The following is a 54878-nucleotide window of genomic DNA, read 5'->3' as shown; positions in this document are numbered from 1 at the left end:
GGGCCGCCCCGGGGGGCGGGGGCGCGGGGAAGGAGCCGGGTGCCCACCTAGCATCCTCTCCGCACCTTTACCTCACTTCCAACGCTGCCTTGATCTGCCCCAGGGCCCCGCTCCGCCCGGCCCTGCCCCAATTTAATTTAGTGAGAGTCACGTATCTATGTATGTATTTATGGATTTATTTTTGAGAAATCCCACCCGCCATTCAACTGCTCCACGCCACCCCTCTCCACCCCAGTCCCTGCCTCCCGTGGCTCCCTAGCCTGTATAAACTGTAATTGCTTTAAATAGGGGTCGGGGAGGGGAAGACTGTCTGTACAGAGGTTTCAATGGAAAAAGAAAAAAACCAAACAATCTCCTTTTCTCCTCCCCTACCCTTCTTGCTGTAAATACTTGGGGTTTGCGTTGGGGGGGCTTCTGGCAGACGCAATCATGCCTGCATGGTGTAGAGTGGGCCGCTCCCTGCATGCTTCTAGGCTGGGGGTGCCTCCCCGACTCCCCTCACCCCCCCCCCGCGACACCCCACCCGGAGGGTACTCCCTGCACTGGGCACTTAGATGGGGCCGAGGTGGGGGGCAGTTTCGCGGGCACACTGTACGCACCTTCAATAAACCCTCACACCGTCCCGAGTCCGTGGCTGCCTCGCCGCCCTTTTCTCGGACCCCCGACCCTAAACCCACCCCCGCCCCACGTACGCACACACGTCCGCCCACCCCGCCAGCCGGGCCTGGGGTTGAGCGGCTGCCCCTTCACGGAATTTCTTTCATCGGAAGCCCTGGGCCAGCTTCGGCGGAGGCGAGGGCTGGGGTCCCCGCCATGGGGGCTACCGCTAAGGGGGCTCAACCTCTGAAGATGATGGTTTTACGAGATGCAGCACTGCCTAGTGGTTAGGGCACGGGCCTGGGAGTTAGAGGGACCAGAGACTTGTCCGCTGTGAGACCTCGGACAAGTCATTTCGCTTCTCTGGGACTGTTACCCTGTCTGTAAAATGGGGATTAAGACTGGGAATCCCATGTGGGACAAGAACTATGTCCAGCCCGATTACGTTCTATCTACCCCAGCGCTTAGAACAGTGCCAGGCACAGAGTAAGCGCTTAACAAATACTGTAATTATTACTTCTCTGGACCTCAGTTACCTCATCTGTAAATTGGGGGTTGAGACTGGGAGCCCCATTTGGGACAGCAACTATGTCCAACCTGATTCCCTTGTGTTTACCCAGCGCTTAGTAAAGGGCCTGGCACACAGTAAGCACTTAACAAATACCATAAAAGAAACCAAAAAAACGAAAACAAACCCGAGGCCGGAAACATGAGCAAACTCTGCTAGTGAAAGGAAAACCAACCCTCCTCCCTACATCTGCAATGATGTAGGGGCCCAGCCCACACCACTCATTTAATTGTATTTAATTGTAATATATTAATTGTATTTAATGAGCGCTTACTGTGGGCAGAGCACATTTCGGGTGGGGGGGTACAGTATGACAATTAACATGATACATTCCCTGACCACGACGAGCCCCTCACGTATCTTTCATTCGTTCATTCGATCGTATTTATTGAGCGCTTACTGTGTGCAGAGCGCTGTACTAAGCGCTTGGAATGTACAATTCGGCAACAGATAGAGACGATCCCTGCCCAACGACGGGCTCACAGTCTGAACGGGGAAGACAGACAACGAAACAAGTAGTCAGGCATCAATACCATAATTCATTCAAATGGTTTCCTCTTCAGGCCCAGCCAGGGCGGAGACCCCATCCCCAGCCCACATAAGTGCCTGGCACCTAGTAAGCGCTTAGCAAATATCACAAAAGAGAAAGGACAGAGTGGCCAGGCCCCAGTCCTCTGGGCTTCTTCCTGGCCTGGGCCAGGCAGGTAACGCTGGTTGTCTGTCCCCTGTGAGGGCCGCTGCAGTCTGAGGAGCTGGCTCGTTTGTTCATTCAATCGTATTTATTGAGTGCTTACTATGTGCAGAGCACTGTACTAAACGCTTGGAATGTCCAATTTGGCAACAGAGACCATCCCTGATCAATGAGGGGCTCACAGTCTAAAACGGGGGAGACAGAAAAGCAAAACAGAACAAAACGAAACAAGTGGTCTGGCGTAGATATCACCAAGATAAATAGAATCATAGGTATATACACATCATTAACAAAATAATGCCTGGCAGAGGTCTGTAGAGAAGCAGCGTGGCTCAGTGGAAAGAGCCCGGGCTTGGGAGTCTGAGGTCATGGGTTCTAATCCCTGCTCTGCCGCTTGCCAGCTGTGGGACTTTGGGCAAGCCACTTATCTTCTCTGGGCCTCAGTTCCCTCATCTGTAAAACAATAATAATGATGGCATTTGTTAAGCGCTTACTATGTGCAAAGCACTGTTCTAAGCACTGGGGGGGGTACAAGGTGATCAGGTTATCCCACGTGGGGCTCACAGTCTTGATCCCCATTTTACAGATGAAGTCACTGAGGCTCAGAGAAGTGAAGTGACTTGCCCAAAGTCACCCAGCTGACAAGTGGGGGATGGGGATTAGAACCCATGACCTCTGAGTCCCAAGCCGGGTAAAATGGCGATGAAGACTGTGCACCCCACGTGGGACAACCTGCACACCTTGCATCCCCCTCCCCAGCGCTTAGAACAGTGCTGGGTACATAGTAAGCGCTTATCCCTCCTCTGCCCCTTAGCTGGGTGGCTGTGGGCAAGTCACTTCACTTCTCTGTGCCTCAGTTTCCTCATCTGTAAAATGGGGATGAAGACTGTGAGCCTCACGTGGGACAACCCGATGACCCTGCATCTCCCCCAGCGCTTAGAACAGTGCCCTGCACAGAGTAAGCGCTTAACCAACACCAACGTGATTAACCAAAGACCGTTATTATTACTGTTCGCCGCCAACCCCTTCGCTCTTCCCCCTGCAGAGGGCGCCCTCCGGTCCCGGGGGAAGCCGCCGCTGGCCCTTTAAGGAGGGAGGGGGGGCGCCTCCGGGGGTAACGAGCAGCTCCGTTGTCCAATGGCAGGAAGGGCCTGGAGCTCGGGAGCCAATGGGAGGCCGCGGGGGGCGGGCCGGGCCGGTCCCGGAAGGGGGAGGGGGGCGCGTCGCTTCTGGCCATGGCGACGGCGGAGGGCAAGGGGCCCCCGGCCCGGGGCTGCCCGGGGGAGGTCATTCACCTAAACGTGGGAGGAAAAAGGCGAGTGCAGCGGCCCTTCCGGGGACACCGTTTAGACATCCCTGGATTGCAGCAAGTGGGATCGGGGCTAGACTCCCCGGCGAAGTGACGCTCAGGGACTTGAAGGGCCGAGAACCGACGGCTCTGCGGCCAATAATGATAATTACGGTATTCGTTAAGCGCTCACGATGTGCGCAGCACTGTTCTAAGCGCTGGGGGGAGATTCGGATTGGCCCCCGGGGGGGGGCTCACTTTTTTTAATCCCCATTTTTACAGAGGAGGTCGCCGAGGCCCAGAGGAGTGAAGTGACTTGTCTAAGGTCACACAGCTGACAAGGGGAGGAGCCGGGATTAGAACCCACGACCTCTGACTCCCAAGCCCGGGCTGGTGCCACTGAGCCACGCTGCTCCCCAGGGCAAGGGGCTGGACTGGGCTCCCAAGACTCGGAGACCATTCGTTCATTCATTAGTATTTATTGAGCGCTTACTATGAGCAGAGCACTGTACTAAGCGCTTAGAACGGACACGCTGACCACCCTGTCAAGTGGGAGTCGGGACATCAGCTGACCCTAGGCATTCGGTCCTAGCGCTCTGCTCAGTGCCCTGCACGCAGTAAGCGCTTAATGAATACTAAATGCCAACATTATTATTATTATTACTACATCTTAGGCATTCTCTCAGCGAGCCAGGCTGCTCTCTGCCTCCCACCCCCTTCCCCTGCCCAACCCGTCTTCATTCTTCCCTGCCCCAGGTTCAGCACCTCCCGCCAGACCCTCACCTGGATCCCCGACTCCTTCTTCTCCAGGTGAGTGGGACCCTGGGACCCTCCTAGGCCGGAATGGGGTGTTCACCTCCCCTCTAGTGACAAAAATGATTGGGGTGTTTGTTAAGTGCTTACTTCGTGCCAGGCCGCTGTACTAAGCGCTAGAGTGGACGCAGGCAGATTGGGTTGGACAGAGTGGGGCTCAGTCTTAATCCCCATTTTACAGATGAGGGAACTGAGGTACAGTGAAGTGACTTGCCCAAGCTCCCACAGCAGACAAGTGGCAGAGCTAGGATTAGAACCCAGGTCCTTCGGACTCCCGGACTCTACCCATTAGGCCACGCTGCTTCAGTGGTCTCGGGAGCCACTGTGCAGGCTGGGTGGGGGTGGAGGATTTGGGGGGATGAGACTGGAGTGGGGGGAGGGATAGAACCGAGTACATTGTGAGCCCGTCGTTGGGCAGAGATCGTCTCTATCTGTTGCCGAATTGGCCATTCCAAGCCCTTAGTCCGGTGCTCTGCACATAGTAAGCGCTCAATAAATACTATCGAATGGATGAACCACCAGTGATTTCCCCCCCACTGTTGCCCACTCCCACTTCAGCCTCCTGAGCGGCCGTATCTCCACACTGAAGGATGAGACGGGAGCTGTAAGTGCAGAGGGAGGGGTGGGAGAGGGAGAAGGGGATGGAAAGAGGGGAACGGGCCGGAGCGTCGGGAAGGATTGCAATGGGAAGAGGGACAGATTGGGCTGCGAGTCTCTACTCTCCTGGATTTGCCCTCCCCACCTCCACTCCCCAGATCTTCATCGACAGAGACCCTACCGTGTTCGCCCCCATCCTCAACTTCCTCCGCACCAAGGAGCTGGACCCCAGGTGGGTGGGCCGGGGCGTGGCGGCGGGGGCCCCCGCAGCAGGACCCTCACCCTCCACCCTATTGCCCTTGGTGGTTGGGCCGGGATGGCTGGTGGGAATGGTCGGGGAGTGGATCGGGTTGGTGGGGGGAGGTGGAGGGGGTGCCGAAGGTCACCGGGCTCCTCCTCTGACCCGTCTGTGTGCCCCAGGGGGGTCAAGAGCTCCTTGCTGTTGCACGAGGCCCAGTTCTACGGAATCACACCGCTCGGTGAGAGCCCCCGTCCCCCGCTAGACCCCCACCCCTCCAAACCCCACCGGGAAGAGCAGCGTGGAGTAGAATGTGGAGCATAGGCCTGGGAGTCAGAAGGTCATGGGTTCTAATTCCGGCTCTGCCACTTGCCTGCTGCGTGACTCTGGGCGAGTCCCTTCACTTCTCTGGGCCTCAGTCCCCTCATCTGTAAAATGGGGATTGAGACTGTGAGGCCCGCATGGGACAGGGACCGTGTCCAACTCGATTTGTTTGTATCCACCCCAGCGCTTACTACGGTGCCTGGCACATAGTAAGCGCTTAACAAATACCATTGGTATCATTATTAGTGTACCCAAATCTGCTCCAGCTCTGGGCCCTGACCTGCTCACTCCGTATAGACATATAGATATATACACACACACACGCACACACACACTCTCTCGCTCTCTGTCCTTCTTTCTCTCCTTCTCTCCCTCTCCCCTTCCTCACTCACAACACGACCAGAGCCCTTGTGACACTGGAAGCGGCCCCTTGGTCCACAGTAGCCCCCCTCCCCGTCTCACCTCTCCCCCCACCCCCCACCAGTGCGCCGGCTGCAGCTACGAGAGGAACTGGACCGTTCGCCCTGCGGGAACGTGCTCTTCAGCGGGTACCTGCCCGCCCCAGGTAGGGCAGCGCAAGGGCATCTCCCGCCAACCCCGGGACCAGATGATGGGGGCAGAGAATTGGAGGGAGGAGAGAGGGAGGAAGAAGGAATCCTGCCCCATTCCCCGGGATAGTCCCACCCAAGGGAGCGTTGAGAACTACAACTCCCAAGAGGCATCCGTGCAATCATTTCCCCCTCTTCCCCCTCCTCCGGCCCAGCCGTGGGAGGGTCGCTCTCTCGGGGCCGATGAGAGTCGTGGTCCTGCCCCTGAGCCGGGGGGGTGGGAGATTTTCTCCTCTGTGATGCTTGGGGACAGGGCTGGGTAAGGACCCCCACCTCTTACTGCACCCCCGTCCCCCCACTGCAGTGTTCCCAGCGAAACGGCGGAACCGGCACAGCTTGGCGGGGCCCCAGCTGGCAGGTGGGCGACCAGCCCCGGTGCGGCGAAGCAACACGATGCCCCCGAACCTGGGCAACGCCGGGCTGCTGGGTCGCCTGCTGGAGGACAAGGCGCCGGGGTTCCCGACAGGTGAGGCAGGAGCAGCAGGGAGGGAGACGACCCTTGAGGGGGCTCTTCTCATCCCCCTCCTTGGCTGGATCCCCTTCCCCCTTCCCCGCCCGCCCACTCCCGTCCCTGCCCCCCATATCTGCTCCCTCTCTGAGGGAGAGCCAAGGCCTGAGAGAAAGCCCCATGCGCCCAGCTCGGTAGCAGAACCAGGAGTCTCAATTCCTGTGGAACTCTCAACCCCTATCGCCCCCTCTGCCAGGCGAGATTGGCATTCTCAGGCCCCTCCAAACCCTCTGACCCCTGACCTGCCCCAGGTGGAGCGGGCGAGCCGGGCATGGTGCGGCTGGTGTGCGGACATCACAACTGGATCGCAGTGGCCTACACCCAGTTCCTCGTCTGCTACAGGTGTGCGGGGCGTGGGGCGCCCCAAGGAGGAAGTGGGAGGGGGTGAGGGAGCCCCATGAGATGGGGTTTGGCAGGGAAAAAGGACGAAGGGCACAGGGAGAGACAGACAGCAGGGTGGGGAGGGGAACTACCGCTCCTCTCCCACCATGAGAAGCAGCGTGGCCTAGTGGATAGAGCCTGGGGCCAGGAGTCAGAAAAAACTGGGTTTTCATCCCAGCTCCACCACTTGTCTGCTGGGTGACCTTGAGCAGGCCAATTCACTTCTCTCTGCCTCAGTTACCTCACCTATACAATGGGAATTAAAGGCTGGGGGCTCCATGTGGGACGTGGACTGTGTCCAACCTAATATCTACCCCTGCTCTAATACAGTGCCAGGCACATAGTAAGCACTTAATTCCACTGAAAAACAAAGCAAAACAAAACAAAAAAAACTCGTAGGAATCCCTGGAGCAGTCTGTGTCCCCGTCCCCGTCCCCCTCCCCGCTCCATCTGTGAGGGTCATATCTCAGGGACCGATGGAAGTTGTAATTCGAGCAGGAGGTGGGGAGAGGCAAGATGGTGGGCCAGAATTCATTCATTCATTCATTCAATCCTATGTATTGAGCACGTATTGCCCGAGTTGTGCACGTGTCCTCTGCTCCCAGGCTGAAAGAGACATCGGGCTGGCAGCTGGTGTTCTCCAGCCCGCGGCTGGACTGGCCGATTGAACGACTGGCACTGACGGCCCGGGTGCCAGGGGGTGCGCTGGGCGACCATGACAAGATGGTGGCTGCGGCGGCTGGAAATGAGATCCTACTCTGGGCTCTTCAGGCCAACGGCAGCGGCAGTGAGATCGGTGAGGGGCGGCTGGACCCGACCCTCGGTCTTGGGGGCGTCTAGTGCCGGTCTCCTCCCCGCCTTCCTCCCTTCTCTCCTCCTCCTTCTCTCCTCCTCTCGCCTACCCACCATTTCCTTCCTCCTCCCCTGCTTCCTTCCTCCTCCCCCACTGCCTTCCTTCTCCCGCTGACTTTGAGTCTGACCCAGCCCCCTTTTGAGCTAAACCAGCTCACGCCCCACCTTCTCTCCCCGGCCCTGCCCCCACAGGTGTGTTCCAGCTGGGGGTCCCGGTGGAGGCCCTGTTCTTCGTGGGGAACCAGCTCATCGCCACCAGCCACACGGGCTGTATCGGCGTCTGGAACGCCGTTACCAAGCACTGGCAGGTGGGAGGGGCGGCGGGGTGGGGTCGGGAGGACAGGAGGGATGGATCCCCGGGGGTGCGGCCCAGCCCGGGAGGAGGGCGGATTCCGGGTCTGAGCCCCTGCCCCTCAGGTGCAGGACGTCCAGCCCATCACCAGCTACGACGCCGCCGGCTCCTTCCTGCTCCTCGGTTGCGACAACGGGGCCATCTACTACGTGGGTGAGCGGGGCCGGGCACAGCCGGGGCTTCCCCCTCCCCCACATCTCCCTTCTCTTCCTTCCCCCTCCCACCTCTTTTTTTTTTTTTAACGGCATTGGTTAAGCACTTACTACGTGCTGGGCACTGTACTAGATGCTGGGGTACATTCAAGATCATCAGGTTGGACACAGTCCCTGTCCTACTTGGGATTCACAGTCTTAATCTCTATTTTACAGAAGAGGTCACTGAAGCACAGAGAACTTAAGTGACTTAAGAGAAGGAGCGAGGCATAGTGGATAGAGCACCGGGCTGGGACTCAGAAGGACCTGGGTTCTAATCCCGGCTCCACCACGTGTCTGCTGTGTGAACTTGGGAAGTCACTTCACTTCTCTGTGCTTCAGTTCCCTCATCTGTAAAATGGGGATTAAGACTGTGATCCCCATGGGGGACAGGGACTGTGTCCAACCCGATTTGCTTATCTCCACCTCAGCGCTTAGTATAGTGCCTGGAACATAGTAAGTGCTTAACAAATACCATAATCATAAGAATAATGATAAGGATAATATTGATGTTTATTATTTTTATTACTTGCCCAAGGTCACACAGCAGACAAGTGGTGGAGCTGGGATTAGAACCCAAGTCTTCTGACTCCCAAGGCCATGTTCTATCCACTGAGCCTCGCTGCTTCTTGTTTATGTGGGGGGGGGGGACGGGACACGTGCACCCCCCCACACATGTCCTGTCTCCCCAGCTGATTGATGGCCCCCCAAGGGCAGGGACTGTCTCCCTCCCAATCCATGTTCCTCATCCCAGGGTCGAGCCTAGCGGGGGGCCAGAACCAATGGGGAATGGGGTGCCGCAAGGCCTGTGACATCCTGTCCCCCGGCAGACGTGCAGAAGTTCCCACTGCGGATGAAGGACAATGACCTGCTGGTGACAGAACTGTACCGGGATCCGGGCGAAGATGGCATCACGGCCCTCAGTGTCTACCTCACCCCCAAGACCAGTGAGCGGGGAGGGCTGGGGCCGGGAGCGGGCATGGGAAAAGGCTGCTAGAGCTCCAACTCCCATGTGCCCTGCCAGCTGGAAGAAGGCCTTGCCTCAGGGGCTGATGGATGTTGTAATAGTAAAATAGGAGCTGGAATAGTAGTAATAGTATTTATTGAGCACCCACTAGGTACAGTGCACTGAGCTAAACGTTAAGAAAGTACAAATTGGAGAAGTGACATGCTTCCTGCTCAGAAGGAGCCCTCCTTCTAATGCGGGAGACAGACATAAAGACATTTGCAAGTACAGAATTTAAAGTAATGAATGCACAATTGATTATATATATACACAAGAGTAATAATGATAATCATGGTATTTGTTAAGCACTTACTTGTGCCAAGCACTCTTTAAGCGCTGGATCAGGTAAAAGACAATCAGATCAGATACATTTCTTTTCCCACATAGGGTTTACAGTGTGAGGGAGAACAGGTTTCTCATCCCCACTTTACCAATTTACTAAAAGCCCACTGTGGGCAGGGAATGTGTCTCTCATATATTGCACTCTCCCAAGTGCTCAGTTCAGTGCTCTGCACCCAGTAAGTGCTCAATAAATACGATTGACTGACTGAGGCTCAGAAAAGTTAAAGTGCCTTGCCAGGCAAGTGGCGAGATCAGAACCCAGATCTCCTTGATAGGGAGGCTCAGGTTAAGTATAAATAAGCACAAAAGTGCCAGTAATTGCTGGTGGATTTGTACGACTTCCGCTGGGTGGTGAGCTGGAACTGATCGGATGGGGAAGTGGGATTTTAGGAAAGCACTGAAGATGGGAAGGGCTGTGATCTGTCACATGTGGGAAGGGAGGGAGTTGTGGAAGCGGCGAGGGCGAAGTGTGGCTAGATTACCTTGAGAGGAGCCAAGGAACTAAAGCCCAGGATGGGAAGCCAGCGGGGGGTTTGAAGGAGAGGAGAGATGGGGGCCGGATGATTTTCCAAGAAGACGATGGGTGCGGCAGCACGGACAGAGTGGAGCGTAGATTGGACGGGGGTGAGGCTGGAGGCAGGGAGACCGATGTGGAGGTTAGTGCATCTGCAACATGACCAGGGGCTGGGGCAGTAGCGGTCTGGGTGGAGAGGAAGAGCTGGCGGGATTTGACCGTGGACTGGATGTGAGAGGTGAAAGGCAGAGAGGAGTCAATCAGTCAATCAAGTTGTATTTATTGAGTGCTGACTCTGTGCAGAGCACCGTATGTACCATGCACTTGGGAAAGTACAATTAACAGAGTTGGTAAACACATCCCCTGCCTGCAACGAGCTTACAGTCTAGAGGGGGGACTCGAATTAATCTAAATAAGTAAATTACAGATATGTTCATAAGTGCTGTAGTGGGGAGTGAATGAAGGGAGCAAATCAAGGGTGACACAGAAGGGAGTGAGAGAAAAGGAAATGAGGGCGTAGTCAGGGAAAGCCTCTTGGAGGAGATGTGTCTTCAATAAAGCTTTGAAATGGGGGAGAAGAATTGCGAGATATGAAGGGGGAGGACATTCCAGGCCGGAGGGAGGACGTGGGTGAAAGGTCGGCGTCGAGATAGGCGAGATCTAGGTCCAGTGAGTCGTTTGGCATTCGAGGAGCGAGGTTGAGGAAGACCCTGACTGAGGTCGCAAGCTTTGGGAACAAGGCGGGTGGCTATGGGGTGGGGGATTTACCCAAGATGGGAATGTTAAGGGGAGGAGTGAGTTTTTGGTGGTGGGGAAGACGAGTCCCATGAGTCGACGCATTGAGTGTGAGGAGCCAGGCAGACACGCAGGAGGAGGGATTCCGGAGGCCAGGGGAGCTGTGTGGGATTGTAGGCCGGATGAGAGAACAGGGTGAGAGAGGGAGATGTGAAGGTCACCTGGAAGGGAGGGGTGGGAGGGGAGAGGGCCTCCTCTAGGCTCAAGATGACCCGACCGGCCGTTGTGACCGGGGTTGGCCTCTCCCCCGCCCCCAGGTGACAGCGGAAACTGGATTGAGATTGCGTACGGGACCAGCTCGGGAGGCGTGCGGGTCATCGTGCAACACCCGGAGACCGTGGGCTCCGGGCCCCAGCTCTTCCAGACATTCGCCGTCCACCGCAGCCCTGTCACCAAGATCATGCTCAGCGAGAAACACCTGATATCCGGTATAGACGCCCCTCCCCGACTCCCATCCCTCCTGGCTGCCCCTCTTATCCACAGCCTCACTGATAGTAATTGTGGTATTTGTTAAGCGCTTACTTTGTGCCAGGCACTGTACTAAGCGCTGGAGTAGATACAAGATAATTGGGTTGGACACAGTCCCTGTCCACGTGGGGCTTACGGTCTTCATCCCCATTTTACAGATGTGAGGACTAAGGCTAGAGAAGTGAAGCGACTTGCCCAAAGTCACTCAGCAGACCATTAGTGGAGCTGGGATTAGAACACAGGTCCCTCTGATTCCCAGGCCTGTGCTTTATCCATGAGGCCACTTCTGCTTCTCCAACTCTTCCTCCACTCCAGTAATTAAAAATAATAATTGTGGTTTGGGTTAAGAGCTTACTATGCTCCAAGCACTTTACTAAGTGTGGGGTAGATGCAGGTTAACCAGGCCAGACACAGTCCCCGTCCCACATGGGGCTCACTGGGTAATGGGGAAGGAGAACAGATTTTCAATCCCCGTGTTGCAGAAGAGGACACCGAGGCAGAAAGAAGTTAGGTGATGTGCCCAAGTTCACACAACCGGCACATACGGATCCCCCAGCTTCCAGACTCCTGCCCTTTCCATTATTATCGATAATAATATAATAATAATATCTGTTAAGCACTTACTATGTGTCCAGCACTGCTCTAAGCACTGGGGTAGATACAAACTAATCAGATTGGATACGGTCCCTGACCCACACGGGCCTCACTCTTAATCCCATTTTAAGGATAAGGTAACTGAAGCGCAGAGAAGTGAATTGACTTTCCTAAATCAAGTGGCAGAGCCAGGATTAGAACCCATGTCCTCCCAGGCCCAAACTCGATCCACTAGGCCACGCTGCTTCCAAAGATTTACCTCACTCCCCACTGGGGACTTGAACCCCAGTCTTCCTCGTGACAGGCGAGGATACATACCACTATACTAACGAGGCATTAGGCTCCCCTTGCAATCTTTCTCCCTGGGGGTCAGGGTGCTGGGGCTGGTGGGTGGGGGGCCCATGGGGGCTCCCCCTCCATCGGCCTCTCCCCCCTCCCCCCGCAGTGTGCGCCGATAATAACCACGTGCGGACGTGGTCGGTGACGCGGTTCCGCGGCATGATCTCCACGCAGCCTGGATCCACGCCGCTCGCCTCCTTCAAGATCCTGGCGCTGGAGGCGGCCGACGGGCTCGGAGGTTGCAGCGCCGGCAACGACATCGGTACCGGGGCCGCCCCCCACCCCGTGGTTGGGGGGCTGGGGGGTCCGGCGCCGAGAGGCCCATGGGCTCTGACGAGCTTTTGAGTGCTTTTGTGTCGGGGGGTGGTTTGCTCCCGGCAGGGCCCTACGGGGAGCGGGATGACCAGCAGGTGTTTGTGCAGAAAGTGGTGCCCAACGCCAGCCAACTCTTCGTCCGGCTTTCCTCCACCGGCCAGCGGTGAGACCCCCCGCTTCTCCCGCCCTTTGGAGCCGAGGCTCCCGGCCCCACCCCCCAGACCCTAGACTCTACCCCCCCAGACCCGCGGCCCCTTAGCCCTGGCCCATCCCCCACCTCCTCTGTGACTCAGGATCTGCGCCGTGAGCTCCGTGGACGACTCCCCAACCACGGCCTTCACCGTGCACGAGTGCGAGGGTTCCAGCCGCCTGGGCTCCCGGCCGCGCCGCTATCTGCTCACGGGCCAGGCCAACGGCAGCCTGGCCATGTGGGACCTCACCACCGCCATGGAGACCCTCGGACGCCAGCCAGGTACCTGGACGGACCCTGCCCCTCGCCCCGCCCCACCCCTTGGCGTCTCAGCCCCACCCCTGCCACTTGGTCTCGGCCCCATCCCCTGTTACTCGGTCCCGGACCTACCCCCGTCCCCTCAGCCCCACCTACTTTGCATCAGCCCCTCCCCCAGTCTCCTCGGCCCCTCCCTCCATCAGTCGCTCAGGCTCCATCCCTGGCCTGTCACCATTTCTGCCCCCATCCCTGGATCTGTCACCCTTGACCCCCTACCCTCTGCCCCCATCCTGCAGCCGAGGGCCTGACCGAGGAGGAGCTGCTGAGGCAGCTGGAGCAGTGTGAGCTGGCGTTGAGCCGCAGCCCGGCCCCCAGCCCCGCGCCTGCCTGGAGCCCTTTGCCCAGCCCGTCCCCCCGCGCCTCCCTCTGCAGGTACGGTGGGAGGGTGGGCAGGAAGGGCTGGGTTGCGCCGGGAGCCGTGGGGCGGATCCGAGACTGTGCTGGAGTCCAGTTCTGCTCCCTGACCACGGTCCGTCTCCCGTCTTTCCCGCCTGTCCTCCCGCTCCAGCATCCAGTCTCAGGGCAGCGACGTATCCTGCGGTGGCCGCCGCGGAGGCCCAACTGTACCTCCCCCAAACTGGGATCTCCCGGCCCCCACACCGCCCCCCCAGCGCCGGCGGCGGGGAGGCAGCTTCGTCGAACGGTGCCACGAGCTGGCGCGGGGAGCCGAGTCCCCAGACCCTCGCCGTCCCCCCACGCCTGCCCCCAGGCCCCCCCCACCCTTCAGGGCTCCCCTCTGCCCCCCGAAGCCCCAGCTCAACGAGACTTCGTTCTGACCCCTGCCTCCTCCCCTTACCCTACTCGCGGTGCCTTCCGCCGCTCCCCCAGCCACCTCACTGCAGGGGGAGTGGGTCGTCATGTCCCCCCGACCTCCCCCGGAGTCAGGACCGGGAGTCCCTCGTCCCTTCATGGAGCAGATACTGTTACAGGACCCACCATTCCAGCAGCCAAAGCCAGTTAATAAAAAATATTTGGCATTCTGTTCTCTCTGTGGCAAGAGCTGGCACAATGAGGGGCCGGGAAAAGGGGTGGACCGGGACTGGCCCGGGGCGAAGGAGGAAAGTTGGCGGGCCTTCCGGAGTGGGGGACGGGTGGCTGGGCCCTGCCTCTTCTCCCTATCCTTCGAACGAGTCTCCAAGGGGCAAAGACTCTTCTGAGTCTCCCGTCTTCCCCTCTCCCAGGCTCTGCTAAACTGACTTGCTACTGCGTGGCCTAGTGGGTGGGGCCCCGGGCCCGGCGGTCACAAGGACCTGGTTTCTAATCCCGACTCTGCCACTTTGCCGTGTGACCTGGGGCGAGTCACTTCACTTCTCTAGGCTTCAGTTCCCTCATCTGTAAAATGGGGATGGAGACTGCGAGCCTCAGGTGGGACGGGGACTGTGTCCAACCCGACTGACTTGTATCCGCCCTAGCGCTTAGTCCAGTGCCTGGCACAGAGCAAGCGCTTAACAAATACCAGAGTATCGTCATCACTATGGCCGAGCCCCGGATGAAAACATCCCCATTTGCCTTGAGCCCGTGCGTGGGGTGGGCAAGGCTGGCCACGTCAGGCTCTGGGTTCAAAGCTGCATCCCGGGGGGACCCTCCCGACGGCCCCCTACCTAGGGCGACCCAGTCCCCGGCCCGCTTTCCCCGCCCCTCCTCGGGACCGGTTGCGGCTCGGATGGGGTTGCCTAGCAACCAGCTCGGCCCGATGCGTGAAAGGGGGTGGGGCGACGAGGAATCCCCCTCCCCCTGGGGCGGAGGAACGGGGAGAGGAACGGGGCTGGGGGTCTAGCTTGCCCCCTCCCGGGGGTGTCAGCCGGGGGGGAAGGGAGAGTGGGGGGGTGCGAAGAGGGGGTGCGGGGGCGGCGGGGAGCCATGCAGACCCGGGCCCAGCCCGCCCGCCGGGCCGAGGAGACGGCGGCATGACGGGCCGGCCTGGGGGAGCCCGGGACCGCGCGGGGGGCGGCCGGAGTCCCCCGGCCCGCAGCTGAGGGCCGGCCCGGAGGCGGGACACCGAGCCCCCGTTGCGGAGGGAGGAGGCGGCGACAGGTACGGGGGAAGGGCCGTGGGGGGGAGGACCGACATACGGAGACACCCTGCCCAGACCCGTAAGACATCTATGCACACGTACGTCCACCCCGAAAACACGCAGCCCAGGCAGGTACACACACTGACACACATTCACGCATGTACACACATGCACAGGCACCGATGCGCAGCCTAGGCATACATACACAGTCCAGAAAAACCCACAGAGTGCCCAGGTATCCACATGCATACACACGCACGCAAGCCCACACACCCCCGGATGCCCTCCATCCAAGCACATACACAGCCCAGAGACAAACACATGTGGATACAATCGTAGCCCAGACACCCACACCCACACCGCTATACTACTCCGCAGCCCAGGTACACATACAACCCAGGCACATTCACTGACACACAAACTGATAGACACACAACACAGGCACATACATACACCGACATACAGCCCAGACACATACAACTATCCACTGAATAACGATACCCGGCTGAGACACACACACTAATGCGCGGGACCCCCCCAGTGACTCAACATCCTAAAACACGTGTCCCGACTGACATGGAGACATGCAAGTGCAGCAAACACGTTCGGTGTCCCTCAGGGATGCACGCGCACACACACACTTATCCCGACCTGGGGGAAAGAGGGAATCAAGAAGAGAGTCAAAGAACGGTGAAGAGTTGCCTGGATGGGGGAGTGTGAGCGCATTTAATGGGGTCTTCTCGCTCCCACAGGGGCCCCGGGGCGGCGGGGCTGGAAGGCCCGGGGTCCTGAGCAGCTGCGACTCATGGGTGCAGGCCCCGGAAGCTGATGCAGAGCGCAGTGCGTATGACCTCTCCTCTTTCCGTGACCCATCACACCTCGCAACCGGGTCTCCCCTCACCCCCCACCCCCTCCCACCGTCCCGTGTCTTGACACTCTTCGACCCTCGAAAGCCCCTCAGGAGAGATGTAGGACTCTGACATATGGGTGTCTGTGCATGTGTGACCACATGTCTGTGTGTCTGTGCCAGCGGGGAACGGGTTTATTGTTATATTTCACTTCCCCCAAGGGCTGTGTACAGTACTCTGCACACAGTAAGCGCTCAAGAAATACAATTTAATGAATGAATGAATGTGTCTGTGTGTCTGGGTAGAGCGTGGCGTTTGTGCATGTTTGAATGGGTTTCCCTGTCTGCTTCTGTATGTGTCTGAGTGAGTGAAATATGTGTGTGCATACCTGTACGTGTGAATAATAATAATAACGATGGCATTTGTTAAGCGCTTACTATGTGCAAATCACTGTTCTAAGCGCTGGAGAGGATACAAGGTGATCAGGTTGTCCCACATGGGACTCACAGTCTTAATCCCCACTTTACAGATGAGGTAACTGAGGCTCCGAGAAGTGAAGTGACTTGCCCAAAGTCACACAGCTGACAAGCGGCTGAGCCGGGATTGGAACCCATGGCCTCTGACTCCCAAGCCCGGGCTCTTCCCACTGATCCACGCTGTGAATGTGTGCGTGTGTGGGTGCACGTATGCATGTATGGGTGGTTGGGTGTGTTTCCGAAGCAGGGAAGGAGAGAAAGGGTTCGGGGTGCCAGGGCTGGGTGGATTCCGGGGCCCGAGTTCGGACCCCACGTCCACCCTCCGTTGTCCACGTCGTCCCAAGCAGGTGGCGGTGCGGCTGTCGATGGAGCCGCGGCCGGGCCCGGGGCCGGGGCGGCGGAGCGAGGAGCGAGAGGAGCGACTATTGGCCTTGTTGGGCATCCTGGGCACCGCCCTCAACCTGCTCGTCATCATCTTCGTCTACGTCTACACCACCCTCTGAAGGGCCGGACCCAGGAGCAGGGGGCGAGGCCTAGGAGCAGGGCCGGGGAGGGGAAACTGAGGTCCCCGGATGGGGGGGGGGGGAGGCGGGGGCCACCAAGAAAGGGGTGGGGGCTGGGGGAAAGTGGGCGAGGCCTATCCCTCCGTCGAAGAGCCGGGCTTGCGGAGTGGGGCGGAGCCTGCGGGCAGGTGGAAAAGGGCGGGATCCTGAAGAGGGATGGAGTCCTTTTACTGAGCGCTTACTGTGTGCACAGCACTGTACTAAGCGCTTGAAGAGTTGGGACGGGGCAGGGGCCCTCCCCGGAGCCTCCCTTCTTCTCGGGGATCGGGGGGCACCGTCCAAAGCTCAAGGGAGGTGCCATCCCTTTCCCCCCCATATCTCTTGCGCGCTCGCAACTTGGATCCGCTGCCCCCTCCCCCCGATTGTGTGTGTGTAGGGAGGGGGGCCGTTAGCCCAGCTAGGAAGGGGATTCCCGGCCTGTCGCCAGCGCTGGGGTAGGGGGGGTCCTCGTCGGACTGGGGGTGTCTGCTCCGCCCGCTACGGGACCAACGAACATCCTCCGCGTGTCCGGCTGGCGGCCTCCCGGGCCCCCGCCCCGGCGGGTCCTGGAGGGGGTTGAGGATTTTCCTCCCCTCCCCTCCCCCCAGGCTGCCTCTGCCCCTGGACGGCGGGGGTGGGGGCGGAGGGTGGTCCCCCTCCCGGGCTCTTGGCACTGGCGTTGTCTGAATAAACCCCCTGACCCTGTTTGAACCCCTTCTTTTCACCTCGCGCAGGCGCTCTCCCCCAGCCAGCCACCATGGAGACCCTGCTGCCGGCTCCCTCCCCCACGGTCTGGAGTGGAGGCCAAATGAATAAGGGCGGGGGGGGGGGTGGAGGATGGAAGGGGGAGGGTTCCCTGTGGCCCACCCCCCGGCACCTGTCCGGTGCGCCCCTCCCCAGGACCCTCCCCATTGGTCGTCCCGCCGGCGCCGCTCTCCCATTGGGGGGAAGTCGGAGCCCGCCACGGGACAAAGTCGGTCGGGTCGGAGGCCGACGGGGGCGGGGGAGGAGGAGGAGGAGGTAGGGGGAGAGGGGCTGGAGCGGGGGATGGGGACCCGGCCCCGGACAAGATGCGGACTCCCGGCCCCGGCTCCCGCCGCCTCCTCTTCCTCCTCCTGCTCCTCGCCTGGGCGCCGCTCCTCATCCGGGCCTCGCAGGGAGCGGGTACCACGACGACGACCGGAGCCGGGGGCCGCTCGGGCAGCGAGCCCGGGGGTCAGCGGCCGGGCGGGGCGGGGTAAGTCCGCCGTTCCCCCTCCCCAGCTCCCGCCCTGCCCCCCTCCGCTCACCTCCTCCTCCTCCTCCCCGGGACCCCCGACCCCCAGTCCTCCTCTCGCCTCCTCCCCAGGACCCCCGACCCCCAGTCCTCCCCCGCCACCTCCCTGGAAGGGGTTCGCCGGCCGGGGTGAGCGATCTGACCTCATTCCCCTCCCCCCCTAATTCCAATCCCTTTCCCCCTCCCCACCCCCTCCCCGTAAACTCCGCTAATGGGAATCCCACATGGAGCGTGGCGAGGCCCTGGCGGCCGGCGAGGCGGCCCCGGCTCCCCGGCCCCCTGCCCTCCCCCAGGCCTCACGTACCAGGTGGCACCGGGCTGCACCATTCCTTTGGCAGCGGTGTGCGGGTTGGCACCCCGGCCCTCCGACCCGGCAGCCCCTCCCTCAGTCATTCTACAGCAGCTCCCCTCTTTCCCTTCCCCCGGTCCCCCCGACACCCAAGGTAAACCAGCTCTGGGTGTGCGTGCAGGACCGGCGGCCCGTCTCGCCCCACGCCCCCTCCTGCGGCTCCCGCCTCTTTTTTTTGTGGGGGGAGAGGGCCGGAGGGTTCAAGGAGGCCCCTGAGCTGGCCCCCGGCTCGGGTAGAGAGGACCCGGCCCACCCCCGCCTGTGCGAATCCGTTCAGTAACTCGAACCGGAGCCGGGAGGAGGAGCGGGAAAGAGTCGAAATGGGGACGTTAAAGGGGATTTCACCCCTCTCCTAGTCTCTCTCCTCCTCCCTGGGCTGCGGGATGGAGGGAGAGAGGGCCCTGGTAGCTCCTCCACCCGCATCGCCCCCCGCACCTCTCCCCCGACTGCCCCCGGTTCTCCCTGCTCGGACACCGATCGGTCTGGTCTGCGTTGAGAGGGGAGGGGGCCGCGGAACGTACTGGACCCCCTTCTTCCCCCACGCGTGAAGCACTTGCCCCTCCCCACCCCCCACGCCGTCACCGGTGGAAGCCGCGCGTCGCCACCTGCTAGCTCCAGCGGGGACTGCCCGCCCTCCTGGAGAGGGAGAAGAGGAACCCAGGAGCCGCCCCCGTCCAGCCTCCCGGACCCCCGCGACCCCATGACCCCGCGACCCCTTATTGGAGGGGAGGGGAGGACGTCTGGGGCCCCTGAAGGGGAGGAGGGGGAGAGGAAATCCCTTGAAGGTTCCCGTGATCCTGGCTCCCAGGGGGATTAGGACAGGGGTCAGGCGCTCGGCCCAGGATGTTGAGAAAAAGGACCGAGGACCACAGGCTTAGCCTATTGTTCATTCGTTCATTCATTCAGTCGTACTTATTGAGCGCTTACCATGTGCAGAGCACTGTACTAAGCTCTTGGAAAGTACATTTCGGCAACAGATAGAGACAATCCCTACGCAACAAAAGGCTCGCAGTCTAGAAGGGGGAGGCAGACAACAAAACAAAACAAGTGGACAGGCATCAATATAATCAAAATAGATAAATAGAATCATAGATATATACACATCATTAACAAAATAGAGGGATAAATAGGTGCAAATATACACAAGTGCTGTGGGGAGGGGAAGGGGGAAGAGCAGAGGCAGGGAGTAGGGGCGATGGGGAGGGGAGGAGGAGCAGGGGGAAAGGGAGGGCTCAATCTGGGAAGGCGTCCTGGAGGAGGTGAACCCTCAGTAGGGCTTTAAAGAGGGGAAGAGAGTTTGGCAGATGTGAGGAGGGAGGGCATTCCAGGTCAGAGGTAGAACGGGGGCCGGGGTCGACGGCGGGACAGGCAAGAACGAGGCACATCGAGGAGGTTAGCGGAAGCAGAGGAGCAGAGTGTGCAGGGCGGGCTGGCTGTAGACGGAGAGAAGGGAGGTGAGGTAGGAGGGGGCGAGGTGATGGAGAACTTCGAAGCCAAGGGTGAGGAGTTTTTGCTTCATGCCAAGGTTGACGGGCAACCACTGGATATCTTGGAAGACGGGAGTGATGTGTCCAGAGTGTTTCTGTAGAAAGATGATCCAGGCAGCGGAGTGAAGTACAGCCTGAAGGGAGGAGAGACAGGAGGCTGGGAGATCAGAGAGGAGGCTGATGTAATAATACAGTCGGGACATTACGAGAGATTGTACCAGCAAGGTAGCCGTTTGGATGGAGAGGAAAGGGCGGATCTTGGTGATGTTGTGAAGGTGAGACCAGCGGGTTTTGGTGATGGATTGGATGTTCATTCATTCATTTATTCATTCAATAGTATTTATTGAGCGCTTACTATGTGCAGAGCCCTGTACTAAGCCCTTGGAATGTGCAATTCGGCAACAGATAGAGACAATCCCTGACCAGTCACAGGCTTACAGTCTAATCGGGGGGATGTCAAGAGTTTAAAGTGTACGGACCCAGGGGCCAGGGTGCACAGAATGGAGAGGGAGTTGGAAAAAAGACAGCTTAATTGGGGAAGGGCTCTTGGAGGAGATGTGATCTTTTTTATTACTCTTATTATTATATTTGTTAGCACTTACTATGTGTCAAGCGCTGTTCTAAGCGCTGGAGTAGATTCACATCAGTACTAAGCACATGGAATGTACAATTGGGCAACAGACAGAAACAATCCCTGCCCAATGATGGGCTCGCAGTCTAAACGGGGGAGACAGACAGCAAAGCAAAACAGAGCAAAACAAAAACAAGATAACATCATCAAGATAAATAGAATCAAGGGGATGTACACCTCATTAACAAAATAAATAGGGTAATAAATAATATATACAAATGAGCACAGTGCCGAGGGGAGGGGAAGGGGGAGGAGCAGAGGGGGAGGGGAGGGGGAGCAGAGGGAAATGGGGGGCTCAGCCTGGGAAGGCCTCTTGGAGGTAAGCTCTCAGGAGAGCTTTGAAGAGGGGAAGAGAGTTGGTTTGGCGGAGGTGAGGAGGGAGGGCATTCCAGGACAGTGGTAGGACTTGGGCCAGGGGTCGACGGTGGGATAGGCGTGAATGGGTGACGGTGAGGAGGTGAGCGGCAGAGGAGCGGCGTGTACAAGGTGGGCAGTAGAAAGAGAGAAAGGAGGAGAGGTAGGAGGGTGTGAGGTGATGGAGAGCTTTGAAGCCAAGAGTGAGGAGTTTTTGTTTCATACAAAGGTTGATAGGCAACCACTGGAGGCTTTTGAGGAGGGGAGTGACATACCCAGAGCGTTTCTGTACGAAGATGATCCGGGCAGCAGAATGAAAAATAGACTGGAGAGGGGAGAGACAGGAGGAAGGGAGATCAGAGAGAAGGCCGACACAATAATCCAGTCGGGATATTATGAGAGCTTGTACCAGCACGATAGCCGTTTGGATGGAGAGGAAAAGGAGGATCTCGGCGATACTGTGAAGGTGAGACCGGCAGATTTTGGTGACGGATTGGTGGTGGGGGGTGAATGAGAGCCGAGTCAATGATGACACCAAGGTTGCGGGCTTGTGAGACGGGAAGGATGGTCGTGCCGTCCTCAGTGACGGGGAAGTCTGAGAGAGGTCGGGGTTTGGGAAGGAAGACAAGCTCAGTCTTGGACATGTTGAGTTTTAGGTGGCAGGCAGACATCCAGGTGGAGACGTCCTGAAGGCAGGAGGAGACGCGAGCCTGGAGGGAGGGAGAGAGAACAGGGAAGGAGATCGATTTGGGTGTCACCTGCGTAGAGATGACAGTTGCCTTCCTCTCCCCCTCCCCAGTCAGTCCCCACTCCCAGCCCCTCTTCCTCGGCCTCTCACCGCCCCCAAGCCCAATTCCCACCCGTCTAATTGCAGCCCCGGCCTCTGCGTGGAGCGCTGTTGTCGTGCGCGGGTTCTCAAGTCAGCGAAATGCATCAGAGGTGCGTGGAGAGGCGGGAGGGAAGGCCAGGGGGCGGGGGGAGAGGGCGAAGGGCGAGCTGCGCCCACCCCTGGGAAGGAGCCCGCGAGGAACGGCGGCCCAGCTCGGCCCCCCTTCCCCCGCTGGGGGGGAGCCCTTCCGGTCCCGATGTTGGGGGGCCGGGGGTTGCCCCGGAGCTGCAGCCCGCCTCCCGAGGTCGGGGGTCCCCCCCGCAGCCTCCCCTCTCGTCTCCGTGCAGCTGGGGAAGCAGCGTGGCTCAGTGGAAAGAGCCTGGGCTTGGGAGGCGGAGGTCATGGGTTCGACTCCCGGCTCTGCCGCTTGTCAGCTGGGTGACTGTGGGCGAGTCATTTCACTTCTCTGGGCCTCAGTGACCTCATCTGTAAAATGGGGATTAACTGTGAGCCTCACGTGGGACGACCTGATGACCCTGGATCTCCCCCAGTGCTTAGAACGGTGCTCTGCACATAATAAGCACTTAACAGATACCAACATTATTACTATTATTATTAGCTCTCTGCTCCCCAAAGTGTCGCCCCGAGGGGCCGTGTCGAGGCCCCCTGCATTGCGCCTGCCGCTCGGGGCAGAAAGGACCCCGCTGCCCCAGCCCTCAAGGGCGCCCCCTGGCGGCCGGCCCAAGCGCCGCCCCCCGGAGAGCCCCGTCCCTGCGCTGGCAACCGCTGACGTGAGTGGTGGCCCCTGCCCCGGGGGGTGGGGGCTTTGACTCCGTGTTTGGGTGTCCGACTGTGTACGCGACTCCCCCGGCCTGTTGGGGTCTCTCCCCCCCACCGTGCGTGATCGGCCTTGGGTTGCGGGTGGGGGGGGCGCGTCGTGGTCTCTCGGCCTGTTCCCAGGTCGGGGGAGGAGGAAAAAGAAGAGGGAGGAGGGGAAAGGAGAGAAGGAGCGGGGAGAAGCGGGCGGAGTCTTCGTCCTCCCGGTGAGGTTAACCCTTTCCTCGACCCAGATCCCGCGTCTCTGTCCCCAGAGGTGACCCTGGTAGGGCGGGAGTGCGTATATAAGAATAATATAAGGTTAAGCGCTTACTATGTGCCAGGCACCGTTCTCAGCGCTGGGGTAGATACGAGGTAACCAGGTTGTCCCACGTGGGGCTCACAGTCTTCATTTTCCAGATGAGGGAACCGAGGCCCAGAGAAGTGAAGTGACTTGCCCAAGGTCACACGGCAGACAAGTGGCGGAGCCGGGATTAGAACCCACGGCCTCTGCATCCCAAGCCCGGGCTCTTTCCACTGAGCCACGTGTATATATAACGCACGTGTGTGTGTGTCCGACCCACGGATGCGTCTGTCACTGCATCTCTGTCTGTGAGAGTGTATGTGTGTGTTTGTGTCTGGGTGAACATATGTGTGTCTCTATGGGGGGTTTTCATATCGGTGTATCTCTGTGCTGGCCTGCGTGTCTCTGTACCTGCCGGAATCTCTCTGTCCAGGTATCCCTGTCCCCAAGGGTGTCCCAAGCTGAGCGGGCATCTCCGTGGTCGCCTGTGTGTCTCTGAACCTGCCTCTATCCGGCATTCTCTGTCCGTGTATCTTCGTCCGTGGCCTGGAAGTCGGAAGTTAGGCATGAGTTCTAATTCCGGCTCCATCACTTGTCTGCTGTGTAACCTTGGGCAAGTCGCTTTACTTCACTGGGCCTCGGTTATCCCATCCGTAAAATGGGGGTTGAGAAAGGGAGCCCCAGATGGGACAGGGACCGTGTCCAACCCGATTTGCTTGTATCCACCCCAGTGCTTGGCTTAGTACAGTGCCTGGAACATGGTAAAACAAATAGCATAATTATTATAAGTGCGTCCCAGAGTGAGCGGGCATCTCTGGGAGAACCCGCTTGTCTCTATGCGTGTGCGTGTGTATCTCGGCGCATGTCTCTGGGCCCGAGGCCTGTGTGTCTCTGGATGTGTCCCTGGGTCGGGGGGGGGGGGGGGGTTATTGGGCTACAAAGTCTGGCAGGGGCCGGTGGGAGTCGGTCTGAGCCGGGCGACCCCCTTTCCCTGTCTACAGGCTGCAGCAGGTCCCGGCGCTGTGGCGGCGTCGCCCCCGCGGGCCCGGGGAGTGGGGGGCAGAGCGTGCCGCTCAGCAGCTGGAGGGGCCGTGGGTCGGGGGGGGTCTCCGCAAGCGCCCCCCTCGGCGGGGACCGGACCCAGCCGCCAGGAGCCGCCAGGCCACCGGTAAGGGGCGGGGAGGGGCGGGGAGGGGCGGGGAGGGGGCTGTGGAGGTCGGCTCCCTCGGCCCGGCCGCCCGCCCGATAAGCCTGTCTGAGCGGTCGGGTTCCCACGGTCCGCCGCCCGCCCCCTCCTCCGCCTCGGCCATTGTCCCGGCGAGCCCCCCGGCCTGGCACCGGCCTCCGGATACCGCGGGGGCCCGGGAGGGGCCGCGGAGGGGACGGATGCGGGGATGGGGGACGGCGGCCCCTTCCCTGCCATCCTCCCCTCCGACCTCCGCCCGGGGTTGGGCGGAGGAAGGGGTTGCAGATGAGAGGGGTCAGAGGTCAGGGGCAAACGGCGGCGGCCTGGGGGATCTCGGCCATCCCCTCGGTCTCCTCTGGAGGACCGGAGGAGGCCAGGCAGACGGTGAAGGCCGCTGGGCCGCCGGACGCCCCCCTCCCGTCCCGTCCCGTCCCATCCCGGGGGGCTGAGGAGGCCTGTGCCCCTCCCCGCCGCCCCGCCCTTGGCCTCGGCCGCCGCTCCCTGGAAACTCTGACATCCGCTTGGGCACGAGAGAGCGCTGCGGGGGGGGGGGGGGGCCGAGAGGCGGGAAGTGGGGGCAGGACCACCCCTCCTCCTCCTCCACGGCGCCCCCCTTTCTCCCCCTCTCGAGCCAGGGGTTAAAGGTCACGGATGAGGACCAAAGGTCACTCACGCCATCCACTCCCTAGCTCCCTCCGGGCCTCGGGACCTCCCCCGAGGCTGGAAGAGGGAGCAGGAGCCTGGTCTCCGGGGCCTCCGGGGTCAGGGAACGTGCGGGAGGCTCAGCGGGGGGGGGGAAGGGGGCACCCCCCCCGGAGGGGGAGGACTCGAGGGGCGCCTTCTCCCCCCAACCCACGCCCCCACCCTCAGGCTTAACCCCTTCCCGCCCTTCTGTCCCACTCCAAGCAGGGGTCCCGAGGGGTGTGCGGGAGGTGGGCTCGGGGTGTGCCCCCCCCCAGGCTCGGTGATGGGCCGAGGGTCCGGGGGCCGCGTCTGGCGGAGCCCCCCGGCCCAGACAACAAAGACGATTGTGAGACGGCGCCGGTGGACCTGAGTTAGGGAGGGCGGGAGAGGCCCCGCAGGCCCTCGAGTCCCGCCGGGCCGGGGAGAAGGGAGGGCGGGGGGGTCGGTCCTTCCCCGACAGCCTCTCCTCTAGCTGAGTTCCCCGCCAGCACCGCTCCCCCCATCCCGGCCCCCCCCCCCCAACCTGGGTCATTTCCTTCAGACCTCTCCTCCGTCCAGCTGAGCCCCTCCGCCCACCCCTCCAGCTGGCTCTCTTCTCTAGCCGGCCCGCCCTCTTCCCCCCCGGGGGTTTGGGATTCCCTCAGGTGGGGGAAGAGCTGGGATTTGGGAACCGGCCCCGGGCGCCCCCCCACCTGTCGCTCCCCCCCCCCCTTGTCGCAGCCACTTGTTGCAGCTGTGTTGGGGGGAGGGGAAGGACCCTCCCCGGGTCTCTTCCCACCCCCCACGCCCCCAGCCCCCGTCGCACAAACATTGGTGTTGGCCCGGCGCCCGGCCCCACGCGCCCCCGCGCGGCTGCCAGTGAACGGGGGGTGGCGGGCCCGGGTGCGGGGGGGACGGGGACGGGGCCGGACCGGGCCGGACGGGCCGGGGGCGCGCCTCCGGGGGCGCGCCCGAGGGGGCGGGGGCGGGGGCGCGCCGCGGCTCCTCCGGCCCCATCGGGCGGCAGAGCAAAGCCATGGCCCGGCCGCTTGGAGGGCTGCGGCTGCTCCCCCGCCGCCTCCTCCTGCCCGTCCTCCTGCTCTCCCTCGCCGTCCCCCCGCAGCGCGGGGCCGCCCAGCGCCGGGACCGACTGCGGGTGCTCTTCACCCCGGCCGTCTGCCGCCTCCGCTGCGTCGGCGCCCACTGCGCGACGCACTGCGAGCGGGGCAACGCCACTTTCCTGGAGAGCGAGGCGCCGGGCGGGGGAGCGCCCGCCGGGACCGGCTTCCGCGTCTGTGAGTAGCCCGCCGAGCCGCCGGGACCGGACCGGACCCGGGGGCGGGGGATGGGGCGGACCGGGGCCGACCGGGACGGGGGAGGGAGGGGAGGGGGGTCCCAGGCGGGCGCCCCCCGGAGGAGGGGGCGGGAGCTGAAACCCCGGCGGGGTGAGCGCCCCCTGCAGGCGGGGCGGGGCACCACGGGGGACGGGGACCTCGGCGCCCCCCGGAGGAGGGAGCGGGAGCTGAAACCCCGGCGGGGCGCCTGCCCCCTGCAGGCGGGGCGGGGCACCACGGGGGACGGGGACCTCGGCGCCCCCCGGAGGAGGGGGCGGGAGCTGAAACCCCGGCGGGGCGCGCGCCCCCTGCAGGCGGGGCAGGACACCACGGGGGACGGGGACCTCGGCTCCCCCCGGAGGAGGGGGCGGGAGCTGAAACCCCGGCGGGGCGAGCGCCCCCTGCAGGCGGGGCGGGGCGCCACGGGGACGGTGACCTCGGCGCCCCCTGGCAGGCGCACACCTGTCGCCACCTCCCTTCCACCCTCCCTCCCGCTCCCTGGCCCCGAGAGGTGGCCCCGGGGGAGCTCGGGGACTCAAGGACACCTGCCCTCGACCCTTCCCCATCGGATGGCTTTCGGCTCTGCCCTCTTCCCCCCCCGGGCCCCCCGTCCAGACGCCCCCGCGGATGGGGAAGGCGCCCCCTTCCCTCCCCACGCCTCTCTCGGCCACCCACCCGCATCCCCGGGGAAGGGCCTCGCACCGGGCGGGGAGGGGTCCCCGGGCCTTAGCCCGGACTGGCGCCAGGCGGGGGCTCGGGCCTCGCGGCGGGCATCTCCCGCAGGCCCGGGTGCCCCGTTCCCGCCCGGCCCCGGAGAAGGCGTCCGGGGCGGAGGCGCGGAGGGAGAGGCGAGGCCCCGCTCCTCTCCCAGTCTCCACGGCAGCGCCGGCCAAGGGAGCGGGGGGCCCCCCGGGCGCAGAGAACAAGCGAAAGCTGGAGCGGCTCCAGGCCCGGTCTGCCTGAGCTCATCCCCCGGCCCGGCCCCAGACCCCTCCCCTCGGGCCTCCCCCGCCCCCCGAGGCGGGGCACCGGCCGCCCTGCCTCCTGCCAGCCGCCTGTGCCAGCCGCCCGGGCACGCCGAAGAGGAGAGGCGCGGGGCTCGGGGCTTGACCTCGGCCGGTCCCGGGCCTCCCCCCCTCCCTAATCCAGCCGTCCGCACGTGGGCCCGCAGGTCGGGGGTGGCGGGTGGGGGGTGGGGGGGCCCCGCCGCTCCCCCCGCGCCCTTTCCGGCTCCTCGGGGGCGCGCCCGGAGGGCTGGGCTAGGGAGGGGTGGGTTAGGGAGGGGTTGGCAGCGGCTGGGAGCGGCTCCGCCCCTCCGCCCCTCCGCCCTAAATTAATCGTCGAGGAATGCCCCGTCCCCTCTCTCCCCTCGCCCCCAATCCCTCCCTCCCTCCCCCTTTTCCTTTTCCACCCCCCCCCCCCGCCGCTCCCCTGGCTCGGTAGGTTCGGAACGCTCTGTCCTCCCCCTCCCCCCTGCTCCTCCTCCTCCTTCTCCTCCCTCCCTTCCTCCTCCTCCTCCTCCTTCCCCTCCCCACAGCTGTCTCCAGCTGTTGCCGCTGGCGGCTGCAGAGGCTCCCCGAGGGGGAAGAGGCCGGCGGGAGGAAGGAGAGAACCGGTGGAAGAGCGGGGCACCGAGCAGGGAATACCCCTGCCCAGCCGCCAGCCCGGAGCCCGTCGCTCGCCCGGAGCGCTGTGCCAACCGCCCGCCGCCGGGCACGGCGGAGACGCGTGGCTCCGGGGCAAGAGCCCGGGCTGGGGACTCAGAGGTCGTGGGTTCTAATCCCGCCTCCTGCCACTACCCAGCTGTGTGACTCTGGGCAGGCCGCTACGCTTCTCTGGGCCTCAGGTCCCTCGTCTGTAAAATGGGGATGGAGACTGGGAGCCCCACGGGGGCCAACCTGATGACCTTGTATCCCCCCCCCCCCAGCGCTTAGGACGGTGCTTGGCACATAGTAAAAGCTTACCAAAGGCCATTATTATTATTATTATTATTATGCGCTCCTCCTGGCGCGGGGAGACGTCGAAGCGCATCTGCGGGGGCGAGGGAGCGCGCAGCGGCTCTGACCTTAAGTGACCCGCTGGGTCAGCGCGGGCCTTGGACGGCGATGCCGGCAGCGGTGCCCCCCGCGCCCCGGCCCCTCCGACCCCCCGAGGGGCAGCGGGTCTGGAGCCGGGGAGCCGCCCTTCCCCTCTTTTGTTCACCCGGCCGCGGAGCTGGCACCGCCGCGCCCAGATGGGAGCCTGGCGCAGCGACCCCCTCCCTCCCCGGAGGGGAGAGGGTGAACCTCCCCCCGCCTCGCGGCTGCCGGGAGGGAAACTGAGGCAGACGCCCGCTCGGTCGGGCCCGATCCCGCGGGGGGGGGCGGGGGGGGCCCAGAGCGCCCAGGCCTCTCGCCCGCCGGGAGGGGGCGCCTGGGAGTGGGAACGTGCCACTCGAGGCCCCCCTTCGCGCCCCCTCCCCACCTTCAGCACCGTGCTCTGCACACAGGAAGCGCTAAATAAATAATAATGTTGGCATTTGTTAAGCGCTTACTATGTGCAAAGCACTGCTCTAAGCGCTGGGGAGGATACAAGGTGATCAGGTTGTCCCACGTGGGGCTCACAGTCTTCATCCCCATTTTCCAGATGAGGTCACTGAGGCCCAGAGGAGTGAGGTGACGTGCCCAAAGTCACACGGCTAACAAGCGGCCGAGCCGGGATTGGAACCCATGATCTCTGACTCCCCGGCCCGCGCTCTTTCCACTGAGCCACGCCACTTCTCTAACGTGGCTTGGCTGGTGGACTGATCGATGGGTCCCCTTGGGGCCGGGCTGGCCCCCGCCTGCTGCTCTGGGAAGTGGCTGGAGCGGGAGGCAGAGGGGGCGCGGGGGGGGGGGGGGCCGGGGGGGGCGAGGGGCTTCTCTCTGACCCCCTGCTGCCCCCCAGTCCTGTGCCCGCTGCTGTGCCACAACGGAGGGGTCTGTGTGAAGAAGGACCGCTGCCTCTGCCCCCCTAGCTTCACGGGCAAGTTCTGCCACCTGCCGGTCTCCCGCACGCAGCCCGAGGCGCCCCCCGCGCCCCCTCCCCCTGGGGTCACCAAGTCCGTGTACACGCTGCCCCTGGCCAACCACCGCGAGGAGGAGGACGGTAAGGGGGACCCCGGGCCCCCACTCCACGCCCCGTACCCGCCCGGGCCCCCTTCCCAACGCGCCGGGCCCGGATCCAGTGAGAAGCAGCGTAGCCTAGGGGCTAGAGCCCAGACCTGGACCTCAGAAGGTCACGGGTTCTAATCCCACGCTGCCACATGTCTACTGGGTGACTTTGGACAAGCCACTTCACTTGGCTGGGCCGCAGCTCCCGCCTCCGTAAAACAGAGATGGAGAATGGGACAAGGACTCTGTCCGACCCCATTGGCTTGGATCCACCCCCGCGCTTAGTACAGTTAAACAGAGTGGCTCAATGGAAAGGGCCCGGGCTTGGGAGTCTGAGGTCGTGGGTTCTAACCCCGGGCTCTTCCACTTGTCAGCTGTGTGACTTTGGGCAAGTCACTTCACTTCTCTGTCCCTCAGTGACCTCATCCCTAAAATGGGAATTAAGGCTGCGAGCCCCACGTGGGGCAACCCGATCGCCTTGTCTTACCCCAGCGCTTCCAAGAGTGCTTGGAACATCGTAAGCGCTCAATAAATACCATCATTATGATGATGATGATCCAGTGGCCGAGAAGGGAGACAGCATCCGCACACGGCCTCTCCCCCGGCCGGGGGTCCGCTGGGCTCTGCCCTCACGGTGGGCTGGGTTGGCGCTGCCCTGTCCCCCCGCCTCCAGGGGCCGCGTCTATGGTGAGCGTGCACGTGGAGCATCCGCAGGAGGCATCTGTTACCATCCACCAAGTGGAGCGAGTGAGCGGCTCGGGCCCGAGGGTCAGCGCCATTGGGGGCGATCACCTGAACCGGGCCGCCCTCTACACGGTCCTGGCACAGAGCAGCCCGCGGGAGGAGGGCTACAGCGAGACCTCCGGCTTCGGATACTGCTTCCGCCAGCTGAGGAACGGAGAGGTGAGAGGGTGGGGCCGGGGGGCGAGGGGCGCGCCCTGGGCGGGAGCTCCGGCCTTGGCCAGAGGGTCCTGATCGCCTTCCCTCCTCTCCCCCCTTACCAGTGCGCGTCCCCTCTGTCCGGCCTGCGGACCCAGGAGATCTGCTGCCGTGGGGCCGGCCTGGCTTGGGGTGTCCACGACTGTCAGCCGTGCTCAGCGCACCAAGGTGGGAAGGGGGAAGGCTGGGACGCGCTTCCACTGACCCCTGGGGAAGGGGCTTCTCCGCTGTGGGGGCTCGTGGCCCTCACCGTGCCCCCCCCGGACCCCTGCTCCATCGCCACCATGACCTCCGCTGGGCCTCGCCCTCTGCCCTCCCTGTCGCTTGTCCCCGCCCCTTCCTCCTGCCCCTACCCCCCCCCCCGTTCTTTGCGCCTGATCCTCGTCCCTCCCTACTGAAAACTCACCTCCTCCATCAGGCCTTCCCGGATTAAGCCCCCATTTTCCTCTGCTCCCCCTCCCCTCCCCATCGCCCCACTCGCTCCCTCCGCTCTATCCCTCTCCCCACCCCACAGCCCTTGTGTGTATATAGGTACATGTTTATAATTCTATTATTTGATTAATGATGTGTACAGATCTATAATTCTATTTATTTATACTGATGCTATTGATGCCCGCTTACTTGTTTTGCTGTCTGTCTCCCCCCTTCTAGACTGTGAGCCCGTTGTGGGCAGGGATTGTCTCTCTTGGTTGCAGAAGTGTACTTCCCAAGCGCTTAGTATAGTGCTCTGCACACAGTAAGGGCTCAGTAAATACGACGGAATGAATGAATGCCCTCGCCCTCAGTGACACTCCTCCCCCTCCATCCTGCACTCGCAGGTAGCTCGTCCCTACCGAGGCCTCGGGATGCTGCCTGCCCCACGGGCTTCGAAAGGATCAATGGCTCCTGCGTGGGTGAGTGGGGGCGGAGCTCCGGTCCGGGAGAGGGTGGGGCTCATTAGGGCCTGCGTGGCCCCTCCCCAGTCCCACGGAAGATGAGACCGGGGAGTGACTCCTCCGGGCGAGGAAGGGGCTTCTATTTTCCCCTGGGTCGGGGGGCGGCGGCAGCCTGAGACCGGTGTTCCCCCTGATCCCCCAGATGTCGATGAGTGCCAGGACCCCAGGCGCTGCCAGCACGGCGAATGTACCAACACCAGGGGCGGCTACACCTGCGTGTGCCGGGATGGCTACCTGCTGGACTCCTCCCGCAGCAGCTGCATCTGTGAGAGGCGGGGGGCGAGGACGAGGCTCCCCTGGGCACTCATTTCCCTCTCCCTCCTCCCTGCTCCGGGGGCGGTCGTGGGCATGGCCCCGGCAGAGCAGCCACCTGCCGGAAGAGTTCACTGCCCACTCTGCCCCATTCTCTCCCAATGCCCTCTTTGCCCCATTTCCTCCTCCAGAGGCTTGGACCCGACCCCTTTGGACCACAGTTCCGCGGCCCCCATGCCCGCCCTCTCTACTCGTGCCCACCCTCGCCCACCTTACTCAGCCCCCTGACTCCCCTCCTCCTCCTCTTCCTCCTCCTCCTCCTCCTCCTCCTCCCACCCCCCCAGCCCAGCATGTGATCTCAGAGGCCAAAGGCCCTTGTTTCCGAATCCTGCGAGATGGTGGCTGCTCCCTGCCTATCCTGCGTAACATCACCAAACAGATCTGCTGCTGCAGCCGTGTGGGCAAGGCCTGGGGCCACAGCTGCCAGCTGTGCCCTCCCTTCGGCTCAGGTCAGGCCCCTCCCCAACCCCTCCGTCACCCCCGAGGAGCCCGGTCGCCTCCAACGGCCCCCCCTTCTCCAAGGCTTGCGGTCTGGATTGTGGTCCGGCCCGTGCACCCAGTGACCTGCCCCTGTCCCGTCCCATCGCCCCTTCGTCTTCACTGACTTCTCCCCACTCCACTCCCCCTGATCCCGCTTCTCTCCGCCCCCCCGCCCTTCCCGCATCGGATCCGGTCTCCCTCCCCCGCCACACAGAGGGATTTCGGGAGATCTGCCCCGCTGGTCCCGGATACCACTACTCGGCCTCGGACATACGTTACAACACGCGGCCCTTGGGTCAGGAGCCTCCCCGGGTGCCCGTGATCCAGTCACGGCCCTCGCCGCCACCGCCCGCCACTTCCGCGCCCCCCGCCAGGCGTCCCACGGGTAAGAGACCACGTCGCCTCCGACGGGCGCCTCCCGAACCACCTTGCCGCGCGTCGCCCCGTACCGGGTGCGGGAATCCATGGGCTCTTGACCCCGGGGGCTGACCTCCAGCTTCCCCTCCGTGGACATCTCCCCCCGTCCCCCGCTCTTTCCCCGCAGCTCACTGGAGTTTCCGGCCCACCCCACGCCCCGAGCAGCGACCCCGGCCCAGACCTCGGCCTCAACCCCAGCCCACTTCCGCGAGCCCCCAGCCCCAGCCCCAGCCCAACGTCCCTGTCCACCCGATTCCCGAGCGCCCCGGGCCTGCAGGAGGTAGGGGGCCCGATTCTGGGGAGGGCCTGGGTTCTGCTGGCAGGGGGGCCTGGTGGTCTGCGATCTGGACCTGTGGGGGCAGGGGGAAGCTCTTCCCAACGTGCTTATCCCCTAGGACCCTTGGCAGGAGTATGTGAGCGCAACCCCCAGATCTGTGGTCCAGGTCGCTGCGTCCCCCGGCAGGGCGGCTACACCTGCGTGTGCGACCCTGGCTTCTGGCTCAGCACCCAGGGCACACACTGTATCGGTGAGGGGGGCGAGGCCGGGGTCCGAGACCCCTGACGGGGAATGGTGGGGGAGGGGGGAATGAGGGGAGGGGCGAGTTGGATATTCCAGGGGGAATTTGGGACCACTCCATGGCTCCTCCCCGTCTCTTTCTCTTCCCTTTTCCCATTTTCTTCTCAGTCAGTCGATCATATTGAGTGCTTTCTGTGTGCAGAGGACTGTACTAAGTGCTTGGGAGAGTACAATTCAACAGTAAACAGTCAGTCATCAGTCAATCGTATTTATTGAGCATTTACTGGGTGCAGAGCACTGTACTAAGCCCTTGGGAGAGGTCGATACAACAATAAGCGATCATCACTCATTCGTATTGAGCACTTAACTGTCATAGAGCACGATACTTAGCACTTGGGAGAGTATAATACAACAATATAACAGAAACGTTCCCTGCCCACAACGAACTTACAGTCTAGAGAGAGAGACAGGCATTAATAGAAATAAATAAATAAGAGATATGGACATATATATGGATATAAGTGCTGTGGGTCTGGGAGGGGAGATGAATAAAAGGAGCCAGTCAGGGTGACGCAGAAGGGGGTGGGAGAAGAGGAAAGGAGGCCCTTAGTCAGGGAAGACCTATCCTTCCTCACCTCTGGTCCCTTCCCCCGCCCCGGCTCTTGCAGATGTGGACGAATGCCGTCAAGTGCCTCGGCCCTGTGCCCACGGGCGCTGTGAGAACTCACCCGGCAGCTACCACTGTGTTTGTGCCCCTGGTTTCCGGGCCAGCCGCCAGGGCACCGAGTGCCAAGGTGAGACCCCCCTCCCCGGCTCCGACCTCCCGTCTTCAGCTCCCCCTTCCCGGCCACCCGAACGTGGAGCCACTGCCTATTTCTCATGGCCTACTGGCTAGAGGCCGGGTCTGGGAGTCAGACGGTCTTGCGGTGCGATCCTGGCTCCGCCTCCTGTCTGCTGCGAGACCTTGGGCAAGTCACTTCACTTCCTCTATGCTTGTTACCCTATCTGTAAAATGGGAATCGAGACTGTGAGCCCCACTTAGGACAGGGAATATGTCCATCCCAATTTACTTGTATCCATCCCAGTGCTTAGTACAGTGCCTGGCACAAAGTAAGCACTTAATGAATTCCACTGTTATTACTATTATTATCATTTCTCCCCCTGTGGTCATGGGTCCCCAAACCCCTTCTCTTTCCCCTGCCCCCACCCCACACTGAGAGAGCTTGCTCCCTGCCAACCCTCTACGCCCGCACTGACCCTCTGTGCCTAAGCTGACCGACTATGCCCTCCCTGACCCTCTCTACCCGTGCTGACCCCCTGTGGGTCCCCTGACCACCCGGGTTCATCGGTGCCGGCAGATGTGGACGAGTGTGAAGAGGAGCCTTGTCCCAATGGGCGCTGTGAGAACAAGCCGGGCAGCTACCTCTGCGTGTGCCCAGCTGGGTACCGTGCCGCCCCCCGAGGAGCTGGCTGTGTGGGTGAGGCCCAGACCCCCGGGAAGTTTGGGGGTTGGGGCGGGCCCGGGGACAGCCCTTAGTTCAGTGCTCTGTCCTTGGGCTCTTCACAGGTGCCCCTGATTGACTGATGACTGATTGGTTGGGCTGGGTATTGGTGGGGCATTCGTTCTTTCATTCAATCGTATTTATTGAGTCCTAACTGTGTGCAGAGCACCGTACTAAGCGCTTGGGAGAGTACAGTAGAACGATAGACACATTCCCTGCCCACCACAGGCTTCTAGTCTAGAGGGGTTGAAGTGGGGGAACCCAGTGAGGTAGAGGGTACGGGCCGGGCCAGGTGGGGCCAGGCCGAGCTGACCGTGGCCGACCGGGTTGCAGACATCAACGAGTGCGCCCAGAGTCCGGGGCCCTGCGGCTGGGGTCACTGCGAGAATCTGGCCGGTACCTTCCGCTGCATCTGCCCGCCCGGCTTCCGCGTGGCCAGTCCGGGCTCCGAGTGCGAAGACGTGGATGAGTGCAGCCAGAGCCCTCCGCCCTGTGGCGAAGGGCGCTGTGACAACACGGCGGGAGCTACCACTGCGCTTGCCCGGCTGGCTACCGCTCCGACCCGCCTGGCTCTCCCTGCACCGGTAAGAGAGACCACCCCCCTTCCGGGTCTGCCCCTCCCCCTCGACGCCCCACGTGACTTCTCACCAGCCTCTGGAGGGGGACAGGACCCACCCCAGAAACCAGTGGGATAAGAGGCCAGGCTGCAGCCACAGGGCCAGAAGTTAGACTTGGGGTCAATGGGGACATTTCTCTCTCTGGAGCCCTCTCAGCAGGGAGGGGTGTTGGACTTTCCTTCCCCCTCTGTCTGCCCGAGGACGGATAGGGGGACCTGTTCAGAGGCAGGGGATGGGACAAGATGACTCTTCATTGACCCACTTTGCCAGAGACAATTTCCAAGTCCATTCATTCAGTTTATTCAATCATTTTTACTGAGAGGTTACTGTGTGCAGTGCACTGTACTAAGTGCTTGGGAGAGCACACTATAACAATAAACAGACACATTCCCTGCCCTCAACGAGTTTACAGTCTAGAAGGGGAGACATACATTAATATAAATAAATTACAGCTATGTTCATAAATTACAGATATGCACATAGGTCCTCACTGTCCTCACCCCATCCCCGACACCGGCAAGAATGCCATCCCTCCACGAGAGCGGGTTGGGATGAGAAAGCTGGTGGCGTTGGGGAAAGACTCCGGAGAGGAAGAGGCTTGGGTGAAATGGAGAGAGGGGGCTGAGGAGTGAAGTGGGAGCAGGAGAAGGTGCCTAACACCCTCTCCTGCTGGAACAAGGGCCTCGCCAGGAGCGAGCGGGGTAATCCTGCGAGGCTGGGAATGGGACTATCAGGGTCCCCAAATCACTCCCCCGCTTTCCCCAGACGTGGACGAGTGTCAGCAAAGCCCCTCGCCCTGTAGCTACGGGCGCTGCGAGAACACGGCCGGCAGCTTCCTCTGTGCCTGCCCCGCCGGGTTCCGAGTCAACGTGCTGGACAGCGAGTGCGAGGGTGAGCGCTTGGAGGCCTCCCTGGAGGCGGTGGGAGGGGAGGTACAACGAAGCCACATGCAAATGAGATCCAAATGATCCTTTATCTGAGCAGAATCCTAGGTGAATCGGGCGATGGGGGTTGTGGGAGGGGGAAGGGGGGGTTCTTAGTGTTGCCGCTCCCTTGTCCCCCATCAGATATCGACGAGTGTGAAAACCATCTGGCATGTCCGGGTCAGGAATGTGTCAACTCCCCCGGTTCCTTCCAGTGTCTGCCTTGCCCGCCGGGCTACCGGCCCCACCAAGGGCGCTGTGCGGGTGAGATGACCCCTGCCCCGCCGTGTCTTTCTCTTCCGGCCCCCCAAAACCCCCAGGCTCCCGACCCTTTCATTCAGTTGTATTTATTCAGCACTTACTGTGTGCAGAGCACTGGACTAAGCGCTTGGGAGAGTACAATACAACAATAAACCGACACATTCCCTGCCCACAACGAGCTTACAGTCTAGAGGGGGAAGACGGACATTAATATAAATAAAGGACAGATATGCACGTAAGTGTTGTGGGGCTAGGAGGGGGGAAGGACAAAGGGAGCAAGTCAGGGCAGCGCAGAAGGGAGTGGGAGCCTCTTGGAGGCTTCAATTAATTCATTCAATTGAATTTATTGAACACTTACTGTGTGCAGAGCACTGTACTAAGCACTTGGGAGAGGACAGTACAACAATAAACAGACACATTTCCTGCCCACAACGAGTTTACAGTCCAGAGAGGAAGGTTGAAGGGTTTGAAGCTGGGGAGAGTAATTGTCTGTGGGATTTGAGGAGGGAGGGCGTTCCAGGCCAGAGGCAGGAAGTGGGCCAGGCGTCGGCCGCGAGATAGATGAGAACGAGGCCCGGTGAGAAGGGTGGCATTAGAGAAGCGACGTGTGCGGGCTGACCCTCTCTCTAGACCTCTGCTGACCCACTTTCCACTCCCACTCCCACCTTGCAGACGTGGACGAATGTGCCTCTGGCAGCCCCTGCGGCCCCCACGGCCGCTGCACCAACACGGAGGGCTCCTTCCGCTGCAGCTGTGCCTCCGGCTACCGTCGTCCACCCGGCGGCCAGGCCGGGCCTTGTGCGGGTGAGGGCCTGGGGAGAGGCCTGGGGAGGTGGGTGGCGGAGTCGGGGAGGGGGGCCCTCCCCGACTGTGGCCTCATCCTCCTCTCCCCCTCTCCCCCAGATGTGAACGAGTGCCTCGAGGGCGACTACTGCTTCCCCCATGGCGAGTGTCTCAACACGGAGGGCTCCTTCGCCTGCACCTGCGCCCCTGGCTATCGAGCCGGCCCCCGCGGAGCCTCATGCCTAGGTATGGGGACGGAGCTAAGACGGGGGCGAGGTCGGCATGCGGGGGCGGGACAAAGGGGGGCATAATAATTGATAATTATGGTATCTGTTAAGCATTCACTAGGTGCCAGGCACTGTACTAAGCGCTGGAGTGGATACAGGCAAATCGGTTAGGACACAGTCCCTGTCCCTTGTGGGGCTCACAGTCTCAATCCTCATTTTACCGATGAGGGAACGGAGGCCCAGAGAAGCAAAGTGACTTGCCCAAGGTCACATAGCAGACAAGTGGCAGAGCTGGGTGTAGGTGGGCAGAGTCAGGAGAGGAGCCCTCCCTGGGCACATCGAGCCAGCCTTGCCCTCCTAACCTCAAGGAGTAGAAGCAGTGTGGCTTTATGGTCAGAGGACAGGCCTAGGAGTCAAAAAGATGTAGATTCTAATCCCCGCTCTGTCTCTTATCTGCTGTGTAACCTTGGGCAAGTCACTTCACTTCTCTGTGCCTCAATTCCCTCACCTGTAAACTGGAGATTAAGACTCTGAGCCCCATGTGGAACATGGACTGTGTCCAACCTGATTAGCTTGTATCTACCCCAGTGCTTAGTACAGTACCTGGCAAATAGTAAGCATTTCTCAATCAATCGTTATCAGTCATTTGTATCTATTGAGCGCTTACTGTACGCACAGCACTATTCTAAGCCCTTGAGAGAGTTTAATATAAGGGAGTTGGTAGGCATATTCCCTGCCCACAATGAGTTTATGGTCTAGAGGGGGAGGAAGACATTAATAGAAACAAATTACGGATTCGTACATAAATGCTTTGGGGTCAAGTGAGGGGTGAATAAAGAGTGCAAATCAAAGTGCAAAGGTGAATCCTAGTGCAATGGGATCCAAACAAATACCATTTAAAAAAAGGGTAGGTCAATCAATTGTATTTTATGAGGGCTTTCTGCATATAGAACACTGTACTAAGCGCTAGGAAGAGTACAATATAACAGTTCATTCATTCATTCAATAGTATTTATTGAGCGCTTACTATGTGCAGAGCAGTGTACTTAGGGCTTGGAATGTAAATTTCGGCAACAGATAAGAGACAATCCCTGCCCAACGATGGGCTCACAGTCTAAAAGGGGGAGACAGACAGCAGAGCAAAACAGAACGAAACAAGAACAAGACAACATCATCAAGATAAATAGAATCAAGGAGATATACACCTCATTAGCAAAATAAATAGGGTAATAAATAATATATACAAATGAACACAGTGCTGAGGGGAGGGGAAGGGAGAAGAGCAGAGGGTGGGGGGGAGGGAAGTGGGGTAGAAGGAAAGGGGGTCTCAGTCTGGGAAGGCCTCCTGGAGGAGGTGAGCTCTCAGTAGGGCTTTGAAAGAGGGGAAAAGAGTTAATTTGGCGGAGGTGAGTTAGTTTGGCGGATGTGAGTTGGTAGACACGTTCCCTGCCCACAACAAACTTAGAGGCTAGAAGGAGAGACAGGCTTTAATAGAAATAAATTGTGGATAGGGACATAAGTCCTATGAGGCCAAGGGAGGGGTGAATAAAGGGTGCAAATAGAAGGACAAATGGAAATGCAAGGGAGAAATCCAAGTGCAGTGGGACTCCAGCGCTCATTCCCTCAAGGGCACCGCAGCTGGCAACAGGGGTCATACCAGGGTGCGGGGTGGGCATGGCCAGGGCCCTCGGGGAGGCGGCCTGAGAAGAAGGTGGGGAGGGAGAGCAGTGTACACTGCCTTCCAGGTATCCCGGGCCATTTTCCACTGACTTTTCCTCCCCTCCTCTCCATCCCGCAGACGTGGACGAGTGTGGCGCGGGGGGCTTGTGCCAGGGTGGGCTCTGTACCAACACTGACGGCTCCTTCGAATGTATCTGTCCCCCGGGCCACCGTGCTGGCCCGGACCTCGCTTCCTGCATTGGTAAGGACCCACCCCCTTATCTCCTCTCTCCTTTCCCCTCTCTTAATCAATCAGTCAATCGTATTTACTGTCAGAAGCAGTATGGCCTAGTGGATAGAACTCTGGCCTGGGAGTCAGAAGGTCATGGGTTCTAAGGCCGACTCCACCACATGTCAGCTGTGTGACCTTGGGCAAGTCAGTTTGTTTCTCTGTGCCTCCATTACCTCATCTGTAAAATGGGAATTGAGACCGTGAATCCCATGTGGGACAGGGACTGTGTCCAACCCGATTTATTTGTATCCACCCTAGCGCTTAGTACAGTGCCTGACAAATAGTAAGTGCTTAACAAATACCCTAATTATTATTATTATTATTATTCTCTGTGCCTCAGTTCCCTCATCCGTAAAATGGGGATTAAGACTGTGTGTTCCACATGGGACGGGGACTGTGTCCAACCTGATTAACTCATATCTACCCCAGCGCTTAGAACACATAGTAAGAACTTGACAAATAGTATTATTATCATTATTATTATTACCGGGTGCAGAGCACTGTTCTAAGCGCCCAATGTAACAGATACATTTCCTGCCCACAGTAAGTTCTTCCTCTCCATTTCCCCTCCTCTCTTCATGTCCCCGATTCATTTCCCTGCCCCTTTCCCCCCGCCCCTCATCGCTTCTTCGTTCCCCGCATCCAACCAGACGTGGACGAGTGCCGGGAGGGGGGCGCTGCCCTCTGCGGGACCCAGCGCTGCGAGAACGTGCCCGGCTCTTACCGCTGTGTCCGTGACTGTGACTCTGGCTACCGCGCCGGCCCTCGTGGCAACTGTGAGGGTGAGAGGCCACCTCCCTCCCCGCCGTTCTCTGGAACTCGCCCCCACCCCACGGCACTCTGACACACACCCTCGCTTCTATTTATGGGGGAGACCAGGGCCCTTCTCCCACGCTTCTCCTCGTGCTCCCCCTTGCTCCCATTGCGAGTGGACATGGACAGGGATGCCGCTAAGGGTTTAGAACCATTTCCATGCCCTCGCCACCCCGCTTTTATCCCCCCGCAGACGTGGACGAGTGCAGGGAATATGGACCGGCCCTGTGCGGGGCCCAGCACTGTGAGAACACCCCCGGTTCTTACAACTGCATCCCTGCCTGCGACCCCGGCTACCAGCCAACGCCCGGGGGTGGCTGCCAAGGCGAGTGTCCAGCGGGAAAGGACGGGTCTGGAGTGGTGGAGGAGGAGTCTGATTGGACCCTGAAGTCTGGGGATCGAGATGAGGCTGGGTCAGGGGAGGGAGGGAGGCAACTGGAGGCCCCGGGCCCCAGTTTTGAGAAGCATTGTGACTTAGTGGAAAGAGCGTGGGCTTGGGAGTCAGAGGACGTGAGTTCTAATTCCAACTCCGCCACTTGTCTGCTCTGTGACCTTGGGCAAGTCACTTCATTTTTCTGAGCCTCAGTTACCTCTTCTAGAAAATGAGGAGGAAGACTGTGAGCCCCACGTGGGACAATCTGATGACCTCGTATCTGCCTCAGTGCTTAGAACGGTGCTTGGCACATAGTAAGCGCTTAACAAATAACATAATTACTATTATTATTCACGTGTCGGGTTGGCGGGGTGTTGCAGACGTGGACGAGTGCAGGAACCGGACCTTCTGCGGGGCTCACGCCGTGTGCCAGAATCTCCCTGGCTCCTTCCAGTGCCTCTGTGATCAGGGCTACGAGGGGGCGCGGGATGGGCGCCAGTGTGTGGGTAAGGAAGTGGGGCCGGGGGCCGGGGCATTGTGCGGAGTGCTGGGGGGTGGGCCATGGAGTCGGACGCAGAGGGTGGTGGGGCAGGGGTCTTTCCCAACGCTTCCCCGATCCACACCGCTCCACTGCTCCGTGGGCTCCTTCCCCACTCCAGACGTGAACGAGTGTGAGACGCTGCAGGGCGTGTGCGGGGCGGCGTTGTGCGAGAACGTCGAGGGCTCCTTCCTCTGCATCTGCGCCCGCAGCTCCGACGAGTTCGACCCCATGACCGGCCGCTGCACTGCCCCCGCGCCCCCGGCCGACCCCGGCCCGGGGAGGGCCGAAGGGGCAAGGGCAGGGGCGGGAGGGTCCTCTGACCCCGTCTCTGTGCTCTCTGGCTCCGTGCCCGCTGGGTCGCTGCCTGCTGGGTCGGTGCCTTCTGGATCGGTGCCCTCGGGCTCCTCCGTCTCTGGGCAGTCGCCCCCCAGGTGGCCAAGCGGCCCCCGTCCGGGCACGATTCCCGGAGGCTGGGGAGGGGGCCGGGGCGGGGGCAGCGGCCGGCGGGAGTGTTACTATGACACTGCAGCGGCCGAGGCCTGTGACAACATCCTGGCGCGGAACGTCACCTGGAGGGAATGTTGCTGCACCGTGGGCGAGGGCTGGGGCAGCGGCTGCCAGATCCAACAGTGCCCGGCGCCGGAGACAGGTGCCGGGGGTCGGGAGTAGGGGAAGGGATGGGGCGGCAGGTGCCAGATCTAACAGTGAACGACACCCGAGAGAGATGCCCGACCCTGTGTGTGTGTGTGTTTAAGGGGGAAAGGGGCCATCTCCCCGGGAGCTAGGATGCTAGGGTCTCTACTGATCCTTGTGGGGTGGGCTGGCACAGGGTCCAGCGCTAATTCCTCTTTCCCGTGCCCTGGGGGAAGCAGCAAGACATAGTGGATAAAGCACGGGCCTGGGAGGCAGAAGGCCACAGGTTCTAATCCAGGCTCTGCCACACGTCTGCTGTGTGACCTTGGGCAAGTCACTTGCCTTCTCTGTGCCTCAGTGACCTCACTTGTACAATGGGGATTAAGACTGTGAGCCCCCTGCGGGACAGATACTCTGTCCAACCTGATTTGCTTGTATCCACTCCGGCGCTTAGTACAGAGCCTGGCACATAGGAAACACAACAAATACCAGAGTTATTATTATATTATAGAGGAGTACCAGTCCCTGTGCCCCCACGGACGGGGTTACCTGTCCCCCTCCGGAGACCCGAGCGTCCAGAGAGGTGAGTTTGGTGGTGCCAAGGGCTCCCTGTGCTTTGAGCTCCTTCACCGGCCTGATTGGGGGGTGGGGGGGTTCCCCGCAGAGACCTCTCCAGCCTCAGAGATGGGCCGGGCTCCAGGGTTTCCCTACTTGTGCGGGGAAGATTGTTCTAAATCCAAGGGCACCGCCTCCCAGCCTGGGCCTCGACCCCATCCACCAGGCCCCGCTCTTCATTCATTCAATCACATTTATTGAGCACTTACTGTGTGCAGAGCACTGTACTAAGGGCTTGGGAGGGAACAATGCAACAATAAACAGGCACAGTCCCTGTTCACAAAGAGTTTACAGTCTAGAGGGGAAGCCCTGGGCCACCCCCATGACCGAGACCCTGCTCACACCACCCCCCCCGACCCCCTGCCCCTAGGGGAGCATAGAAGGATCAGAAAGGAGAAACTGAGGCTCTTCTATTCCTGTTACACTCTCTGCCTTATGTCCATCTGGGCCGCTGTCTGATTTCTTATGTGGGGAGGAAGGGGGCGAGGGGGGAGTTCTGACGGGCCTTGTGTGTTTCCTCTCCCCCTAGATGTGGACGAGTGCTCTCTGTTCGGGGACCAGGTGTGCAAGGGTGGGGTCTGCGTCAACAAGGCCCCCGGCTACTCCTGCTATTGCCCCAATGGCTACTACTACCATATCCAACGGCTCGAGTGTGTGGGTAAGGCATCCCCGGGGTCATCCTGGTCAACCCCCTGCTTCCCCTCCCAATCCGGTGGATCCCCCACCCCCGGCGGGTGCGCGGCCTGGTGGAAAGATCCTGGGCCTGGGAGTCGGAAGGACCTGGGTTCTAATCCCTGCTCTGCCCCTTGCTTGCTGGGTGATCTTGGGCAAGTCGCCTGACTTCTCTGCGCCTCAGTTTCCTTCAACTGTAAAAGGAGGATTCAATACCTGGATTCAAGCGCTGCACTAAGCTCTTGGGAGAGTCCAACAGAACGATAGGAGACACGATCCCTGCCCGCAAGGAGCTTACAGTCTAGAGAGGGAAACAGATATTAATATAAATAAATGAAATTACAGATATGAAGTTGTCGTGGGCAGAGAATGTGCCTGTTTGGTGTTCTATCGGACTCTCCCAAGCGCTTAGTCCAGGGCCCTGCACCCAGTAAGCGCTCAATAAATACAACTGAAAGAATAGGTGCAGTGGGGCTGGGACCGGGGATGAATAAAGGGAGCTGGAGCCCAGGGAAGTGGGCCGGGTGGGTCCCGCTTGGCCTCCCCCCGCCCCGATCCCAGCCGGCCTGACCCGAGTCCTCCCGGCCAGATAACGACGAGTGCGCGGACGAAGAAGAGGCCTGTGAAGGCGGGCGCTGCGTCAATACGGTGGGCTCCTACCACTGCACCTGCGCGCCCCCGCTCGTGCTGGACGCCTCCCAGCGCCGCTGCGTCTCCAACGACAGCCAGAGTCTAGGTGAGCCCCCCGCCCCGGAGACCCCGGACATGCCCCCGAGCCCCTGGACATGCCCCCTGATCCCCAGGCCCTGCCCCCAAGCCCCCAGCCCCCTCACATCCCCCCAGTCCCAGTACCTGCCTGTCCCCAGAGCACATCTGTCACTCTCCTCTATCAGTGGAACATTCATTCATTCAATCGTATTTATGGAGCGCTTACCGTGTGCAGAACACTGTACTAAGCCCTCGGAAAGTACAACACAGCAAACCCGACGCCTCCCTGACCCGTTTCTTAATCGTTTATTAAGTATCTATTGAGAAATAATTTGTATAGGGAAGCAGATTGGCCTAGTGGGAAGAGAGAGGCCCTGGGAGTCCAGGACCTAGGGTCTAATCCCGGCTCTGCCCCTCGTCCGCTGGGTGACCTTGGGCAAGTCACTTAACTTCCCTGAGCCTCAGTTTTCTAAACTGTAAAACAGGATACCTGTTCTCCCTCCTACTTAGACTGTGAGCCCCAAATGGGACAGGGACGGTGTCCGACATGGTTAACTTTGTGTCTACCCCAAGGATTAGAAGAGTCCTTGATACATAGTAAACGGTTGACAAATGTTCTAATAAGAATTTCTTGAGCACTTACTTTGTGCAGAGTGCTCTACTAAACGCTTGGAATAATACAAATGTCTCATCTCCCTGCCCTATTTTCCTCCCTACCGCATCATCCAGGCACTTGAGCCTGTTCCCCTAAACACTTAGGTATTCACTCCCCGCCCTCTCCTCAAGCTCTTATATTCAGTTCATTCACTCATTCATTCATTCAATCATATTTATTGAACACATACTGTGCAAAGCACTGTACTAAGTGCTTGGGAGAGTATACTATAACAATAAACAGACACATTTCTGCCCACAGTGAGCTCACTTTTCCAGTAATTTATCTTACTGTCTCCCCCACGATTTTAAGATCCTTGAGGACAAGGATCGAGCATACTTAAGTGGACTTTCCCAAGCGCTTAGTACAGTGCTCTGCAGACAGAAGGCTCTGAGAAAATACCTTTGACGGACTGTGGGGAGGGAACGTGAATACCAACTCTGTTATATGGTACTCTCCCGAGCTCCTAGTTCATATCTCTGCCGTCAGTAAGCGATCAATAAATACGATTGATTGATTGATTGATCGATTGATTCAGGGACAGGTTGCATTGGAACAGAGGCCCAGGGGCTGGGTCAGGGGCTGTGCCGGGCCAAGCCGGGCCGGCCCGGACCCGGTTGGGCCCTGAATCTTCTCTTGTCCTCCCTGCCCCTCCGTCCACCCTAGAGGACGACCTGGCCGTGTGCTGGCAGGAGGTGGGGCCCGATTTGGTGTGCAGCCGACCGCGCCTGGACAGGCGGGCCACCTACACCGAGTGTTGCTGTCTCTACGGCGAGGCCTGGAGCATGGATTGTGCGCTCTGCCCCGCACGAGACTCAGGTGCCCGCCCCTGCCCCCGCCCCCGCCCCTGCCCCTGTCCCTGCCCCAGCCCCTACCCCAGCCTTTGTCCCTGCCCCTGCTTTGCCCTCTGTCCCCTCCCCTCCCCAAGCCTCTGTCATTCATGCATGCATTCATTCATTTGTATTTATTGAATGCTTACTGTGTGCAAAGCACTGTACTAAGAGCTCGGGAGAGTATAATACAACAACAAGCAGAAACATTCCCTGCCCACAACGAGCTCACAGTCTGTCCCTGTCCTCCCCTGACCCAACCTCTGTCCCTGCTCCTGCTCCAGCCTCTCTCTTGGCAGCTCCCCCGCCTACTTCCCATTCCTACTTTGCTTCCTCATCTTGGGGTCTTGTCGAGAGTGGGGGAGGGGTCCGGCCCGGCCGGCCCCGACCCGCTGACCCCGATCCCGCCCCGCAGATGAGTTCGAAGCCCTGTGCAACGTGCTCCGCCCTCCCGCCTACGGGCCCGTGTCTCCGGGCGGCCTGGGGCTCCCGTACCCCGAGTACGGCCCGGAGTTCGGTCCGGCCTATGGCCTCCCCTACGGGCCCGACCTCTACGCGCCGCCCCGGCCGGGCTACGACCCCTACCCACTGGGCCTGGGCTACGAGCCCCCGCCGCCGCCGGCCGGGCCGGGCCCCTTCGGACGCCGGGATGCACTGTACAGCTCACCGCCCTTCGAGGCCCCCGACTTCGACGAAGGCTACAGGGAGGGCCGGGGTGCCGAGACCGACGGGCGGGCGCCGGTGCCCGCCTTCCCACCGGTGCCGCCCGACTCCACGGCCCGCTGGCGCTACCGGCCCCGCCACACCGACAGCTCCTTCTCCGACCCGGAGCCCGCCGGGGAGCCCTCCCACGGTGAGCCCGGGGCCCCGTACAGGAGGATGGACCAAGGGCGGAAGGGCCGAGGGGGTTGGGGGCCGTGCCCGGGCAGCAAAAATAATAATAATAGCAGTGGTATTTGCTAAGTGCTTATTATGTGCCAAGCACCGGGGTACATACAAGGTAATCAAGGTGTCCCACGAGGCATTCATAGTCTTAATCCCCATTTTACAAATGAGCTGAGGCCCAGAGAAGTTAAGTGACTTGCCCAAGGTCACACAGCAGACTAATGGTAGAGCCGGCATTAGAACCCACGTCCTCTGACTCCCAAGCCCCTACTCTTTCCACTAAGCCACGCTGCTTCTCAACACTAATAATAATAATGGTACTTACTAAGTGCTTACTATGTGCCAGGTACTAGACTAAGTGGTGGAGTAGATACAAGCAAATCCGGATGGACACAGTCCCTGTCCCATGTGGGGCTCACAGTCTCAATCCCCATTATACAGATGAGGAAACTGAGGCTCAGAGAAGTAAAGTGACTTACCCAAGGTCACACAGCAGACAAGTGGCTGAGTCGGGACTAAGACCCATGACCTTCTAACTCCAGGCCCAGGCTCTGTCTAGCACGCCAGGCAGTGCCAGCTCCCCTGCATGAGCTGGCAGGGAGGGAGGGAAGGGATGCCCATCGCCCGCCTCCCTCGTGCCCGCAGCTGCCCGCTACGAGTCGTTTGAGGGTCTCCAGGCCGAGGAGTGCGGCATCCTGAACGGCTGCGAGAACGGGCGCTGCATCCGCGTGCCCGAGGGCTACACCTGCGATTGCTTCGACGGTTACCGGCTCGACATGACCCGCATGGCCTGCGTGGGTGAGTGGCGAGGGCAGTGGGATGGGGGGCTGGCGCAGCCTGGAAGTCCCGCCCTCCCCAACTGCCCCCTCCCCTTTCATTCAGTCATTCAGTCGTATTTATCGAGCGCTTACCAAGCGCTTGGCAAGTACAATGTGGCAAATAAAGAGAGACGATCCCTGCCCACAACGGGCTCAAAGTCTAGGAGGGAGGGGGAGGCAGACGTCAATACAAGTAAACAGGCATCACTATAAAGAGATAGAATTATAGACCTATACATATATCCATAAGTGCTGTGGGAGCGAGTCAGGGCTTCCCTCCGGCCCCGTCTCTGCGTCTCGGCTGCGGCCCGGGTGAGCTGAGAGGGGGGGTGGGCCCGGAGGCCGGGTCACCTGATTCTGACCCCCTTCTCCCCTCTGCCTCTTCCCCTTCTTCCGCCCCCCCCCCAACCCTCACCCCCATCCCGGCCCAGACATCAACGAGTGCGAGGAGGCGGAGGTGGCGGGCAGACTGTGCCTCAACGGGCGCTGCCTGAACACCGACGGCTCCTACCGCTGCCTCTGCCATCCGGGCTTCACCCAGTCCCGCCAGCCTCACCAGCCCCATCTCTGCGTGCCCGCCCGGCCCCGGGCCTGAGCGGGAACTGCGGCCGCCCCCGCCCGGCCTCCGAGCCCTGGCACCTGGCGGCGGGGGGAGCAGGACCCCCATCGTTCACCTCTTCTCTGGTCTCCCCCTCCCAAGTATGTGTTGGGGCGGAGCAGGGGAGGCAGAGGACGTCGGGGTGGGGGTCGGGGGGTATTCAGGGCCACAGCGCCTCGGCCGCTGACCGCAAACCCCAGCTGCCCCTCCGGACCGAACGGCCCGACCCAGTTCTAACCACCTGCCTCTCCTCCCTCTCTGCTTTCAACCCCTCCCGGCCCCGGACCTGGAGAGGCAGAGGTCTGAGGTCCATAGAAGGGAGTGCAAGGGTGGAGCTGGCTGCCCGCTTTGCCCCCTTGCCCATCCTAAGCCCAGCCAACCTCCTAGCCACCAGCAACTCCAAATATTGTACCCACCCGCCGCCGCTCCTCCCTCCCTCAGCCCCCTCCTCTCCACCCCACCACCATGCACAGAAAATCTCCCCCCCACAGCACATACGCATCCAACCCCTCCCCCACCACAGCACCAGGAACCCCCAGAGGTGCCCACACCCTGGCCTGCCATGTAGTGGAACTGTTTACGGTCGGCTGGAGTGGGGCGCGCCCTTTGGTCTCCAATAAAAGCCCCTTTTCTAGCCGCCGCCTCGGTCCCTCTTCCTGGGAGATGGGTGGGAAGAATCAGGGGGTTAATTCATTCATTCATTCAATCGTATTTATTGAGAGTTTACTGTGTGCAGAGCACTGTACTAAGCGCTTGGAAAGTACAATGCTAGCAGTAAAGAGAGACAATCCCTGCCCACGACGGGCTCACAGTCCAGACGGGGGGAGACAGACATCAATGCAAGTAAATAGACATCAATATAAATCAATAGAATTATAGATATATACATAAGTGTTGTGGGGAGAGAGCAGAGGGAGCGATTCAGGGTGATGCCGAAGGGAGTGGGAGCTGAGGGAAAGTGGGGCTTAGTCTGGGAAGGCCTCTTGGAGGAGGTGTGCTTTCGGCGGGGCTTTGAAGGAGGGGAGAATCATTGGCGGATTTGAGGAGGGAGGGCGTTCCAGGTCAGAGGTAGGACGTGGGCCAGGGGTGGGCGGAGTGGGTTGGGGTCCTTGCCCTGGGGGGGAAAAAGAGGCGGAAGGGCGGTGGGCCGGCGTCCCCTTCTCGCAGGGCGCCCCGCCCGTTGTTTCTAAACGGAAAGTCTCCCCGTGGGGTCCCTTCCACCGGCGGGTCCGGGGCGGAGGTGCTGCTTAGGTTCCCATCAGGTCCGTCCACATTCCTCCCTCTTTTTTCACCTCTAAACTTCCCCAAGAAGTCGCGCTCCCCGCCAACCTTCCAACCAGTCAACTTGCAAGGTGGGGCGGACCTCATTCCCAGCCGAGGGGAGGAGAAAAGCAGCCTGGCGTAGTGGATAGAGCCCGGGCCGGGGAGTCAGAAGGTCATGGGTTCTAATCCCGGTTTATTTATTGAGCTCTGACTGTGTGCAGAGCACTGTAATAAGCGCTTGGAACGTACAATTCACCAACAGGGACGATCCCTGCCCAACAACAGGCTCACAGTGTAAAAGAGGGACTGATCCGGAGAATCGAGCCCAGGCCCCGGGCGGTGAGGAGGAACCGAGTTGGAAAAGACGGTGGGGTCAAGGGAAGGGGGAGGATGAGGAGGCAGGGTCGGAAGTCGAGTTGTAGAGAAGCAGCGTGGCTCAGTGGAAAGTGCCCGGGCTTGGGAGTCAGAGGTCATGGGTTCGAATGCCGGCTCTGCCACTTGTCAGCTGGGTGACTGTGGGCCAATCACCTCACTTCTCTGTGCCTCAGTTACCTCATCTGTAAAATGGGGATTAACTGTGAGCCTCATGTGGGACAGCCTGTATCTACCATGTATCTACCCCAGCGCTTAGAACAGTGCTCTGCACATCGTAAGAGCTTAACAAGCACCAACATTATTTTTATTACTATTATTATTATATTATCCGCGCCTTCCCGCCCTTCAAATTTAACAACCAATCAGAAGGTTGCCGGTCCCTTTTGCAATTTTCCGACCACAGTTCAACCAATCAAAGAAGGAGAGGCAGAGCTGGCCGGCTCCCGACCTGATTGAGAACCGAAGGGCGGAGGTCCGCCCCGTTTTCTTTCGCGCCTTTTTAAATTTTACGACCAATCAGGACGTAGGGGGCGGAGGCTCCCTCCCGTGCTCCCCCCCCCCGCCTCCCCTGCTGGACCTGATTGAGAACTGAAGGTCTGAAGGTGTTTTTTTTTTTTTTTCCCCCGCCTGCCCCTTGAATTGCTCAGCCAATCAGTGTCCGCCATCTCCCTGCCTCCCGATCCATTCATTCAATAGTATTTATTGAGCGCTTACTATGTGCAGAGCACTGTACTAAGCGCCGTCCCCCCCTGCGCTGTTGTGGGGCTACAGATGGGAGGGAAAACGGGAAAGGAACGGGAAAGGAGAGGGGGACGGGGACGGCGGAGATCGGCGCTGGATCCAGGAGAATGTCTGGCAAGGGGAATCCGCCCCTTTGCAGGACCGATGGCGGGAGCGTGGGAAGGGGATGTCAGGGGGAAAGGGGCGAAGGTTCAGGACGCGCCGCTTCCCGGTCGACGGCCCCTCGTCCCGTGCGGACTTTCCCTCCGGCGGTTGAAGGGGTCACTGACTTCCCCTCCTTCCCCGTTCCCCGATGCGACTTGTCCCGCAAGGGAACGGAGTGGAGGGGGGGCGGTCCTCGCCTACTCCTTCCCGTAGTCAGCCCGGCGACCCGGGGCTGGAGGAGGGGGACTCCTCTGCGAGTGGGCTTCGCCTTTCGCCCCGTGGGGAAGGGGTCTGAGCCATCGCCGGATTCTCCCACAGCTCCCCTCGGGAACGATGCGATCCCAGGCACGTGCGTCGTGGGGAGGCGGATGAGGGGAATTGGTGGGAAAGGCCGGGTTCATTCATTCAATCAGCTGTATTTATTTTGAGGACTTAGTGGGTGCAGAGCACTGTACTAAGCTCTTGGGAACGTACACTACGGCAATAGAGACAACCCCTGCCCACGGGTGGCGATGCTTAGGGGAGCAGAGAGTGGCAGCACTGGGGCAAGGAAGAGGGGCGACACGTGGGAGCTGGGATGGGGTCATCCGGGGGTCACGGCCACGGGAGGACGAAGGGGAGAGACCCCGATTGAGATGGGGGATGGGGGAACGGGATGAGAGGGAATCCAAAGGGGTGGGACATCTGCCCTCCATTCCCCAGGAGTGTTCCCCCTACACCATCCACCTGTACGACGTGGAGGATGCCCAGATGCTCCAGCGTCGGCTGCCCGACCTCTGCGCTCCTTATTGTGCCAGCCACTGGCTCCACTGCCGCTCCAAGCTGAGCCTACTGACCGGGGAGGAGCCGGACCCGGCCGCCGAGGCCGATGGTGCCCGCTTCTGTGCCCGCCTCACCCTGGCCGACCCCTTCTACTGTTTCCCCGACTTGCTGACCTGCCCAGAGCTGAACGGGCATCTTGGCTTCGGGCGGGCCGGAGCGATGGGCTGCCTGAGGGAGGTGGCCAACGGGCTGTGCAACCCGGAGGCCACGGTGCCCGCGGGTGACCGGTCCCATCGGCTGTTGGTGGCGGAGCAGCGGGGCCCGGTGTGGGTGCTGCTGCCGGTGCCCGGCGGGGCCCGGCTGGGGCGGCCCTTCCTCGACCTGTGGCGGCGGGTGTGAGCTCAAAGTCTAGAGGGTGGAACGGAGACTTCAACAGAAGTAAACAGACATCAGTATGAATAAATAAAATGACAGATATATACAAAAGTGCTGTGTGGGAGGAAGAGCAAAGAGAGAAAGTCAGGGTGATGCAGAAGAGAGTGGGAGATGAGGAAAAGGTGGGATTAGTCTGGGAGCACCTGCTCTGTGCATCTCACTGTGCTAAGCACCAGTGGGTGAGGGGGACCAGTGTGAGAATAATGATGCTTTAGAAAAATGGAAGTTCTCTACAGATTCCAAGTATTATTCAACTTAACAGTGTGGAAGACGAGCGGGGCCTGCTGGGCCTGGCCTTCCCCTCGGGGCCCGGGCACCAAGCCGCCCGCAAGATCTACGTCTAGTACTCGCCGTCCCTGCCCGCCTGGGGCAAGGCCATGAGGGGTGTCTGAGTTCCAGGTGAGTCCCGAACACCTCAACCTGGCAGACCTGGAGTCGGAGCGATGAGTGGTTAGGGTCGGGGCGGGAGGGAGAGGAGGGGGCTCGACTGGGGGAGGGACCCCTGTCCTGCGGGGCAAGGGCTCAGGCAGGGGGTGAGGCCCTCTACACTGCAAGCTCTTTATGGGCAGGGAATGGGTCTGCTCATTGTTTTTTTTAAATGGTGTTTTTTCATTCAGCAATTCGATCAATCGTACTGAGCGCTTACTATGAGCCAGGCGCTCCCTCTGGATGGTAGAGAATGTGTCTGTTCATTCATTCATTCGATAGATCGTATTGAGTGCTCACTATGTGCTAGGCACTCCCTCTGGAGTGTAGGGAATGCGTCTGTTTATTCATTCATAATAATAATAATAATGCTATTGGTATTTGTTAAGTGCTTACTATGTGGCAAGAACTGTTCTAAGCGCTGGGGTAGATACAAGGTAAGCAGGTTGTCCCACGTGAGGTTCACAGTCTTCATCCCCATTTTACAGATGAGGTCACTGAGGCAAAGAGAAGTTAAGTGACATGCCCAAAGTCACACAGATGACAAGCGGCAGAGGTGGGATTAGAACGCATGACCTCTGACTCCCGAGCCCGGGCTCTTTCCACTGAGCCACACATTCATCATTCGATCAATCGTATTGAGCGTTCACTATGTGCCAGGCATTCCCACTAGACTGTAGTGTGTCTGTTCATTCATTCAATCAATCAATCGTATTGAGCGCTTATTATGTGCCAGGCACCTCTTCGAGATTGTAGGGAATATGTCTGTTTATTCATTCACTCATTCATTCAATCGTATTGAGTGCTTACTACGTGTCAGGCACCCCCTCTAGACTTTAGGGAGTGTATCTGTTCATTCAATCGTATTGAGCGCTCGCTAGGTGCCGGGCTCTCCCTCTACGCTGTAGGGAATTAATCTGTTTACTCGTTCATTTATTCAGTCATTCATTCAATCATATTTATTGAGCATTTACTGTGTGCAGAGCACTCTACCAAGCGTTTGGGAGAGGACAATAGAACAATAAACAGACACATTCCCGGCCCACAAAGACCTTACAGTCTAGAGGCGGGGAGACAGACATCGATATAAATAAATTACAGATATGTACCTAAGTTCTGTGGGTCTGGGAAGGGGGAAGAAGCGCTTAGTATAGTGCTCTGCACAAAGTAAGTGTTCAATAAATATGTTTGGCTCCCTGACTGACCAACTGACTGACTATATTAAGTGCTAGGGAAGATACAGGCTAATCAGGTTGGACACAGTCCATGTCCCACGTGGGGCTCACCGTATTAATCCCCATTTTACAGATGAGGTCACTGAGGCAGAGAGAAGTGAAATGACTTGCCTAGGATCACACAGCAGACAAGTGGTGGGGCGGGGATTAGAGCCCAGATCCTTCTGATTCCCAGGACCGTGCTGTATCCACTAGGCCACACTGCTTCTCTAATTCTGTTACATTGTACTCTCCCGAGGGCTTAGAACACAGTGCTCTGCACATAGCAAGCGCTCAAAAAAGGACATTGATTGACTGATTGATGGCACACATCCCCATCCGCCCACACTCCTCTCTCTAACCAGGGTCATTCTGGAACTGGATGAGCCTGCTGCCAACCACAACGTGGGAGGGCAGCTGCTCTTTGATTTTGATGGCCTTCTCTAAATAATAATAATGATGTTGGTATTAGGAAAGCGCTTACTATGTGCCAAGCACTGTTCTAAGCGCTGGGGCAGATACAAGGTAATCAGGTGGTCCCACGTGGGGCTCACAGTCTTCATCCCCATTTTACAGATGAGGGAACTGAGGTCCAGAGAAGTTAAGTGACTTACCCAAGGTCACAAAGCTGACAAGCGGCGCAGCCGGGACTGGAACCCATGACCTCTGACTCCATCTTCACGGGGGACGGCGGCCGTGCGGGGGACCCTTTTGGGGCGTTTGGAAATGCCCAGAACAAGTGAGTGAGCCCCATGATGGGGTAGGGTCCTTAGGTGCCCGCCCCTGCCCCATCCCGCGCCATGCCAGGCCCTGGCACCTGAACGGTTCCACATGCTCAGTAGCCCTGTGCGGCTTCTTCTGAAACCACAGGTCTCCCCTCCCCACTGCCCTTTTCCCATCCCTTTTATCATTTTTCAAGTGATGTTTGTTAAAGCTTCATTCATTCCTTCGATCGTATTTATTGAGTCTTTACCGTGTGCCGAGCACTGTACTAAGCACTTGGATAGTACAATACAGCAATAATGAGAGACGATCGCTACCCACAATGGGCTCACAGTTTGCGGGGGGAGACAGACATCAATACAAGTAAACAGGCATCAATAGAAATAAATAGAATTCTAGATGTGCCAAGCACTGTACTGAGCGCTGGAGTAGATACAAGATAATCGGGTTGGACACAGTCCCTGTCCCAGGAATCACCATCTTGATACGAATTTATCAGGTTGGACACAGTCCATGTCAGCGTGGCTAAGTTGGAGAGAGTCTGGGCTTGGGAGTCAGAGGACACGGGTTCTAATCCCGCCTCCATCACTTGTCTGTTGTGTAACCTTGAGCAAGTCATTTCTCTGTGCCTTAGTTACATCACCTGTAAAATTCACTCATTCAATTGTATTTATTGAGTGCTTACTGTGTCCAGAGCACTGTACTAAGCACTTGGAATATATTATTTGGCAACAGAAAGAGACAATCCCTGCCCTACAACGGGCTCATAGTCTAGAAGGGGGGAGACAGCCAACAAAACAAAACAAGTAGTCAGGCACCAACAGCCTCAAAATAAATAAATAGAATTAAAGATCCCTACACATCATTAATAAAATAGAATTATGAATATGTACAAATATACACTAGCGCTGTGGGGCAAGGAGGGCGGGTAGAGCAGAGAGGGAGGCGGGGCGAAGGGGAGGGGGATTGAATGGAGAAAATGTGGGTTAAGACTGTGAGCCCCACAAGGGACACCCTGCTTACCTTGTCCAGCGCTTAGGACAGTGCTTGGCACATAGTAAGCACTCAACAAATATCATAATCACTATCTACTTAGGGCTCGCATATTCATTGATTCATTCAATAGTATTTATTGAGCACATACTATGTGCAGAGCACTGTACTAAGTGCTTGGAATGGACAATTCAGCAACAGAGACAGTCCCTGCCCACTATATTGGGCACGGAGTCGTCCTGCATTATATTTCAGCGAACGGCTGGGGGAAGGGGTGTCTCTCTGTCCCCCTGCTCAGCACTTAGCACAATTCTCTGCACAGAGCCATCGCTCGATAAATACGGTCAAATGAACGCAGGGTTGCTCCTCCAGGTCCTCCCTGCTGGGCAAGGTGCTGCGTGCGGATGTGCGGGCCGAGGTCTTCGCCCAGGGACCCCGCAGCATGGGGAGCCGCTCAGTCAATGGTAGGGTGCCAGAACCACCACGAGGAGGTGGACTTCGTCTGGCTCGGGGACAACCGGGGCTACCGGGCCTTGGGTCACAGTGTCTCGCAGCACGAGCCCCGCCCCCTGTCCCAGTGTCCCTCTTTGTGTGGGCGGCCTGGGGCTTGACTCCCTCCCCTGCTACCCTCCTTCACCCTCTCTGCTCCCTCTCTGTGCCCAGGACCC

General features: G+C 60.0%; 2 protein-coding genes and 1 long non-coding RNA gene across 3 annotated transcripts; all 3 read left to right on the top strand.

The window, feature by feature from the left end:
• The first annotated feature begins 3070 nt into the window (after positions 1–3070).
• SHKBP1 (SH3KBP1 binding protein 1) lies at positions 3071–13873 on the top strand. The gene is made up of 18 exons (XM_029065225.1): positions 3071–3171; positions 3901–3954; positions 4516–4561; positions 4713–4786; positions 4975–5033; positions 5601–5681; positions 6029–6190; positions 6484–6574; positions 7219–7409; positions 7658–7773; positions 7883–7970; positions 8839–8955; positions 10923–11093; positions 12173–12328; positions 12448–12544; positions 12675–12853; positions 13126–13261; positions 13398–13873. The coding sequence occupies exons 1-18, from the start codon at positions 3092–3094 to the stop codon at positions 13663–13665; spliced, it is 2166 nt and encodes a 721-aa protein (XP_028921058.1). The 5' UTR covers positions 3071–3091; the 3' UTR covers positions 13666–13873.
• An 842-nt stretch (positions 13874–14715) lies between these two features.
• LOC114812136 lies at positions 14716–16800 on the top strand. The gene is made up of 3 exons (XR_003759770.1): positions 14716–14923; positions 15656–15743; positions 16575–16800. It is a non-coding gene; the product is annotated as an uncharacterized LOC114812136 (long non-coding RNA).
• An 8856-nt stretch (positions 16801–25656) lies between these two features.
• Positions 25657–47768, top strand: LTBP4 (latent transforming growth factor beta binding protein 4). The gene is given in 30 exon segments (XM_029065189.2): positions 25657–25959; positions 28924–29124; positions 29803–30032; positions 30134–30236; positions 30887–30961; positions 31146–31268; positions 31600–31764; positions 32010–32180; positions 32340–32492; positions 32608–32739; positions 33398–33523; positions 34088–34207; positions 34565–34747; positions 34750–34815; positions 35614–35739; positions 35916–36035; positions 36705–36836; positions 36936–37061; positions 38841–38963; positions 39644–39775; positions 40000–40131; positions 40560–40685; positions 40839–41369; positions 41865–41936; positions 42498–42626; positions 43230–43376; positions 44670–44822; positions 45249–45686; positions 46364–46516; positions 46968–47768. Coding segments are annotated over 30 exon segments (4911 nt in total). The 5' UTR covers positions 25657–25700; the 3' UTR covers positions 47132–47768.
• The last annotated feature ends 7110 nt before the right edge of the window (positions 47769–54878 follow it).

The sequence above is a fragment of the Ornithorhynchus anatinus genome, chromosome 5 (genome assembly GCF_004115215.2).
Source record: "Ornithorhynchus anatinus isolate Pmale09 chromosome 5, mOrnAna1.pri.v4, whole genome shotgun sequence".
In the NCBI taxonomy this organism is placed as follows: Eukaryota; Metazoa; Chordata; class Mammalia; order Monotremata; family Ornithorhynchidae; genus Ornithorhynchus; species Ornithorhynchus anatinus.
This window is presented reverse-complemented; position numbering and strand designations above follow the sequence as displayed.

Coding starts and splice junctions, on each gene's coding strand:
- SHKBP1 (XM_029065225.1), top strand. CDS start 3,092: ATGGCGACGGCGGAGGGCAAGGGGCCCCCGGCCCGGGGCTGCCCGGGG. Junction 5,682..6,028: donor CGGGTACCTGCCCGCCCCAG/GTAGGGCAGCGC, acceptor CCCCCACTGCAG/TGTTCCCAGCGAAACGGCGG. Junction 13,262..13,397: donor CCCCGCGCCTCCCTCTGCAG/GTACGGTGGGAG, acceptor CTCCCGCTCCAG/CATCCAGTCTCAGGGCAGCG.